General features: G+C 35.5%; 5 protein-coding genes across 10 annotated transcripts; 2 read left to right on the plus strand and 3 right to left on the minus strand.

The window, feature by feature from the left end:
• Nucleotides 1-24,340: 24,340 nt before the first annotated feature.
• On the plus strand, nt 24,341-28,328 carry LOC145109179 (filament-like plant protein 7). Of its 2 annotated transcripts, none has more exons than XM_079046290.1 (6): nt 24,341-24,531; nt 25,239-25,376; nt 25,461-25,599; nt 25,676-27,245; nt 27,355-27,415; nt 27,600-28,328. In XM_079046290.1, the coding sequence occupies exons 2-6, from the start codon at nt 25,287-25,289 to the stop codon at nt 28,017-28,019; spliced, it is 2,280 nt and encodes a 759-aa protein (XP_078902416.1). In that variant the 5' UTR covers nt 24,341-24,531; nt 25,239-25,286; the 3' UTR covers nt 28,020-28,328. The 2 variants fall into 2 exon arrangements, with proteins under 2 accessions (XP_078902416.1, XP_078902415.1); XM_079046289.1 differs by having other exon boundaries at nt 24,342-24,531; nt 25,455-25,599.
• A 109-nt stretch (nt 28,329-28,437) lies between these two features.
• On the minus strand, nt 28,438-31,144 carry LOC145109180 (protein IN CHLOROPLAST ATPASE BIOGENESIS, chloroplastic-like). 2 transcript variants are annotated; one of them, XM_079046292.1, is made up of 11 exons: nt 30,947-31,144; nt 30,250-30,334; nt 30,078-30,152; nt 29,940-29,982; nt 29,801-29,858; nt 29,548-29,706; nt 29,375-29,437; nt 29,182-29,276; nt 28,995-29,076; nt 28,799-28,909; nt 28,438-28,717 (listed from the first exon to the last, which is right to left on the minus strand). In XM_079046292.1, exons 1-11 carry the CDS (start codon nt 31,058-31,060, stop codon nt 28,577-28,579), a joined length of 1,026 nt encoding a protein of 341 aa, XP_078902418.1. In that variant the 5' UTR covers nt 31,061-31,144; the 3' UTR covers nt 28,438-28,576. The 2 variants fall into 2 exon arrangements, with proteins under 2 accessions (XP_078902418.1, XP_078902417.1); XM_079046291.1 differs by having other exon boundaries at nt 30,250-30,333; nt 30,943-31,144.
• A 1,641-nt stretch (nt 31,145-32,785) lies between these two features.
• On the minus strand, nt 32,786-36,942 carry LOC145109182 (1-acyl-sn-glycerol-3-phosphate acyltransferase BAT2, chloroplastic-like). 3 transcript variants are annotated; one of them, XM_079046294.1, is made up of 8 exons: nt 36,743-36,942; nt 36,536-36,568; nt 36,176-36,216; nt 35,903-35,954; nt 35,574-35,774; nt 34,208-34,614; nt 33,436-33,537; nt 32,786-33,310 (listed from the first exon to the last, which is right to left on the minus strand). In XM_079046294.1, exons 3-8 carry the CDS (start codon nt 36,200-36,202, stop codon nt 33,095-33,097), a joined length of 1,005 nt encoding a protein of 334 aa, XP_078902420.1. In that variant the 5' UTR covers nt 36,203-36,216; nt 36,536-36,568; nt 36,743-36,942; the 3' UTR covers nt 32,786-33,094. The 3 variants fall into 3 exon arrangements, with proteins under 3 accessions (XP_078902420.1, XP_078902419.1, XP_078902421.1); XM_079046293.1 differs by lacking the exon at nt 36,536-36,568; XM_079046295.1 differs by lacking the exon at nt 36,536-36,568 and having other exon boundaries at nt 36,176-36,215; nt 36,738-36,942.
• A 9,894-nt stretch (nt 36,943-46,836) lies between these two features.
• On the plus strand, nt 46,837-53,796 carry CLF (SET domain-containing protein). Its single transcript, XM_079046296.1, has 17 exons — nt 46,837-47,111; nt 48,532-48,633; nt 48,744-49,066; nt 49,168-49,329; nt 49,398-49,482; nt 49,585-49,731; nt 49,852-49,899; nt 50,685-50,756; nt 50,837-51,528; nt 51,624-51,777; nt 51,867-52,087; nt 52,189-52,320; nt 52,499-52,589; nt 52,708-52,755; nt 52,850-52,978; nt 53,079-53,156; nt 53,239-53,796. Exons 1-17 carry the CDS (start codon nt 47,040-47,042, stop codon nt 53,431-53,433), a joined length of 2,751 nt encoding a protein of 916 aa, XP_078902422.1. The 5' UTR covers nt 46,837-47,039; the 3' UTR covers nt 53,434-53,796.
• Nucleotides 53,797-54,636: 840 nt separating this feature from the next.
• Nucleotides 54,637-56,360, minus strand: LOC145169297 (uncharacterized). 2 transcript variants are annotated; one of them, XM_079087875.1, is made up of 4 exons: nt 55,680-56,360; nt 55,380-55,547; nt 55,148-55,280; nt 54,637-55,056 (listed from the first exon to the last, which is right to left on the minus strand). In XM_079087875.1, the coding sequence occupies exons 1-4, from the start codon at nt 56,220-56,222 to the stop codon at nt 54,905-54,907; spliced, it is 996 nt and encodes a 331-aa protein (XP_078944001.1). In that variant the 5' UTR covers nt 56,223-56,360; the 3' UTR covers nt 54,637-54,904. The 2 variants fall into 2 exon arrangements, with proteins under 2 accessions (XP_078944001.1, XP_078944002.1); XM_079087876.1 differs by lacking the exon at nt 55,380-55,547 and having other exon boundaries at nt 55,680-56,356.
• Nucleotides 56,361-71,789: the final 15,429 nt, after the last annotated feature.

A 71,789-nucleotide genomic window follows, 5' to 3' on the forward strand; every position in this document is an offset into this window, starting at 1 on the left:
CTTATTCATCATGCTATACAACTTGCATGATTCCAAGTTTCTATCCAACTGAAACTTAGGTGATGAGAATCTTTCCTTATTTGGTAAATTTAGACACTACCACAAATGAAAGAATCAAATTCATATTTCCACTCTTGCTCTTAATGGAATCTTATAAGCAACAAAAGTTTTCACAAATGCCATTGTAAGGATATTTTAAAATAAATAAAATCAAAAAAAAAATTTCTTTTATTTTAAAACTTTGCGGAAAAACTATCCTTACAATGCAAAAGCACATGAAAACTTTGTTGTTATTTATTCCTAAGCAATATATCATAACTCTTAAGAAGTAGCTAAAGAATCCGATCTTCAAACTATGCGATAGAAATCCATCTATGCCATCAGATTCAGCATATTCTTTCTTTAAGTTTCTTCACTTTTTCTTTGATTCTTAAAACATCAACATGTGACCCAGTCACATCATGTATCAAGAATCTCAGAATAGAAACTTAGCAGAGTTAGATAGTGGACTTTACCCGAAGTAGAGTCAAACTTATTGACTTTAATATCCTTAGGTAAATTTGGCAGCTTCGCAACCAATGCCCCTTTCTTTGGCAATAGACCCTTGATAATGGGACTATCTCAGACTTAGACGTTCTCTTTACCATTTGGTCAACCGAGTTGACTATGGCCGATCCCTTTCCATTGGGAAGAGAGAGCTTTACTGGATATCCAATGTCATCATTGTCAATGTCCATAAAGTTTTAGGAAGTTGATCTTAGCAAATAGATAAGATCATTAAGGGTCTTGTCATAGTCTGTTTCATAGGAGTCCAAAAGGAACTCACTATGTGACTTAGAAAATAGTTGAGTCACCAACTTTCTCAAGATTTTGACACCCAACTCTCCCGGCTTGTCAATATCTGACTACATCTCCAAGATGTGATCACATATAGACCTTTGTTTGCCAATAGGGCTTGAGTGACCTTAAACTTTTCAGGAACTTGTGGGTTAGGGAGAATAATTGGAGGAGGTGAAAGAAGTATGATTTCCATGGGACATCATCTTCATTTAGGAAAGCTTGTTTCAAGAGATTTGGGAAGATCATCTTTTGGGAGATATTCAAGAGAGTTGGTTTAAAAGTCCTTAATATAACACCCAATATGAAATATTAAGGCTAGGACCCAACAACCTATTTATAACTGGAAGAGGGATGCCGTAATCCAAGTTATAAAATAGTTGAAGGTAGGTAAATGACGATTTACCAATTTCCACCATGAAAAACGAAATATAATTAAGTTTTAATTGGATTTGAAACTCCTAGATCTTTTGAGATACATTGAACTTTCAATGGCATGTTTGAATCTCGATTGTGCCCTCTCAAGTTTGTGACTGGGATGCCGAGGATCACAAACAAGGTGTGAATAACCATGCAAATTGACTTGGTACCCTTAACTTTATCACCTAATCGATGTGCCGGTTAACCACACACGCTCCACCGATCTATAATAGAGTCAAGTTACCCTTTGCCACTCTTACTAGTCCTTATTAGTGTGTCGGTTAACCACACACGCTCCACTAATGACTTGGTAAGGTACAAAGTGTAAATTCATGGGTTAGCACCTTTTCACATTTTCCTAAGTAACTAAGATTGGGAATGTACAAGTGTTTAGTTATTTAGTATTTATCATTAATACTTTTAATGAAGGGAGAATTATAGTCCTTTCCTACCCGTTCGGCTAACGACCCTCCACCAGTCAAGGAAGCGGTGGGTGAGAGTGGACACCCATTAAACTGCCATTTTATAGGCAGTAACCTTATACCCCCCTTATAGACCGGCTTCGTGAATGAGGCCTACTAACGGTAAGATTGACTTTATCTTATACATATCTATATAATTAAAATTATAATAATAGTATAAGGGTTTGAATTTTAACTTTTAAAATTCTAAGGGCTAACTTGGAATTAAAGTATTCATAAGAGAAAACTTTTCAAATTCCAAAACTTGAGGGCAAGTTTTGAAACTATTCAAAACTAATTAATTCCATAACTTATTGTGTTTAAAGTAGTTTTAATTAAAAAAAAAACTCTTCAAGTTCCATAACTTGAGGACAAGTTATGGAAGACTTTAAACTAATAAAAGAATGTAACTTTTCTTTATTTTGTAATTTATGGAATTAATTAAGGTTACACATTTTATTACTTAATGAAGTGACTCTTGAACCTCCATAACTTGAGGACAAGACTCTTCATTTTTGTAACCATTACCAACTTTTATGAGTTTTATGAAACTTAAATGTGACTTTTCATATAACTTGAGGACAAGTTACAAAAACACATTTTAGAATCAACTCTTAGATTAAAATGGATTGAAAACACATAATCAATTAACTTTTCTATTAATCTAAGCAACTCATAAGAACAAGATAATTTAATCAAACTTTTTCATGTAATTAGCCTAATCACTAAACTAATACAAAACATGAATCTATTGACAATTATCTTTGAAATTGGATTAGTATGAACATTACCACATCAAAAACAGGATTATAGGTTCAAAAACAGCTTATGGTAATGTTCCTAGTCCATTTCTAGCCAAAAAACTCGAAGATATGCTGTCAGGGGCTCCTACTCATCGAGTGTATCAACCTACTCGCCGAGTAGGATGATTTTCTTCATGGACTCGGCGAGTTCATCAGTGGACTCGGCGAGTCCAGTGCCCAGAATGCCCGAAATTCGACTTTTTCAGCATTTTTCAGCAATTTGCATCAAGTATAATTGAAAACAAGCCTAGGCTCTGATACCACTTATGGGTTTTGAGCATTCTAACACTCCTAAGTGTACATGCAACCCTAAATACCTTGGATCTATGTTTTCTCTATTATACATACAAATATGATTATCCAAGGTATTATCCTAACTAGCATACCAAAACATTGATACTAGGATAATAAAATAGATAGAATACATACCTTGTTGTTGCTTGACTCCATGAAGCTTGAGAGCCTAGTGCCCCAAGTGTGACACCTCAAATGGTTCACACAACATCATGAACTCTTGGAATAACCATGAGAAGAAGACATACATGTTCAAATCGGCTAGCCCTCAAAATATGTATCACTAGTGCCAATTTCTTGAACTAAAGGGGTTCTTATATAGTGTGGCTATTAGGATTACACCATGTAACTCATGACTTTACCCATTCCTTATGCTCCATGGGTTTTAACCTCCATGGAGTATCCATGGATCACCACATGGGTTAAACCCAACATAAAGGAATCTTGGATCATAAGCCCACATATATAAGAATGAATGATTTACACAATCAATCCCCATATATTTAATTAGTCTCTTTTTGATCACTAAATTAAGTCCAAATTAATTCTTGATCAATACTAATTAAATAACATTATTTCATATTAATATATTAGAACTTATAATATATTAATATGTCACAAAATGTCTTTTCCTCATAAACGGTCTATCCAAATGTTCCGATGCCATGCAACCCAAATGGACCATGCCGAGTCGGGTCAAGTACATACCAATTATAGTTATGGACTTAGACACTAATCCAACAGTAAGATCTAAACCCTAGTTTATATGTCAATTTGATTGTTGTATGCTAGTTCTTAGGATCGTTGCTTAGGTATTTCATCTTGTTGTGTTCATAGTAGAAAACCTAGATCAAAGCAATTAGGGTTGCATGTACACCATAGGAATGATGTTATGCTCATAACCCAATATATGTTTCATTATTATTATAATATAATAAAATAGGAAAAATCGGTCGAATCGTCCGTAAATCGTAAAAATAAGTGCGCCAAAACATATATATATATATATATATATATATATATATATATATATATATATATATATATATATATATATATAGGAAGTACACGTTGTCCCGATCTCGAAAATATAAATTTCATCAAAATCCGAATCCGTATGAATTAATACGATTTTTATAAGATATAAAAATCAGCCGCACACAAGGAATGTGTGACGTAAAAAGATACGAAGAGAATAGTTGAATTTTAGCTAATGCCACCAAAACAAAAATCGTAGTACTCCTTAAAATAATAATTTTGAGAAAAAAATGTCAAAAACGGAGTCCTTATGAAAGAGTTATGATTTTAGCAAAATCATTTAATTTTATAAAATATGGACGAAAAATAAATTCAAAATTAGCCGACGGAGTCTAAACGAAAGTTGTAGATCTCGTCGATAGCTACGTGTGGATATAAAGAACGTTAAAAACGGAGTTGGTATGAATGATTTATGAATTATAATAGCATATTTACGTATTAAAATAGAGTATAAATCATATATACGTATACATATTGTGACAACCCGAAACTTTTTTCGTTTCTATTATACGATTTCCGTTAATAAAATTTGAATTTTACTAATTTTCCGTCAAACTTCTTGATTTAGAAAATCATCTAGTTTTATATAATTAAATTATATATGCGAGTCGGAACCAAATCACGCGAAAACCCGAATCTCTCGAAGAATCAAAACAATTTCTGGCCTTAGTGAGTTTACGGCCCTAAACCCGTGTACAGTCGTACACTCGTTTACGGCCAGCGTCGGGTGGACCCCCCACCCACCGACCACAAAACCCCTATATATATGAGACCCCCACCCTCATTTGAACACTTTTGACCGAAAACTCTCTCATTCTCTCTCTAGAACCCCTAGCCATAAACACCTAAAACACCTCTTTTCTTCCGAAAAACATCAAAAATCATCATTTGGGGTCGATTGGGAGCATCTGGAGCACGTTTTCTGCGAAATCAAGCACCCTTGTTCTTGAGTTTACGGCCGTACACACTCCAGATCTTCAAATCTTCAAAGGCCGTAAACCTAGTTCACGGCCGTAAACTGCCTGTCGACCATAAACTCCCTTCACGGCCGTAAACCCTTGTTCACGGCCGTACACGTCTCTTGAGCAGTGAAAAACTCGTTTTCCGATTCAACCAAGTCCCGGTAACATTCCTTGACCGAAAGCAAGTGTTTATGTAACACTTTATCTAACGAAATCGCTAATTTAGATACATTATGTATTTGATTGTTATTAGGATTCCGTTAAGTGTCGTACAACAACCCGAGGATCTTCGTTTTCAGTCGACGTTTTCACACACAACAGTGAGTTCATACCCCTACATTTTCCTAGTTTTTAATGTTTTCAGGGGGGAATACAAGCCAAATATAAATGATTTTATGAAATTTATACAAAAAGGATTTCAATAAACTTAAAACATATACAATCGAGATCAACATACAGTTTCTATACTTTTATAAAATATTTAGATATTTTATCCCTTCTATATTATGTTGAGCATAGGGGACGTTTTCAACTTACAAGGTTAACCACATAGTTTTCAGATCAATACAAGGTTATACATATACAAACACACAAACTATAATAGGTATAGTTTGGGGATACATACAAGGTTATACATATACAAACACACAAACTATAATAGGTATAGTTTGGGGATACATACAAGGTTATACACCTATAAACACACAAACTATATTAGGTATAGTTTAGGAATTCATACAACAGTTTACAAACATTTCGGTTATTCATAAAAAGGGTTTTTTTTTCTATATTATTACTTGTAATATCGTTAATCTAGCTTGAGAGACACGTCTTTGGGTACAATTACATGTACTAGTGGAGGACTACCCATTATGATCAGAGTCTCCTCGGGGGAGAGCGTGATTTTTGTGTATAGATCTATACATGACCGACTATCCCGCACCTTGCTGCTAGCTACAGTAGGACCGGCAGGTCTACGGGTGACAAAGTCATAAAGGATACTGGTGCCCGATTCGCGCCATATCAAGTTAATGTATGGTCAAACCTTGGTTATTACCAGTATGTATAGTAGTTTTAGTTCTCATAAAGAAATCATGTAGCTACAGTAGGACCGGCAGGTCTACTATACATACTGGTAATAACCAAGGTTTTCAACAGAACATATCATTACAGAGATTTTTCATACAAAACTTATCATACAATACATCTAGTAGTAATCCAATCATACAAACATTTTCACTGATTCATTAACAGGTTTTATTTCAAAAGACGCTTATGAACTCACCAGCTTTATGCTGATACTCTTTTAAAACTGCTTGTATTCTCAGGAAATCATTAGACAGGTACCTCGACAGACTTTTGAGAAGACAGAGCACCTAGAGTCACGTCTTTTACTTTTATTATACTTTTGGATGTATAAGAATACGAAGCAAACTAATGTAAACACTTATTATATATATTTATTGTAATGGCTGTGTTTACTTTGATTACTATGATACAATTGTTGTGATACTACACATGAAGTCATCCGCCCCCGAACGTTTCCGTCGTTCCGGTTTGGGGGTGTGACAGATTGGTATCAGAGCTATTGTTTATAGTAAACTAAGTATACCGAACCTTACGTGGTATACAACTATAAACACTAAGGGGATGAAGTACTCTGAACTAAAAGTATACTTTTAAAAATATATAAGTATTTTATAAGAAGTATACAAATATACATACATAACAGAACCAGGGTCATAGGTAGAACAAAACAAAAGTATTTGGATGTTGGACACTATGGTTAAACCTGGGCAGTTATGTAATAATGTCTAGGGTCAATATAGCCTGATCAATTATATTTATTTGAGACATGACCAACTTGTGCTTGGGAGTGACTGTGGTGTTGCAGCAAGCCTAAAACTTACGAAACTTTATGTACATCAAGAGATCAATACAACAGAACATACAACATTAAAATACTATAGGAGTATTTTAGTTACTATAAGATAACAACAAAGTATCGAGCATACAATTATAATACTATAGGAATATTATTAGATTCGACGTCTATTAACTATCTCTTTACCCCTATTCTCGCGTAGATAGCATGGTTGGATTCCATCTCCCTGGTGACCCGTATTTTCCCAACCAAGGAAATAATGGATGGCTCGAGACAGAGCCAGAAGAAAATCATGAAATTCATTTAGACGATGACTTCGCAGAACAATTCCCTGAAGAGACCGACTCAGAACCTGAAGTCGAAAACCTACCTCAAGTGGCCCCAATACCAAATGCTAATCACCGACTCGAATTCTGAGGTCCAACGCCTATGTGGGTTGGGAGTTTGAATAGGTGGAGCCACGAGCACGGCCAACCCCTCCCATACAACGGAAACCGCAACTTCTACAATCTGGACGAAGGAGGTCCTGCAGACAGGGCCCTTCCAATCCTGATACGCCGAGTGGCTCGCAATGTTGAGCTAGGTGTGGCAACCCTTCAACGAACTGTGGAACTCGAAGCGGATTCAAGCGCCATCACGGATCGCGTTCATCGCCTTGAAATTGCTCATGGGAGAGCTATGAGAGACAATGAAGCGCTGCAGCGAGAGCAAGCTACAACTCGAGCTGAAGTCATAGAGCTCTGAGCACGCCAGTCAGTATACGAGAGACGCCTGCTTGGTGTGGAGCATCATCTGGCCGAATTAAGGATTCATCTGAGGGGTGCCCGCCGCCGATAGGAAATACTCTACTCATCCTTTCTTTTGGGTTAAGGAATAGCCTTCACATCTATGCTTTAAGTGGCTCTTTTCCTCGTAAACATTCCTGTCTTGCAAGTACTGTTTCACTAGTTCTTTATGTTGTCAAATTTTCCCTCTGTTGGTATGTTGTAGACCTACTCCTAGGTCAAATTTTCCAAACTCTGTGTAATCTCAATACCGGCTACGGTGACAACAATCTTATTTCGGTTAAAGATCATCATTATCGAAAATATATTCTAGATCAGTAACATGCAAATTAAGTAACTCTATCAAAGTCATATCACTAGTTCATCTTTGAAATTCATATCTGAGAAATGCCACCTTACAAACGTCTCGTCAGAAATTCATTCAAGGATAGCCAACTCAATTCCAAAAGTTTATTTCGTATAGACTTCTTTATTGGATAATTAACAGGACACTATAGGAGTTGGATTATAATACTCTCGGAAGCCATTACAACCTAGCTTAATTAACACTCGTACAATACCCACTTCCCTAGAATATACCTCGGGAATACCATCAGAACCATTCAGAGTAGTTCTCCAAGGCGAAGAATTTATAAGTATATAGATTCGTGAAATACAACTACGGATGACCATCGTTACTCACTAGATCGTTTCTCGTCATGCCACAGAACCATGTCTTCACAAGAGAGTAACCAACCAACTGGCGAGACACCATTTCTGCAGGTGGACTTCGCTACATTTCAGGCCACAGTCATAGCCGTCGTAAACGTTGTCATGGCGCAATTCAATGCCAACAACCCAAATGGGAATGGAAACAGTATCAACACTTCAAACCGTAGCAACACACAAGGGAACCAACAGGGGCCTAGCCATGATAATTCTCCAACTCACAAACCTAAGAACAATAAACGGAAATTCTGGAACAAAAAGGAACGCAATTTATCTCAGAAACTTGCCAAGAGACAACAACATGTGGCAACTTCTGCAGCCACGACATCTGCCACCCTAGCACCGATGTCAGTACGGCGATACGCTGGAAATCTACCAGATTGCAAGAAATGCAACTTCCACCACGTAGGAAAATGCCGCGAATTGCGATGTAAGAACTGCAACAGACAAGGACACACCACTCGTTTCTGCAGGGCACCGGTACAAACAATTCCCCAAGCTATTGGTGTGAAAATGGGCCAGGTTTGTTACAGTTGTGGCAAACCTGGACATTTCAAAAGAAATTGTCCAAGGACTAAAAATGGCGAAGAAGCTCGCTCCCATAGGACCCCGACTCAACACATCACTTCAACTACCGATGCTAGTAAAATTCAAGTATGCCATGCCTGTGGTGAAATGAGGCACTTCAAGAGAAACTGTCCGACGGAGAGAAATGACGGAGGAGAAGGAGGAGCGTAGCAGCATGACATATAATAGCAACGAGGAATCTCTCTCTTTGAGGTTTTGGTACGGCTTCTAAATAAAAATTTCCTTAAAGATTTAATCTATATTAATATAAAATTTGGGGAAATTAAAAAGTAATTATAAATAACTCACTCATACGAACAAGTCACAACATTCATAAGAGGAGTAAAAATTCGTATAGGTAAGCTATGATCTCTTAGTATGTACATCAGGGTTATGTATAGCCGAGATATTGCAGACTTAGAGTGAGTGATTCCGCCTTAATTCCTGTTCCTTGTCTGGTTGTGGATTCAGGGCAGAGCCACTCAGTCGGCCGTCTTATTCATCTTAATTATACATAACTTGTATATACCAAGCGATCATAGAGGTACCAAGAAGAATCATAATATAAAGTATCTTCACTAGTTATCAAGACACTTGCACTGTTTGTACTCGCTCATCGCGATACAGGTGTGACAATGATAGCATCAAAGAGAAAACAGAAAACACTAGAACGTTTACATAGAGTACATTGTCGAACACACTAAAGATACACCGTCGTATAGCAATCATTTCTTTCAAATCGGCCTAACTTTTGTCTCTGTAAAGAGTCCGTTATCATCATTCGTCATGGATTGGCGTGGTCCTCACCAAACTAAGTTCATACATTTCCAACGCCTTGACCGTCAAATTCACGAAACCCTCGTCATTTGTAACGGCAACCCGAAACAGACCTCTGAATCGCTTCTCTCAAATTCTAGACCCTGAAGTACTCATGCGAGGAGTACCTTACCCTCCGAAACCCTTCCGCAGTATACCCAGTAAACCCTCCCGAACTATCACTCATCCAATGGGTTGAGTTTAAGCTTAGAGACTAACACAGATCCATATTCAAGAGTTAAACAAGAGAGTCGCGCTAATAAGAGACAAAAACCTTTTAGAGTTCCAGGATGGTAATCATGTTCTTTTGAAGGTCTCAATCAGGAAAGGCACGATACGCTTTGGAAAGCGTGAAAAGTTGAATCCAAAATACATAGGGCCATTTAAGATTCCCACTAGGATCGATCCCGTAGCATACAAAATTCGTTACCCCGAGAACTTAGTCGCGTACATTCTGTCTCCCACATGTCGAGCCTAAAGAAGTGTATGTCCGATGAGACACTTGTGAGTCCCCTCGATCAGATCGAACTAGACGAGAACTTGCACTTCGTAGAAGAACCCATAGAAATCATGGATCGGGAAGTCAAACGAACGAAACAAAGTCCCATCCCGATAGTGAAGGTTCGCTGGAATGCCAAGCAGGGACCTGAATTCGCTTGGAAGCGCGAAGATTCTATGAAACAGAAGTACCCTCATCTCTTTCCGAGTCCATGATTTGTATTCTATGTTTGAATTTCGGGACGAAATTCCCTCTAACGGGGGGATGATGTGACAACCCGAAACTTTTTCCGTTTCTGTTATACGATTTCCGTTAATAAAATTTGAATTTTATTAATTTTCCGTCAAACTTCTTGATTTAGAAAATCATCTAGTTTTATATAATTAAATTATATATGCGAGTCGGAACCAAATCACGCGAAAACCTGAATCTCTCGAAAAATCAAAACAATTTCCGGCCTTAGTGAGTTTACGGCCGTAAACCCGTGTACGACCGTACACTCGTTTACGGCCAGCGTCGGGTGGACCCCCCACCCACCGACCATAAAACCCCTATATATATATATATATATATATATATATATATATATATATATATATATATATATATATATATATATGAGACCCCCACCCTCATTTGAACACTTTTGACCGGAAACTCTCTCATTCTCTCTCAAGAACCCCTGGCCGTAAACACCTAAAACGCCTCTTTTCTTCCGAAAAACATCAAAAATCATCATTTGGGGTCGATTGGGAGCATCTGGAGCACGTTTTCTGCGAAATCAAGCACCCTTGTTCTTGAGTTTACGGTCGTACACACTCCAGATCTTCAAATCTTCAAAGGCTGTAAACCTAGTTCGCGACCGTAAACTGCCTGTCGACCGTAAACTCCCTTCACGGCCGTAAACCCCTGTTCACGATCGTACACGTCTCTTGAGCAGTGAAAAACTCGTTTTCCGATTCAACCAAGTCCCGGTAACATTCCTTGACCGAAAGCAAGTGTTTATGTAACACTTTATCTAACGAAATCGCTAATTTAGATACATTATGTATTTGATTGTTATTAGGATTTCGTTAAGTGTCGTACAACAACCCGAGGATCTTCGTTTCCAGTCGACGTTTTCACACACAACAGTGAGTTCATACCCCTACATTTTCCGAGTTTTTAATGTTTTCAGGGGGGGAATACAAGCCAAACATAAATGATTTTATGAAATTTATACAAAAAGGATTTCAATAAACTTAAAACGGATACAATCGAGACAAACATACAGTTTCTATACTTTTATAAAATATTTAGATATTTTATCCCTTCTATATTATGCTGAGCATAGGGGACGTTTTCAACTTACAAGGTTAACCACATAGTTTTCAGATCAATACAAGGTTATACATATACAAACACACAAACTATAATAGGTATAGTTTGGGGATACATACAAGGTTATACATATACAAACACACAAACTATAATAGGTATAGTTTGGGGATACATACAAGGTTATACACCTACAAACACACAAACTATATTAGGTATAGTTTAGGAATTCATACAACAGTTTACAAACATTTCGGTTATTCATAAAAAGGGTTTTTTTTTCTATATTATTACTTGTAATATCGTTAATCTAGCTTGAGAGACACGTCTTTAGGTACAATTACATGTACTAGTGGAGGACTACCCATTATGATCAGAGTCTCCTCGAGGGAGAGCGTGATTTTTGTGTATAGATCTATACGGGACCGACTATCCCGCACCTTGCTGCTAGCTACAGTAGGACCGGCAGGTCTACGGGTGACAAAGTCATAAAGGATACTGGTGCCCGATTCGCGCCATATCAAGTTAATGTATGGTCATAAAGCTCGCAAATAGATAACTATGATTTACTTATGTAGTAATATACTATACATGAACAATGATTATTTAGCGTAAGTATGGACAAATACATGATTTCTTTATGAGAACTAAAACTACTATACATACTGGTAATAACCAGGGTTTTCAACAGAACATATCATTACAGATATCAGTCTTTTCTGGCCGTGAAAATGGGGATTTCACAAGAAGCCCCCTTCACCATGACGTGGTGAGCATGTCGCCACGTCGTGGGAAGTGTTCGTGGACAACTTAATGGATTAAGAACTTAATACATTAAGTCACTCACTCATCGCTTCCAGAAGGCTTCCTTACAACTAATTATCTCATAAAAATCCTTGTTTTATGGACATGCATATCCAATGCATGTATTGAACTCTAGTTAGGTTAAAGATGTAGAAAATAATGTCAAAACCTCATGCATGGGACCAAAACTCTACAAAACTTCTAATCTTAAACATGAAACCACAAAGGGACCTCAAGGATCCATAAAGCTACCAACTTTATGGAATCCATCTACTCAAACCACCTTAAATATGAACAAAATTGCATAAAATCTTAGATCTAGAAGGATGGCACACAAAGGTAGAAACTTGAGGACTTACAAAAGTCCAAAATGTATGCAAGAAGGTGATGAAGAGATTTGCTTGGTGGATATAGGCACCAAGAACACCTTCTTCTTCTTCAATACCACCAAAAAGCTTCAAGAGGTCAATAATGGAGGCTTTGCTTTAGGTAAAAAAAAGAGGTTGTGGAGGCTGAGGGTGAGAAAACCCTAGCTATCACATCCCTTAAATAGGGCTTAAAACCCAAAAAATTAGGGTTTGCATGCTGGCCGCTACCACTTCGTGGCATGGACCTTTCCACGTCGTAGTGTCTACAAGATGCGTGTTCCATTCTCAGCCAGCACCACATCATGGTGCTCCCCTCACTACGTCGTGGCCACCCCAAACTCCCACATTTGAAGTCTTTAAATGCCACAAATATAAAAGAAATATTTTCCTGGAACTGGTGTTATAATAAGAATGGTTAAGAATCGGTTATTTTAGTTAAAGTATCTTGTTTGATGATGAGAATAATTACATTGTCATTCACATAAAACGTTCTTGAAGAATCATAATTCTCATAATAATCATTCATACTGTAATATTGACACATTTTTTTAATAATCATGTAAAAAGTAACACAAATAAGAATTTCACAAAGCACACAATATTCTTCGAGAATATGGGCATTCTCACATAATATATGCAGATGCATTTTTTAATAATGTTAAATGGTTGATAATGATAATGAGTAAGAACTAATAAGAAAGAAAAAGAATATGTAAGTGACAATGATTTAATTTTTAATATCCTGCACCTTTACCCACTCAGTGGAATAAGATATATGCAAAAGAAGTTTGGCTAGAATGAGTGTAAAATGAATGAATATATTATAAAAATAACAATTTATAGGTTCTTACATTTTTAGAATTTAGGGTAATATTCTTAAAAGAATAGGACATATTATATATATATATATATATATATATATATATATATATATATATATATATATATATATATATATATATATATATATATATATATATAGAAAACATATGTAAATGAGTTGATATTTCCTATAGACATTATCGTCTCTATTTTGATAAGAGAGTTTGATGTGTTGTCACAGGTTTGCAATACATGGAGTATTTTGTGTTGAAAGCTGTTGACTTGTAGCTTGTCTTAAATAACTCACTTAATGAGTTATCCAATGAAGATGTTGTCTGAGTGTTCTTGTTGTATATGTTACAGCTTGGACTTTGTTATAGATACACTAGTCCGCAAGTGCATAACAAATATGTTGCATTGCTCTCGGATTTGGACAATTCAACAAGCATCAAGTAATTAACATTAAAATTATGATTTTATATTGTATTTATTTTTTATAAATGACCAATTTTTGGCGACACTGATACCCTAAGGGGTGAATAATATGGGATTACACGTATAAACAGTTGTCTCATGTTTTTGATAAATTTGAGGAGCATATGTACCCGAATCACCCAAGAACTGGTCAGAGACCTTCGTATATCCTATATGGCTTTATCTATGCCTTTAAGGTGAAAATATTGGATTATTTTGCAAATAAAATATAACTATGTTTGCTACTTTTTTGACATCTTGATTTTATAAATTTGGATCGGGGAGATGTTTTTGTATTTTTGAACACTCGATACCCCCAGATGAGGTGTGATCCTTCGAACAATTGCATGTAGGCATAAGCAAACGGACCGAACTGGCCCGACCCGGGAACCGGCTTCGGCCAAAATCAAGAACCGAACCGGCCCGGCGGTTCTACCGGTTCCGATTCCGCGTCCGGTTTTTGTCGGGTTTTTGATTTTGGAACCGGTCTGATTTGACACGTTTCCTTACGGGGCTTGTAACTCATTCAATTTCTAACCAAATCAAGTGTTTTGATAGTCTAAACTTAACTAAAAAACCTAAACTACGTGTAGGAAATAGATTCAGGTCAAAAATACTTAAATTGAGTGAGTTATGCATATTTGAACAACAAAGTCGGATTACGTTTAATTGTTGTAACATAAAAAATATCTAATTTGACACCCTTCCTTGCGGGGCTTGTAACTCATTCAATTTTTAACCAAATCAAGCGTTTTTATAGTCTAAACTTAACTACAAAACCTAAACTACGTGTAGGAAAAAGATTCAGGTCAAAAAAACTTAAATTGAGTGAATTATGCACATTTGAACAACAAAGGCAGATTACGTTTAATGGTTGTAACATAAAAAAATTCTGATTTGACACCCTTCCTTGCGGGGCTTGTAACTCATTCAATTTTTAACCAAATCAAGCATTTTAATAGTCTAAAATTAACTACATGTAGGGTTTCAAAGCACTCCATGGATGATGGCAATGGGCCCCTTGATGAAGTGTAGGTTAAAAGTCCAAGACTTGTCTTTTCCCTATAAATAGTCATGTATTATTCATTATTAGGGTTAAGAGTGAGGCAAAATGTAGCCGCCATGTTGTGAGGTTTCTTGTAGAGTTAGATTCTTATTCTTAAAGTGTAATATGTTCCTCGTAATTGAATAAATCGAGTGATCATTCGACATATCTTCATATTTGTGTTTGTTCTTATTTTTCGCATCTTGTTCATCAAATAACAATTAGGGTTTTATTCCCAACAAGTGGTATCAGAGCGGGTCTTTGAAGATCTATTGAAGTATCAGTTCTTGATTTGGTGATTTTCTGCACATATATTGAAGATTATTGGTGTTTTGGTGGTATGGAATCAAAATTTTGTTCAAGTTATTGTTCATGGAAATTTATGCTGTTCATCTGGTATTATTTTAATCTGATTCGTTCTTCTGTTCATATTGGATCTGTTTGCTCACTTAATCCAAAAATCAATTGATTTTAGTTATTTGTTTTGACCTAATTGGATCCATGCGTATAATTTTTTTTAGTGGCCCAAAATCTTGGCCATTCCACTGTTCATGATCCGCATATCCAATTTTATCTCAAGCTCCTGTATGCGTCACTTGCAATTGATTTCATTCATTCAGTATTCGATTCTAAATCTACAATTGATGATTTTTTGTTAATCGTCTGAGGTTAATGGTTTCAACGTGTGAACATCAATTCTCAAGAATCGATTTTTGTTTGTCTTAATCCAAGATCTTGTTTTTCATCAATTTTCTCGTTCCTGTTCTTATCGTCAATTTGATTTCATGATTATTAATGTGATTCATGTCGAACTTGGAAATTGTTGATGATCCTTGAGTGAAATCGATCTTTGGAGAATCGATTTTATGTTTGTTGAATGCAAATCTTTGAAGTCATGTGATAAACTGTTAACGAACGGACGAACATTGGTCAACAGAAAAGTCAAAATCGCTATGAAAGTCTTACCTGCGAATCCTTAACCTGTGAATGTTTTTTTTACTATGTTTTACGAGTGAATCTGTGAATGGGTTCATCTTTGAAATTGGTTCGCTTTGGGTTTGATATTTGGCGTTCAGAACTCAGGGCTCGGTATGAAGGCTTGTGCTCGAAACGAACATGGAACGAACTTGGGTTCGTTTGTTAGCTTTGGAACGAAAGAGGGGAAAGCGAACCTGTGATTCGGTTTGAATAAGGTTTCGCTTTTATCATGAAATTGGATTCACATCGTGATGATTGGAACGAATTTGTGTTCATGTGTTGCACTTGGAACGAAAGGGCTTGAAGCGAATGCAGAGTGAGAACAATAAGCGAACCTGTGAGTGGATTCGCCTTGGGGTAATGCTGATGAATTAGGACCGAACCTGGAACAACGAACTTGGGTTCGCTTGTTAATGGTTGGAGCGAACGGAGGAAGGACCGAAAGCGAAAGGAGTTTCGCCTGATGAAGCTTGAAATGGAAATAGAAACGAAAGGAACCGAACCTTCGGTTGGGCTCGCTTCAGGTGGAAAATTGATGATCTTGGAACGAACTTAGGATTTAGTTGCTTGAGCTCAGATTGCACCTTCGCTTTGTTATCGGTGTTCGCTGTGATGATTTCACGATTCCAGTCATGTTCGTTTATGCAGTCAATGAATTGGGGAAGAAGATAAACATGTTACATTATTAGTCCCTGAAACTTCAGCGAATTGACTCTTTTGGTCCCTATACCTTTCATGCCTTGGCAGTTTTGGACCATTTCCAGATTTTGTTACAAATAAAGGGGTATATTGATGCAGAATTACCATTCCAGCCCCTGAATTTCAGCAAGTGACAATTTCAGCCCATTTTTCGAAAAAGTTTACAATTTTAAGGGTTGGTGAACAGTTTTGAATTCTTTAACGCACATATTTTTCCGTGAACAGAAAAATAAAGATTCCATCAAGTCTTGGCGGTTAGGAAAGTCGTTTTTCGTGATAAAGTCAAAGTTTCACGACTTTTTCGAATTTTATACTTCATTGTGTATATCATTTTGTCGCGGGGGAGCACAGTAGTTTTTTTATCCATTCAAGATCATTCTCATGACCATTTGAAGGATTTATAATCATATTTTTTATTATAAATCGGGGGAGAATTTGATATGGCCATTCGAAATTGGATTTGTGACTTTTCAAAGTTGAAGATTTTTGATAAAGCTTGTGGTAGAATTATGAAGGTAGCTTTTACAGTAGAAGTTCTTCATCGAGCTCTGCTAAAGCTTTTACAGAGAAGTATCCTTTACAGTAGAAGTTCTTCATCGAGCTCATCTAAGGACTTGTTATATCTCCGACTTCTAGTATTTTCTCGATCAAGTGGCATTACGAATCTTAAAGTTTGGGTTGTTACATGATATTTTTTTATGGCTTATATCATTAGCTTATTTGAAGATTATTGTGACTTGGAGGGGGAGCTCTTCAAAGACAAGAAGTGATTCGGTTTCTTTGTTCTGAAATGGGTTTTTATGGCGGGTTTGGTTTTCATGAAGTTTTTTTGGGATTACATTCGAAAATGAAGTTTAAAGACATTACTTCAGTGCTTGATTTATATATCCTAGAGCCCGTGTTTGAAGACTATTGAAGAATCAAGATTCGTGGATTGCTTCATCTATTCCTCGTTGCAAGATCTTTTTATTTGCTAGATGCTTGTTTTGGAAGTTAAAGCATTGTCATCCATTCCATACTTTGAGGGGGAGATTTTAGGGTTTCAAAGCACTCCATGGATGATGGCAATGGGCCCCTTGATGAAGTGTAGGTTAAAACCCCAAGACTTGTCTTTTCCCTATAAATAGTCATGTATTATTCATTATTAGGGTTAAGAGTGAGGCAAAATGTAGCCGCCACGTTGTGAGGTTTCTTATGTAGTGTTAGATTCTTTAGTCTATGCTGAAAGTGTAATTTATTCCTCATGTTTGAATAAATCGAGTGATCATTCGACATATCTTCTTTATTTGTGTTTGTTCATATTTTCCGCATCTTGTTCATCCAATCACAATTAGGGTTTCATTCCCAACACTACAAATCCTAACCTACATGTAGGAAAAAGATTCATGTAAAAAAAAGTTAAATTGAGTGAGTTATGCACATTTGAACAACAAATTCAGATTACATTTAATTGTTGAAACATAAAAAAAATTCTGATTTGACACCCTTCCTTGCAGGGCTTGTAACTCGTTCAATTTTTAACCAAATGAAGCGTTTTTATCGTCTAAACTTAACTACAAATCATAATCTACATGTAGGAAAAAGATTCAGGTAAAAAAAAAAGTTAAATTGAGTGAGTTATGCAACTTTCAAACTTTGAGTGAGTTATCCGGTCCGGTTCCCGGTTTTGGGCCGGTTCCAACGACCGGTTCTTACCGGGTCCCGGTTCCAAAAATTGACGAAATTATAGTATCGGTTCCGGTTCCGGTTCCGGCCGGTTCCCCGGTCCATATGCTCATCCCTAATTGCATGATTGAGGATTAGGCGTTTATGGTCGGTTGAATGTGTGTGTGCCTGATGTTATTGTGGTATACATATTATTTTACCATTTTCTATAACATGCTACAGGGGAATATGATATTATTAACTTTTATTTATTCTTTTGTGTAGAATCTCACGATCGAGATCGTACAACCTATTGACCAGGAGTGTGGTGGTTTGTGGCGAACTAATAATTGGTCATGGATAAACATGACTGGTTTACCTTTTGGATGCGTTGCCTTTGAGTATGTTGTAAACAATTTGTTTTGGTGGTGTAATATAAACAAGTTACAAATGAAGATATTCCTTAAATTTTAAGAAGTTACATATTATTACAAACAATTTGTTCCGGCATCACTATGTATACCTTGGTTTAATCCAGGACATAAAAAAGACATATGGATCTGTTTAGCAACACAAAAGTATAAGATATACAATAGAAATCTCAAAACCTTATTCCTTTGATTATGTTTTCATTCTAGAATGTACATATGTCAAAATCTGAATATTTCACCGACCACCATCTATTCTAGAATGACATTTACTATTCTGAGTACAGTATTACGAAGTTGATAGGCATTTTCAAGGTTGTTAAAATCTCGATTTTGATTTTACGATCTTACGATTTTAAGATTCTACAAGTGAAAAACGATCTTGGTTATTAGCAGATTAAACACATGTTGAATTGATAAAGTCTTTAGTCAAATAGTCAGCATAGACTTACCATAGTTATAGGAGCATTTATCTCGTATTTCAGTTGTAATCTCTCTGTATAAATATATGTACAAGATATGAATACAAATGACAAGATTCAATTCTATTCACTACATGGTATCAGAGCTAACCTTATAGTTCTCAATCAATCGATCATCTGCAATGGCAATAGGAGCCCCAAATTTGTTAGCCCTAGCTACCACTACCACATCCACTCTAAACTTTCAAATTCCCTCAATTCCTGTCAAAATTGATCGTGAAAACTATTTATTGTGGTGTACCACCATTATTGCTGCCCTAGAAACTTTCGATCTTGAAGAATTTGTCCTAAATCCATCTCCACCATCAGAAACTATCATTGTTCCAGCCACCGAAGGAACACCTGGTACTGATACTACACCCGCCATTCCAGCCACTCCGGAAACCACTGCTCCTAATCTGGCGTACATCACATGGAAGAAAAGAGATCGCTTCGTATTACTATGGCTACAGTCGACGCTATCTGAAAAATCCCTAGCCCTTGTAACTCGCTGCAATTCTTCTCATATGGCTTGGCAAGCCATCGACAGATCTTTTCAAGCCCAAACTCGGGCATCCAGAATGCAACTTAAGGCCCAAATCCAATCCATCTCCAAGGGGTCCATGACCATGATGGACTATATTGACCGCAACAGATCAATTGCAGACTCCCTTTCTGCAAATCAAAGTCCCATATCTGATGAGGACTTGATTGGTTATCTCTTAAATGGGCTAGACTCATCGTACGCACCTTTTGTCACCGCCTTTATGATGAAAACATAACTTCTGTCTGTCGATGATCTTACTGGACAGCTACTCCAAGAAGAAGCAAGGATTGAACAAGATTATATTCGCCAAAACTCTGCTCAAACCAATTATGTTGCTAGTTCTGTTGCTGCCCTCACTGTCAATCGCACTTCAAATAGATCAAATGGCTTTTCCAACAACCACAACTCTAGTTCGTCTTCAGGAAGTCGCAATACTGATGCTAAGAGACGTCGACTCCTATGCCAAATCTGCAACAGGCAAGGTCATGAAGCTATAGATTGTTGGCAAAGAGAAAATCAAATTGATTTCCCCTCTCGCCGACCCAATCCGCAAAACCAGTCCCGTCAAGCTCACATCGCTCAACACTACAGCCCCTCTACTGTCATTGATCCCAACTGGTATTTGGATTCAGGAGCTACAGATCATCTGTCACCTGATCTACAGAAACTCAATGTTGTAGATGAGTACAAGGGAGATGACAAACTACAAGTAGGAAACGGTAACCAGTTGTCTATTTCTCATGTTGGTTCATCTTCTCTGCCTAATTTACATTTGCCAAACGTGCTTATTGTACCCAAATTAACCAAAAACTTCCTCAGTGTTTCTAAATTAACTGAGGATAATAATGTTTATGTTGAACTATGGTCTAAACATTGCAATATTAAGAACTTGCAGGGACAAACACTACTTCGAGGGGACGTTAGTGATGGTCTATACCGGTTGCCCCATAATCAAATAAATCGCTCCAAGCATCCTCATGTGGCTTTCATGGGCGTTAAGACTTCTCTTCAAGGATGACATAGAAGACTTGCTCATCCCAATGAAAATGTTTTAAGACGCTTAGTTTCTTCATTTAATCTTCCATTGTCATCAAATAAACTCTCATCTATTTGTGATTCATGTCAGATGGGTAAAAGTCATCGTTTTCATCTCTCTTCTAGTCATGTAGCTGCTACAAAACCTTTTGAATTAGTTTATTCGGATGTTTGGGGTCCTTCCCCTCTTTTTTTGTTAAATAGAAACAGATATTTTCTTCTATTTATTGATGATTGCACGAAATTTGTATGGATCTATATTCTAACCCAAAAATCACAGGTTTTCTCTGTGTTCAAAGAATTTCATGCCATGATCAAAACTCAGTTCTCCTGCGACATTAAAAGCCTACAAACTGATTGGGGTGGTGAATTTTAAACTGTCTCAACATTTCTTAAAACCCTTGGCATCATTCACCGTGTTTCTTGTCCCCACACACAAGAACAAAATGGTGATGTAGAACGTCGAAATCGCATAATTGTTGAAAAAGGTTTGACACTCTTAGCTCAGTCATCTCTTCCCCAATTTTTTGGGGAACATGCCTTCAAAACTGCAACCTATCTACACAACCTTACCATCACTCTTGTGCTCAACAATGCATCTCCATACCAAAAACTATATAACAAAACCCCAGATTATGATTTTCTGAAAACATTTGGTTGTCTGTGCTACCCCTTTCTAAGGCCCTACAATAAACATAAAATTGATTTTAGATCCTTACCATGCATCTTTCTTGGTTATAGTGCAGCTCACAAAGGTTATCTATGCTTTTATCAACCCAAAAACCGTATCTACATCTCTCGCCATGTTGTCTTCAATGAAGATATTTTTCCCTACACCGCCTCTACCCCCACCGAGTCCTCCTCCACCTCATCACCACCTCACATATCCTCCACTATTCTTCAACATGCCCATGATCTTCAACCTTCCCAACCATTATTCGCGGTTGTTCCCCCTTCCAACTCATCCTCTCCACTTACCACTACACCTACAAGTGATCCACCCACCAGCCCTCAATACAACCATTCTCAACCCACCAGCCCTCAATACAACCATTCTCAACCCACCAGCCCCACCGAGAGTCCACAACCTATGACACCACCCAACACTACTATATCCACTCCCCATTATCACCAATCAACTATTAGTTCCCGTGCAAAAGAAACTTCCATACCAACCCATTTCCGACCTGCAGATCAAAGTCAACATACAATGATCACTCGTGCTCGCACAAATTCTCTCAAACCAAAGATATTTCAGACCACCACTATCCCCAACTCTGATGTTGAACCCCAAACCTATACCCAAGCCATTAAGCACGCGTGTTGGCAAAATGCAATGAAAGCAGAATATGATGCTCTCATGAAAAATAACACCTGGTCTCTTGTCGGTTGTCCTACTAACACTAATATTGTTGGTTGTAAGTGGATTTTCAGGATAAAAAGGCACTCCGATGGCACAATTGAACGTCACAAAGCAAGGTTGGTTGCTCAAGGATTCAGCCAAGAAGCGGGTGTTGATTTTTTTGATACGTTTAGCCCTGTTATCAAACCAACAACAATCCGATTAGTTTTGTCTCTTGCTATCTCCCAAGGTTGGCGAATCAGACAGCTTGACATAAATAATGCGTTTTTAAATGGTGACTTATCTGAAGAAGTCTATATGAAACAGCCAAAGGGGTTTGAAGATCCTACAAAACCTAATCATGTCTGTCCACTTCACAAAGCTCTTTATGGTCTTCGACAGGCACCAAGAGCTTGGTTTACCAAGCTAAAACAGTACTTGGTCTCACATGGTTTTCATGCTTGTCAGTCTGATACATCACTATTCGTTCATCATTCCTCACATTCCACCATATATGTTCTGGTCTATGTCGATGATCTTATTGTGACAGGAACAAATGATGAACATCTCCAAGGTTTTATCACTGCCTTACATCGTGTCTTCTCCCTCAAGGACCTTGGTGACTTGCATTATTTTCTTGGCATTCAAATTCATCAACATGCTACCGGTCTCACGATGTCACAACAAACATATATCAGTGAAATCCTCAACCGCAGTAAAATGATCATAGCCACTCCCATCACCACACCAGCTGATCCACAGACTCGTCTTCAGCGTGATGGTGATCCATTCCACGATCCCACTCTTTACCGACAAATTGTTGGATCGCTACAATATGTCACCATCACACGACCAGATATCGCCTACTCAGTTAATCGGGTGTGTCAATTCATGCACTCACCAACCACTAATCACTGGCAAGCTGTCAAACGTATTCTTCGGTATCTAAACGGGACAATTGATAATTGTCTTCATTTCAAGCCCACCGCCGCCAAATCCCTTCACGCTTACTCTGATGCTTGTTGGAACTCACATCAAGATGATAGCCGATCTCAATACGGATTTTTTGTTTTTCATGGATCAAATTTGATAAGTTGGACCTCTCGAAAACAAAAGGTTGTGGCTCGCTCAAGCACCGAAGCTGAATATCGTTCCTTGGCTTACACCACAACCGAACTCATGTGGATCAAACAGTTACTAGCTGATCTTCGCGCCCCGATAACTCAGCCTCCTCTTCTTTTGTGTGATAATGTTGGTGCCATATTCATGAGCAAAAATCCAGTAATTAGTACACGATCAAAACATGTTGCTCTAGATTTCCATTTCATTCGGGAATAAGTCGAATCTGGCCAGCTAAAGATATGCTATGTCTCATCTGTTGATCAATTAGCTGACATTTTTACTAAACCACTAGCCAAAAGTCGCATTCTCTTTCTTCGTTCCAAGCTGCAAGTCCTTCCACCCTTGAGCTTGCCGGAGGGTATTAGCAGATTAAACACATGTTGAATTGATAAAGTCTTTAGTCAAATAGTCAGCATAGACTTACCATAGTTATAGGAGCATTTATCTCGTATTTTAGTTGTAATCTCTCTGTATAAATATATGTACATGATATGAATACAAATGACAAGATTCAATTCTATTCACTACACTGGTTACACTACGATCCCGATCTCACCTCTGTAGTTTTATTATATAGCTGAGTATCAAAACTTTGTCTATTCAACTTGAAATCAAGCGTCACAAGTTGCAAGAAGTCTTCTAGGGCATCGCATTTTATCAATTTCATCTCGAGTTAGGCATAATCTTTTTGTAATATTACGTCTTACTTGTACATGATCAAAATGATCTTATTTCTAATTAAGATAACTTATTCTTAGTGTTTACGGTTTGCAGCAACAAAAATTATAGATGATGCTTAAGAAGTTAAAGTTGATAACACTATCTTGCGAGCAAATTTGAATATAAGTTCATTTTGATAGGATCTTACGATCACGTAAATCATAAAATTATTTTAAGCAAGATCCTGTGACAACTTTTTGACATTTTGTATATTTAAAAAAATATACTTTTATTAATATGCTTGATTAGTTTGGTTAGTTTGCTAGTAGATTTTAACCATAAATGAGGTCATACGCGTAAAACCGATCTGCATCAGAAGTGGACGACCCGGCCCGACTTCGTCACGTACTTGTCAGATGCACTCGATTCGCAATCTCTCTCACTATAAATAAAATAATAATATATAAATACTTTCTCTATAGATACATATATAAGTATATATATATACCTCTGTGTGTGTGAGAGTGTTATATATCGTACAGTACAGCTTGCAACGCTACATTTACTCTCTCTCTCTCTCTCTCTCTAGAAACTAGCTCCAGTTGTGGCTTCTTCTTCTCCATTATTCTCGTGTGCTCAACTTTTATTTTCTTCAGTTAATGCTCCGGTCGGTGCTCCGTTGACCGTCGGTGTTCTGTTGTTGACCGTCGGTAAGATCGCAACTCACATTTTTAGTTTGTTTGCAATGAGATCCACTGATGTGCATGCTCCTCTTTTGATTCGTTTCTTCATTCTTTTTCTGAAGTTCAGATTTGAGTTTTAGTTTCATTTTTTTACGGAAAAAATGATGATTCATGAATGTCACAGCGAAAAAGCTTTGTCATAGTAGCTGTGATCATTAATGCCTTTGTTTGATCCCTTCTGCCTCCATCTTTATTATGATTTTACATTGTTAGTTTGATTTAATATATGTGTTTTGTTTCTGTTATTCTTTGTAGTATAGTGTTATTTTTCCTTTTTGGACATTATTTTTGACTGATTTCGTTGAAATTTGATCTGTTAGCAACTCGTATTGACTAAATCCTGTAGACTAATTTTTCCCCTTTTTTACCTGAATCGCGATTTTTACTATTTGGAAGAAATGAAAAATACTTTGTCGGTGAATCATATTAATTATAATTTGTCTTATATGAGATTTTAACACAGTAAGTCAGTAACAATTACCATGAAACGATCCTTTTTCCTCTTTCAATCCCTAAACCTAATTGGAATTTGGAAACGAGAGGAATCATCTATTCATCATTGTTTTCCTCAAATTATCAACAATTAGTCTAAGTTTACTGATTAATCAAGATTAAATAATAATGTGCAATTCTTTAATCTCTAATAAGTTCACCTTTTTTCTGTATTGTCACAGGTCCTATGTGACTTAAGTTACCAAACATTAAAAAGGTATTTTCAAGCAATGGAACACAAGTCATGGCTATGGAAGAAAAAGTCAATTGAGAAGACCATGTTTACACCTGATAAGGTCAACAGAGGGAATGAAGATGAGGTACAAGGGTTTGACTTTTTGTTACAGATCTTTGACTAAATAATCCATACATGTTTCTAACAGCTCTCTTGTTTTTAGTTACAGGGAATTTTAGCTTATGAAGATGAACTTGAAAGAAACTTGAATATTTCAAATGAAAAGCTTTCAAATGCACTTGCTGAGATTAAAACCAAAGATGACATTGCTAAGAAACAAACAAACATCGCACGTGAAGCCATTCAAGGTCTTTGATAATATGTTTTTAAGATGATCTTTATGGTGTTCTTGTTTATATTGACCAAAGTTTGACTTTTATACAGGATGGGAGAAAGCAGAAGCAGAAGTTTTAGCATTAAAACAAGAGCTAGAAAAAGCTACACAACAAACAGCAGAAAGTGATGAGAGATTATATGGTGTTGATGCAGCTTTAAAAGAGTGTATGCATCAGCTTAGATTCGTTCGTGAAGAACAAGAAAAAAGGATTCATGATGCTGTGATGAAAACATCACGAGAATACGAAAAATCAAGAATCATTCTAGAGGAAAAGTTATCAGAATCGAATAAAAAACTTTCGAAACTAATTTCCGAAAATACCCATTTGACTAAAGCTCTTTTATCAAAAGAAAAACTCATAGACGAACTACATTTATCAAAGAATCAATTGGATTCTGATCTGAGTTCACTCATGAGTCGACTCGAGTCAACTCAGAGAGACAACGCTTCTTTAAGCTATGAAGTCAGAGTCATGGAGAAAGAACTTGAAATCAGAAACGAAGAGAGAGATTTCAATCGAAGAACTGCTGACGTGGCACACAAACAACACTTAGCAAGTGTGAAAAAGATTGCACAGCTGGAAACCGAAGCACAAAGACTCCGTGTTCTTGTTAGAAAACGTCTCCCGGGTCCCGCTGCTCTTGCAAAAATGAAGACCGAAGTAGAATTGCTCGGAAAAAAGTCAAACTTTGACCATGATTCAATCACTTCAAGTAAGCAAATCAACTTTTTAACTGAACAATTATGTTCTTTAGAAGAAGAAAACAAACTTCTTAAAGAATTCATCACCCAAAAAACAAATTTATCAGCATCTTCTGACATTGATGAAAAGGCAAGCATGGCTGAATCGTGGGCCCCATCTTGCAAAACAGTAGGAGCTTCAGATATCGGATTAATGGATGATTTCATTGAAATGGAAAAGCTAGCAATAGTTTCAGTTGAAAATCAAGAAACCCCATTTGATAAAAAGTCAATTGAAAAACTTATTGAGATGATTGAAGGGATGAGATTATGTGATAAAGCTTCAGAAACATCAACAACAACAGAAGGATACACAGTTCGTGTTCTTCAATGGAAGACATGTGAGCTTAGTGGTGTTGTTGAATCGTTTGTAAAAACTTGTAATGGTTTGTTGAACAGGAGCGTTGACTTTGAGAAATTTGTCAAAGAGTTGACTTTGACTTTGGAATGGATTGTGAACCATTGTTTTTCTCTTCAAGATGTGTCAAGTATGAGGCATGAAATGGATAAAAGATTTGATTGGGGGGATGAGAATCGTGGTGAGTTTGAAGAGGTTAAGAAATTGAAAGATGATTTGGATAATTTGGAACAGAAATTGGAATTGGAAGTTGGGAAGAGTGAGTTGTTGGTTATGAAGGTTAAGGAATCGGAAAAAGTGATTGAAAATTTGGAATTGGAATTGGAATCTTTGAAGGTGTCAAAGGAATTGGATATGAAGGTGAAAGAAGATCTTGATGAACAGTTGATTGAGGCGATTGGTGAGTATAATGAGATTTTTGAAAAATCTATGTCTGTTGAAGGGCAAGAAAGTAATAACACTAGCTGTAATCAAGAACTAGAATCTGAAAATCTTGATCAACAATTCATGTCTGAATGGTAATTTTTTTTTACTAGAAAATAATATTTTTTTTTCATTGTTTATCAAATATAATTTACTTTTGTTTTCCGATTTTACATAACAACATTTTTAAATGACTAATTTCAGCGTGATAGAACGGGATATACAAACAATTGAGTTGAACGAAGATGAAAAGAGACTTCAAAGTGTAAGTTATCATTCATTTTATAACAATTAGGACTCACGGTGATTTCGTGAGTCCTATTTATCAAATCTCCAGAAGAAATGACGATCTGATCTCTGATCAGATCAGATCATCATTTCTTCTTACTATACCTCAAATTTCTTGTCGGCAACAATTATAGTTTATAATACTCAAAAATTACACGCAGGAGCGTGAAATAATAGTGGCTTCAGAAAAATTAGCCGAATGCCAAGAAACAATTTTAAACCTCGGGAAACAATTAAAAGCATTAGCTTCACCAATAAATACATCCGTTGGTTCCGATAAAATTATATGCAACCCGATTTATGAAGCTCCGCCACCTCCACCACCACCACCACCCGTAACCGCCGCCACGAACCACCACCGGATTTCTCTTCTCGATAAAATGATGGCGGAGGATGCGGCAAAAGCTATCGAATCCACAAAAACAAAATCATCATTTGTAGGTGTAAATGGGATTAATGGAATAAATCATCAAGAAGATGAAGATGCTTTGGTGAATTTTTTGTCAATTGTTCCAAGTAAGAAGAAGAAAAGTGGAGTGTTGAGGAAATTGCTTTGGAGAAGGAAGAAAAGTAACAAGTGAAATGACGTTTTTGTCCTCCTAGTTGACATTTTTGGCATATGGTTTGAATATTATATGACACGTATGTAAAAAAAAAATTTATAATAACAGTAGATTATGTCAAATCGAATGTAATTAGGAGGATATACTATAGTTGTGTGGGTTGGGATTTGGGAATAATGTGATTTGGCTTTTGGTTGGAATCCCTAAAAGATATAGAAAGAAAAGAGATGGATTTTTGTTGTAATGTGATGTGTGTATATATATAATATAACTGTAACCTAAAGAAATGGGATTTGCTTTTGAATGAAGATCTAAGCCTTTTACATACATTAATGGCTTTTACATTTTAAAATATATAATTGTTACTTTGTTAAGCAAGCAATATATCTAATGATATTCTTATATTGAGAAATAAAATGTATCATTACTCCAAACACATATAAAGATCTCTCAACCATAACTATCATTATGTATTATGTATATTCCTCAAAAAAAAAATCAACAAGGTTTACAACATGACTCTACATTCTAAATATAGAAACTCCCAAATATAAATATAAAGTCCAAGTTGATTATTAATCTCTATATTTGATAAATGTTGCAATTTCTGGGAGCCCACCCTCGTTATAACATTCAGCAATCCGTTCCATTTGTTGGTCCCACGTGCCCTCAATCGATGCCAAATCCAGAAGAAAAGCAGCTTCATCTAACGAAATCTACACTTACAATTTGTCAAAATTCAATTTACTAAAAAGGTTATTTTAGACATTTCATTTTTTATAACAGGGTTTTGTTACCTGGGCAGCATCTTTGCCTTTCATTAAATCTTCTTGTTTCCCTTCCTCTGACACCTTTTCTTTTATAAATTCAATTTGCTCATCATCCCATTCCGCCATGTCAGCAACTTCCTATATTAAATTAACAAAATAACTAATATTTCAATTATAAATATTTACAAAAAAAAAAAATAATAATAAATTCTTTCAACCAAACCTGATAGGGACAACCTAAAGTCCACCATGGCGACTTTAGTGCACCTCTTGCAGCATCTTTGGCTTCTATTTTACGTCCAACCCTAAATATTTCAAAAATGATTCATAAACAGAACACAAGAAATTAAATTTGTAGGGAAATTTTCATATAAAACAAAATAAAAAATTATTATGGAATTTTCTCATACTTGAGCAAAATCTCGGCATTAAAAACAAAAGGGCGTCCAAATCCAGGAAAATGCTCCTTTTTGGTATAGAATTCTCCAGTTACCATCGCTGAAACCTTTTACCATCATGTGTATATGATTAAAATTTAAAAGTAAGGGTAAAATAGTCAATTTGAATTTTTAGAGACAGTGACAAAAAAAAGGGTAATCTTACATGATCTCCTTTCTTGAAATGATCCATCACTTTACGTTCCAGGATGTCTGGAAAAAGGCCAACCTGTCAATAGATTAAGGATCTGTTTAATTGGATGGATGGAATGGAATGAGCCATTCCATTCCTTCCCTGATTCCATCATACCAAAAACTATTGTCTCATAGTAATAGTACCTTCTGAAGAAGGTACACATCCAAATTTGGCTTGCGCGATTTACCAAAATCGCCCTTTGTGTAGAGTTTTTCACCAACTTCACCTGAAGCATGAAACAGTTCATTGATGCCTCCATTAGCATCCTCTTCAACTAATAGTCTGTGAATATATTGGTCTACCTGAAATTAATCATGTCAAATAATCTATCTTTAAATGCTTGACTATGTTTTACTTTTACCAACTTATAATAAAAGGGCATTATGGTAAACTCACATTCTTGGCCAAAAGCCACACTCCATAACTACGGACCTCCACCACTGGCATCTCCATCCTGTATGTAAGAAGCTCAATTACATGAAGAAAACAATCCCCACAACGAGGGGCAAAATTGTAAAATTGTAAAATTCCTTACCCAGGTGGAGCAGTTGGCCATCTCAATAATGCTGTTACAGAACCTAGAAATTGAAAAAAAGAAAAATATATATATATTAGTTTTATGAGATTTTACTTTTTTAAGTGTTTAGATTTGATACAAATATAAAATACAAACCTAGGCTGTTTTTTGATAGAGGGATTGCTAGGGGAATCATCCCTTGTTTCATAGCAGGGGAGATTATAGATTCACCTGTCATAAAGCAATGAAAATGGCAGGATTTTAGGGTTTCTGACAAGTGATTGAATTTAGATATGATGATTCATGATTCCAAAGGTTTTACTTTTACCTCTCACCTGAAGCATCTTTAGAAGGTGATGCAGGTGTTCAGGAGGTTGAGCTACAGCAATGTCTTTTATAAACGAAACATGGTCTGCACATTTAAATTGGGACAAAAATTATGATCAAAGAAGTCTTCCCAATTTGCCATTTTATTCGCAAGGAAACATTATGAACCATAGATTTGATAACTACATACGAATCAATTATATACTTGGATGAAAAAGACAATTAATGATCAGAATCTGAGTCTGATCAATATATATCAAATAACTACATAAACCACATGAATGGAAGAATCATTCCTCTTGTTAACTATCAATCTATCATATCAAGTATCACTACTTCTATTGAGGAAATTTTATATTGGCAAAACTGACACTAGATCCAATAATGAAATTTATTCATGAGTTCAATGCATTCTTTAGATACCTTAAACACTCTGCATAAAATTACTACAACTTTCAACTCTCGATTCGCAAACAGTAACGAGTATGGCGAAACAAAATGCAAATTCCAAACTTCCAACTCACAAATCGCCAACAATGACAAGTATGATAAATTAAACTAACAAACTCCGTTATCGATCGTAAAAGTTTCGGAAACGCTGATAGAAACGATAACTATAGCTCCGATGTGCACATTATCAGGAAAATGATTCATAGATGGTTTGAGCTTAGAGTAAGAGCAGGAATCACCATACCAGAAGAAGAAGAAGAAGAGTAGCATCGAAATGTGGCACTGCGGCGGCGACTGAGAAATAGCGTAGGCAGAGCAGCGGCGCGTGGAGCTCCGAACACCAATCCACCGCCGGCTTTCATTATTCTCCTCCGGATTTAAAAGTTGAACCAAAATTCACAACCAAGTGTTCGTTTTTCTGTCGTCGCGGCTGTGGATAAAAGATGCATAGATATGTAATGAACCGGTTAATAATATCAAGTTGGGCTTAATCCCAATTTCAAGGCCCATGAATCATTAGTGTTTAATCTTCCTAACCCAGAGTTCAACTAAGAAATGGAATTGATTTGTGACTTTAATAGTTTAATTAAATGAATGAAGCGGAGGGAAGTGAAAGTGAATACAAGGATCACTTTTAGTCTTTCCTTTCTTTCCGATTTGAAATGATTCGGAGAGAAAGAACAAAAGATTTATTTTTATTTTTATTTTCTCCAACTTGGAAACACAAAAGAAAATTTTATTTTTCTTTTCATTCTTTTCTTTTCTCTCATTACTTTATTTTCTCTTCTTTTTTAAAACTCGGGAACTAATGGTTTACAAAAGTTTCTTTTTTGATTCGTTCTGGTAGTGGCCTCGGGGGTGTGCAGGAGGTACGGTCGTACGGGGCCTCCGATTTTAAGAGGCCTCCAAGTTTTAGGACAAATATATAGTTATGATGTTGGTATATTCATAAAATACATTTTTATGAGTTATCATTAAATAAATTTGGTTGTCTGTTTCTTATATGCACATTGTAGAATTTGGTTGCAATCTTGAAGTCAGTTGAATTATAAAAAAAAATCAAAATATCAAAATATAATCATAAATTATCAAATCTAACAATAATTTAATGAAATTATCTATATCTAAAGAAAAATACAAATATGTTTCAGGATTCAATATTTTATGTACATAATATTTTGTGTACATATTTCATTAAGCTATCGGTTAATTTGAGTGAGCGAATGTTTGAATAATACCAACAGTATCACGCACTTTTGGTTTCTTATTCACAACAGAAAATTTGAAGTCACTGAATATTAGTGAGTTAAAGGTGAATATTATTGAGTTAAAGGCAAGTTGCAAAATATATTGAAAATAGGTTGCAAAACGGCTATATCTCAGACATCAATGTTGATGATTTATTCAACAAATTGAAATTATTGCAAAAATATTTACCTGTTTAACATAATACAACAAACACAATACTGAATTTCTTAAAAATGGTAAACAATTATCTAGTTTCTTGTCTACATACAATAGTTGATTGTTCCTATTACAATTGCATCAACAAAAATAAGCTTTTGAAAACTAAAACTTTTAAAATCTTATTTGCTCTCAACCATGCCTGAATAGAGATTAAATGCTTTAACTTTTATTTCGATTGAGAATGGTTCTTTTTTTTTTTTTTTTGAAAATATTGATTATCAAAAGTGTAATAGATATATTTGCTTCTAAAATGCTAGAAAGTCGATGTTTAGAAAATATTAATGCGCTGGCTTTTTATCTTTTTTTTTTAAAAGTACTAATGAGTGAAGATATAATATTATGGTAGTGAATTTATGAGATTTTTGTTACCAATTTTATGTTTTGAATTTAACAGTTGCAAATTTACTTAATAATATTTTACAATAAATTTGTTATAGGGCCTCACTTTGATTTTCACACAAGACTTCCAAAATGTCAGGGACGGCCTGATTCGTTCAATAATATATCAAATACGCTGAATGTTGACAGATTTCAAAGAACGACACTATATTTTCGGAATCCAAAAGTTATAAACCAAACTAGTAAACTATATCCATAAAAATCAATAGACCACAGAGATAAAAAGAAAATTGTGATTAACCCTTTTCATTATCTTATCCTTGATAAACTAGAAACAATTTTATTGTGTGTCAGTCTAACACATTCTACTCCTACTTTTAGCACTTATACAATCGCCTATAAATTCTTACAAAACGACGTTTGCACAAATATATTTTGCCAGAAAAAAAAAAAAAAAAAAAAGAAATATTGTCCTACTTAAACACATGGAACCTAAAGAACGTTTGCTCAAATATATTTTTCTAAATTTTGAAATAAAGAAAATAATAGAGTACAATTTTTAGTTCGACAGTAGAAGAAGATGACAAAATTTAAGCTTGGTTAATAAGCTCGTTTGTAATTACGTTTTTGACCTCATTGCATAGACTATCGGGGTTATCTCCTTGTATAGATGGATGGATGATAATTTTCACTGATCCGGGGTTTAATATTGTCTCCATGCCAGCTGGCATTATTTTCCCAGTTCCAACAAGAGTGATTGGAACCACTGGTACTCCGGTTTTTGCTGCAATACTGAATGCACCTTTCTACACATAAACAAAAAATTTCATCAATTTTAAGAATTAAAATTAAATGCAAAATGTATAAAACCATTTTTGTTTATTTGTTTATCATAGCATCCAACATTCAATTTTTTGCTATAATTATACACCTTAAATGTGCCCAAACGTCCATCTTTACTCCGAGTACCCTCGGGAAAAAAGAAAACGGATCCACCATTTTTAACAAGCTCCATGCATCTTTTTAAAGTTTGCTATGCTCACAAAAAAAATCAATTAAACATAATTCAAAAGTAATAATAATAAGACAAAATTATGCGATTGGTCCCTGTGGTTTACCACATTTACTATGTTGAAGACAACTATGGAAACATCTACGCGCTTAGTCCCTGTTGTTTCATTTTCTTGCATTATTGGTCCTTTACCCATGTAAAATGATTTTTGTACCCTTTTAATTTAATTTATCTTTTTTTAATTGGTTTTAATTGAAAAATAAATAAATAAACCCAACCCCCTCCCATAGGGTGGTGGTGCTAGATGGTGGATGGGCTTATTTTCTAATAAATAAAGCATTAATTTAAAACCAAATATATATATATATAAATTAATAAAATGGTTTTATGCAGAAAAGTCTCATTCAATAATTAAATTTTACACGATAATCTGTCATTTCCTGTTAAAATAAAAATAATGACTTTTTCGTTAATTTTGGCAAAATATTAAATAATCGAGACTTTTCTCTTCAGAAAAAAGACTTTATCAAAAAACTTCCCAAAATGAATAATTTCATATCACTTTTGTAACAAAATGAAAACCAAGTGCGTAGAGGTTTCCACAGACCACCATAGTTGTCCTCAATGTGTTAAATCCGGTAACCACAGGGACCAATTGTGTAATTTTGTCAAATAATAATAATAATAATACCAATTGGCTCCTGCTGTCCATACGCTTAAGGGGAATAAGACCCATTAAAAACATGGCCCACCCAACAACCGGAAAAAGGAAGATTGCAGTCTTGCTAATGAACTTGTGGTTTCTGCCTAAAGTCAGAAGGGCATAAATGTCCAAAAAACTCTGGTGATTGGAGACATATACAGCTGGAGAATTCTTCGGGGGTAGATTTTCAAACCCTTGAATCTTTACTTTAAAAAATGGATAAACACTCATACATGCCCAAATTTTAGCAATCAAATGATGAAAGTTTCTTTGGTATCCATCTCTTAACACCACAAATGGATGTGATATCACCATTAACACAAATAAAAATAAAGCAATAATTGATGTAACGCTATAAAAGCAAACCCCTCTAACTTTTGAGATCAATTGGAACTCTGCATACAAAGGAATAAAAAAAATTATTGAATGCAAGAAATAGCAATGTACTTTCGTATCATTGTATTTTCAGTTTGGGAAATCTACAGAAAAGTCCCAAACTTTTGGGAAAAGTTTCAAAAAAGTCCTAAACTTTATTTTTTTCCTCAACTTTATTTTTTTCCTGAAAAAGACTTTGTATTTTTTCATTTTTACAGATAAAACCCTCAACTTTGTCTTCTTTTTAGGGTTAATCTAAAAAAAACCTTATATTTTGTGTTTTTTCCGGATTAAACCTCAAATTTATTTTTTGCCTGAAAAAGACCTCGTATTTGTTCATTTTTTCCAAAAAGGCCCTCAATTTTGTATTTTTTTTTACGAAAAAAAAAACTCAACCTTCTAAATGCTTCCAGATAAACCCTCAACTTTTTTAGTTTTTCTCGAAAAAACCCTCTGATTTTATAATTTTTTTGGAAAAAAAATGACAAAGGGTTTTAGATCGGAAAAATTAAAAAAAATACAAGGTGTTTTTCAGGAAAAATAAATAAATTTGAGGTTTAATCCAGAAAAAACTCAAAATATAATTTGAGATTACCCTTTTTTTACGAAGAAAAACCCTCAACCTTCTAACTGTTTCCTAAAAACCCCTCAACTTTTTTATTTGTTTCCGAAAAAACCCTCATGTTTACAAGTTTTTCGGCAAAAAAAAAAAGACAAAAAGGGCCAAATCGAAAAAAAATGAAAAAATGCAAGGTTTTTTCAAGGAAGAAAATAAAATTGAGATTTAATCTGGAAAAAACACAAAATATAAGGTCTTTCATGAGATTAACCCTTTAGATAATACAGCTAGAATTGGGTATATTTGTCAAAGTACATTGTTGCAATAGGAAGAAATTACAGTTATGATGATGTAATAAACAAATAAATGAAACTACATTTTGCTATTTCTTGTAACCCAAAAAGGAAAACAGGAATATACCTGGCAAATGATATGCAGCTGAAGTGGATCCACTTCCAGCAATTTCTGATCTAACTATCACAGATCTCAAAACTTTATAGAAATTATGCAACTTATGATGATGACTTGTTTTGCAAGAAAATATTTCATCCTGATATAAAATCCGGGGAGACAAATGGGCTCTTTTTCTTTTATTAAACATAAGGCATTGTTGAATACCATCTGCATAAAAAAACATCAAGCATAAAAAAAAGTAAAAGCAAGAAATAGAAATGTACTTTCATTGATTTGTTTATAACAGCATCTTACTTTCATTTGTTTCAGATCAAATATTTCAAAAGGTTACTTACAGTTTTTAGAACATTTTCCCACTAAGTCTTTATATGGAAACCAGTGCAATACCTTATGAACAGACAACAATTGAAAAAACAATATCAAAAAATAGATAATTAGATTATAAAGATCACTTTTAGGAAGCTAAAAGTTAGTTTTCATTAAAGCATTACTATCTCAATGACAATTGCTACTAACAAACTATAACAATCAGATAGTGTAATATACTTGACAAAGTTAAAATTCTGCAGAAGGAGTGTGATAAAAAGAACAGAGGAAGATATATTTACCAATTGAGTAGATGAGGAGTAAGCCATTTGTTCCTTCTTACCTACCCATATAAAACATAGAGTTCAGCATAATAATAACTTGCTAGCAAATGAATTTAACTGTTTATCCAGATTTGTTGCAAGATTGCAAATATTCTGTAAGTTGAATGAAAAATATAGTGCAATCGGAGTTCCAAAATCCAAAGCCACAAGAGAAAGAGGAAAATTGTATGAAAATTGGATTAATATCCGAAAATCCACAAGGCTCTAGTACCTCCAATTGAATTATGAACATCACTGGTATAAAGAAAGTGAACAATGAAGTAAAAAAGTAAACTCTTACTCAAAGTAACTCAAATTTGATACAGAAATGCTACTTACTCAAATAACGTATGTTTTAAACTTGAGCTCTACCTAACATGATGATGAAATGAAAATTATCATTATCAATATGCATAATAATGGTCAATTTAGAGGTTTCTATAAACATCAGTCAATCATTAGGGTTTCAAAGTTGAGCTTAAATAGTTAAGTGTGTGTTTAACCGATGAAAATCAAAGAAAATAAGCCATGGATTTTTAGCCTTACAGAAAGCAAGGTATTAAGACAAATAGTTATTCGCTCGGTCTCCGGTGGAGCTGATTAGCGACGTTTTACTGTCGCCGGAGCAGATGTTGTGAACCTGAATGTCTTGAAGGTTTGTAGAGCAGAAGAGGTGTGACGCGACGCCCGGTGATACGTATGGGCTGGTATGTCCGGTGATCATATCAATATTCGATTAGATTTGGGTATCCCTCGGCAATTTAATAGTTAAATATTTGGAAATTACTAATAAAGCCAAAAAAAATTAATGACTTAATTAATTTTAGCCGAAATAAAGCCGAAAAAAAAATTAATGACTTAATCAATTTTAGCCGAAATAATTTGGGTTTTCATCAAATAATTTAGGCCATCAACAAATTTAGTTACATCGTCTGCAATTTTTTCTATGAACTATGAAATCGTCTCATATCCAACCCAGGGCCGACCCGGGGATTTCGAAGGTCTTGTACAATTTAGTAAAAAATAGGCCCTAAAATTTTGAAGATCAAAGAGTTGTATGCTAATTTCATTTACCTTGTTTAACCCATATTTATTCACATTTGATGTAAGGATCCATCGGTTCATATGACTCGTTTCAATAAAAGAAGTTGTTGACACCACCAATGTTTTAACCATTTAGTTTCTTCTAGAAAAATCTTAAGCATATGAAATTATTCATTAATTCTATATACAGGGTTGGCCTCTAGAAGTTATACTTTTTCATTTTTAATTGCAATATACATAAGTTCAAATACCATTCAAAATAATACACAAAAAACTTGGTTCTATTTAAACCTGTAAAAATATGAAATTATAATTGCAATAATAAAATTAAAAACTTGTTTCTAAGACCTTCTGATACTACAAATCTTTTGATTCTAAGACCTTCAAAAAACCTGTAAAAAAATCAGATTAAATACTACATCAAAAAGATAATGAATTATAATATCATATACGAATCAAAAAGAAAGAAAAAAATAAAATTCTTTGTGCCTTATGGTTTTTCGAAAACTCAAGCCGAATTGGAGCTTTTAGGATATGTTTTGTTGTTGATTTTCGAAAACTTAGAGCGTCAGATCTAGTAGGACATCGTGGCTTCTGATTTAGTGAAATGCATATGATTTTAGTGAAGAAAGAAGTAAGATGAAAGAAACTCAAAGCTTTTGATTTTCGGAATCGAAACCACAAGTCAGACTAAATTTATAGTTCAATGCATTTGATATCAGTGATAATACTTCTGATTTTGGAGAAGAAAGAAGTAAGAACAAAACATCAGAACCCAAATCTGATTTTAAACAAAAAAAATAGAATCGTTACTTACTTCTGTCGATGATTGTAGACCCTTCAATAGTAGACATGCGTTCAAGAATCGAAGCGTTTTTCCCCCCCCCCTTGAATTTTTTATTTCCCGCTTGTGTGCGTCTCGGCCTCTTCTTCCAGTTTCAGCGATAAGCAGTAACGTTAACCTAATATTAACAAAGGAAAAAAAAATTGGGCCCTTGTGTTTTGGTGGGCCCTGTTCTTAATAAATAATATGTCTAGTACGGGAGAAGCACACTTTCGATTATGAGAAAGAAAGATTATCCATGAAGTTATCCCATCGTCTGACATTTCCATCACCAACCGAGTTGAAGCAAAATTGATGATTGAAGATACGCATGGAAGAAGTCCTAGTAGAGTCTAGGGAAAATTATATGATTGTTTGGACACATTTGTATGTGTTAAAACTGTTTTTGTGATAATGACTTGGAGAACTGGGAGACAATACTTGGGACGTGTATGAGTAGGTGTGAATGGTAGTAGAGGCCTATACTACCGGAAGCACATGACTCACACTTGGATCAGGGAAAGTCACAAGGTTACCAAGAAGCTAGTAATCGATACCATTTTGTTCAAGTATGTTGTTACCATTGTTTTAGTAATGACTAAGAAGATTGTTGTTATTCCGACCCTAGTAGTCATATCGAATTGAGTCCGACTAAGACGAGTATGTTACATGGTTCAGAGAACCAAGTCCGATGTAGCATCTGACTTAAGCTAGAAGGTTGAAGTGAAAGACAATCAAAGCGATCGGTAGAGGTATCGTGATAGTTGCTTGTAGCTAGAAATGCTATCATTTAAGATATGATTAGAACATGAAGGAAGGTATAGTCTGTTCTGGAATTTGACTCTAAAAGACCTGAGTCCAAGCAATGCATCATACCATGAGAGGTCATTAGAACATGACACATCGGTCTGTTATGATAATCGAAGGAAGAAACTTATCTCAAGTTTACTAAAGAAGGAGTCTCCAATAAAGATCGAGATTGTGACATGAAGATCATGATTGAAAGTCTAACATGAGATAGAGAGCGGGTCCAAGATCGGGCACCGCCTGCAGTCAGGAAGTCTTAGAGTTAAATACTCGTTCGAAGAAACATCAAAGCCACGGTTATTACTTAGGATGAATAGATAACGTACGGAGTCATCATGTGAGCCATGTTTCGTTGATGATTACGGGACGTAATCATCCTAAGGGGGAGATAATTATAACGCTTGTAAATCCGGGCTAGTCAATTTAGAGATAATAGGGGTCGAAAACGATTTTTCAACAAAAGATTATTTAGAAGAAATAATCTTAACCAAGTTTTAGAACATGTCTCAAGGGTTATGTACATATAAAGAACGCCGAAATCCGAGTTATAACGAAGAAGTTATGGCCCGTCGAAGTTTTTCGGCAAAACCGGCACGGCACCGGGAGACGTAAATAGTGAATTTACGATAGAGCGACTTTTACCCTTAGTGATCTAAACGAAAGTCGTAGAATATGTTAAACCGAGAACATCCATAAAAAGAACGCCCAAATCCGACTTCGTATGAGGAAGTTATGAATTTTCTAAGATTTGGCATAGCAGTGCACGACCCGAAATTCAAATTTTAGATCGAGCGGTTTTTGGCCAACGCGACCTAAATGAGAATTGAAGATCTCATTAATAGGAACTCAGCGACAAAAATACAGACGAAAACGGAGTCCGTATGTAAAAGTTATGAATTTTACGCGGACATTTAACAGTGTAATCACTTCCTACTGTTAAATTTAAGATCGGTCGAGAATTAGCCGACGGAGTAAAAAGGAAAGTTGTAGATTTTATTTTTGCCTACGTGTGGATATAAATAACGTCAAAAACGAACCTCGTATGCGAAAGTTATGGACGAAACTTAGTCTCTACTTTTCGAGCGCGGCGAATTCGATACAGTTTTGTAAATCCGAGATAGAATGAGAATTAGCCAACGGGGTCTAAATGAAAGTTGTAGTACTCGTAAATACCAACGCGTGGATATAAATAACGTCGGAAACGGAGCTCGTATGCGAAATATATGGACGAAGCTTAGTCGCTACTCTTCGTGCGCGATAAATACGATACAGTTTTTGTAAATCTGAGATAGAAGGAGAATTAGCCGACGGGGTCTAAATGAAAGTTGTAGTAATCGTAAATACCAACGTGTGGATATAAAGAACGTAGAAAACGGAGCTCGTATGGGGAAGATACGGACGAAACTTAGGGGCTACTTTACTATAAAATCCCTATAAATAAATGGTGAACTCTTCATATTTTCTTCACACCATAAACCTTTCTTTCTCTCTCTAACTTCTCTCTAGCCTCCCTAAACCCCTCCCAAGTCTAGGGAACCTCCCTAGCACGAGAAGGAATCCACGGAGCGCCCGACGGCTCCGAGAAGAAAAGCTTTCGGCTCGGAAACGCTGCTCCAACGAAGCCCGGTTTTTAATAAAAACCTGTTGTAAGTGAGCTACGCCTATACTATACGAGTTAGTAAGCCAACTCGGCGAGTTGAAGTCAACTCAGAGCGTTGACTTTGACCAAGTTTGACCTGGGTTGACTTTTGGAACATTGTGGTCTAAATGTTATTTTAGGTATTGATAGTTCGGGAAGCCGAAGTGTCAGCAATTCAGGAGTTTCCGGTTAGCAGCCAGAAGTGTTCAGTTAGTCTTCAGCAGTGCGAGGTGAGTCTCCTCACTGGTTGTATGGGTCTACGGCCACAATGCCGGCCCATTTAGTTTATGTATAGTAGGAAAACCCGGGGGTTAGCCCTAGGCATTATGTACGAGAGACCAGGAGGCGGCTCCTGGCACACTGCATAATATTATGTATAGTAGGAAGAGCCGGGGGTTAGCCCTAGGTATTACGTATGAAAGACCAGGAGGTGGATCCTGACACTGTATGCTATTATGAATGAAAGACCAGGAGGTGGCGCCTGACACACTGTATGCTGATTAGCCAAGTAGAGTAGTATATTTGCTAGTTGTCTTTATGATGCTTGCATGGAAGACCAGGGGGTGGCCCTTGGCACTTGTTTGTAAGACCCAGGGAGTGGCCCCAGGCTTGACAAGAAAGACCACGTGGCGGCCCGTGGCATAATAGTAAGACTATATGCGGCACATAGCACTTTATTTAATATACGATTGGTATGTATGGCTCACAGTATGTATGGCATGTATGGCCCAGTTGATATGTATGGTATGTGGTATTTGGGGAACTCACTAAGCTTCGTGCTTACGGTTTACAGTTTTGGTTTCAGGTACCTTCAGTTTTCAGAAAAGGAGCTCGGGACGATCGCATCGCAATCACCCATATTATTCCGCATTATGTGATCTTTGGGATTAGACTCTAATATTTATATTAAATGAAACGTTTTCAATGTTTGGAATAAGGTTGTTAAGTGTTTTCTGTTATATAAAAATGAATTTTTTGGTCATGATTTTTGGGATGTTACAGATAAGAAGATGCATAAGGATGTTTGTTGTGTGTCTGTGTCCAAGTACTTTAGATGTGGTCAAGATGATCAATTGAAGAGCGATAAGTTAATCGTTCCAGCAAAGAGGAAAATAAATTATTGAGTTTAGCAACCGTTGTTGTTGCTTGTTTTACCCTCTTACACCATTTTTTTACATGAGTACGTTGGTAGATGGTGTAACGCTCGTAGATCCGGGCTAGTCAATTTAGAGACGATAAGCGTCAAAAATGACTTTTTGATAGAAGAGTGTTTAGAATAAATAATCTTAACCAAGTTGTAGTGGTCGTGACAATGATTTCAGATATATAAAGAATGCCGAAATCCGAGTTATAACGAAGAAGTTATGACCTGTCGAAGTTTCGCGACAGAACCATCACGACACAACGCGACGTAAATAGTGAATTTATGATAGAGCGATATTTGGCCTTAGCGATCTAAACGAAAGTCATAGAATAAGTTAAACCGAGAGCATGCATAAAAAGAACGTCTAAATCTGACTTTGTATGAGGAAGTTATGATTTTTCGAAGTTTCGACTTAGCGGTATGCAACCCAAAGTTCGAATATGAGATCGAGTGGTTTCTAGCCAAAACAATCTAAATGAGAATCAAAGATCTCGTCGATAGTAGTCCAACGGTAAAAAGACAGACGAAAACGAACGTCAGATGAAGGAGTTATGAATTCCTAACGGAGTTTTCCTGTCCCAGCCTACTAAAAATAATATAATAAAAGTTAAAGTCAAAATTAGCCATAGGAGTCTAAACGAGAGTTGTAGAGCATAATCTCACCTACGCATGGATATAAAGAACGTCGAAAACGGAGCTCGTATGCGAAAGATATGAATTTCTGAAGTTCGGGGCGCGAACCCCGACACTGTGTCAGAGTTCACGACGTGAACTCAGTATTTATGACTTCTGGAGCCTGACAGACGCAAGTTGCGATGACGTACCTGATGACTACTGAACTCACGACGTGAATATTTGAGATTCACGACTTGAATCCAGAAAAATGGCCCTATAAATAGAAATTGAAGGGCAGCCGGTTTTGGTTGCTATTTTCTTACTCCCTCTCTTCCGATACCCTCTCTAGCCCTCTTAAAGTGCCTCGAAACCCCGGTACCATCCCTGATACCCGAAGCGAGTCCCGAAGCCCCGAAGATCCCGAGAGAAAGAGTTTTCGAGCCGAAACTCTGCCCGCGAGAAGTCCGGTTTCTGAGAAAACATTCCGGTTTCACCGAAGAATTACTACTCGAAGAGCCGTAGTGTTGTCCGATCATCGTCTAATCAAGTGAGTGTGTAGTTACTTTCTTCTACCGCATAGATATGAAGTATTTGCTATGAAATACGTGCTATGTGTTTATACGTTGTTTGTTTACTTGAGATGGTTGTTGAATGAATGTTTTATACAGGTTTTTAAATGATTTAAACTATATATATATATGTAATTTATATCTACAAATATGTTGGGTAGAACATGGGTAGATGAAATAGTTGGTGTGTGAGGAAAGATTAGTTTGAGGATGAGACGAAAGATGATATAGATCATGAGATGAGGATGACAGGTGAAAAATGAGTGAAACCTTTACCCAAACGATGGCCCCAGTCATTCAGTAGAGTAGGGATGACAACCACGGACTATTCTAGACAGTCCTATGGAACACTAGCAAGCTTGCAACTTGTAGGTGTTGTGGACTTGATGTTCACCGGTGTACTCTAAAAACCCTGTCAGCTATAGATTTAGTGCCTTATAATAATACGATGATAGCTATGGATTTAGTACAGTATAGATGAACCTTGGTAGCTATGGATTTAGTACTGTGTAGATGAACCTCGGGCAGCAATGGACTTTGTGCCAATTGCTTAGGTCAATCCTTAGGAACGAATGAATGAAGGATAATGGATTCTTAGGGTAAGACCTTAAGAAATAAAGAAGATAATGAGGATGTGTAATTGGATTGATTGTTTGATGATTAAATATAATTATTTATTGTGGGTTGAAAACCCTATATACTCACCAGGCTCCCAAGCCTGACCCACTCAATTTTCTTTGTATCACAGGTAGTGACACAAGAGCATAAGTTGGTTGACATGACGAGAGATTTTGGATTATAGATCAGTAGTTATAAATAACTATTGTAAGGTCTATTTTATACTGTTTATGCTTTTGGTCTGTATCGGAACATGACATCCTGAGTTTTGTTATATATGAAAATACATTTCTTTAAGAAATACTTTGATAAATTTTATCTTATCATATTTTGTTTTGGGAACAAATTCCACAACTCTTTTAATCAAATGATTACTCTGATTTTATTTTAAAAAACATAAATTAAACCGGTATTTTCTGGCCGTGAAATTGGGGATGTCACAGATGGCTTCATGCTTGTCGTGGTCTTGATCTGACCATGGTTGTGAAATATGAGAAGATCACTCGTGAGAACACGCATTGATACTACGTCATAGATATGGCAATTAGAAGTTTCTTCCAAGAAGGAAGAGAGCTACACGTCACATGGTACAGAGACAATTCTTACTTGGGAAAAAAATGAGAACGAGTAGCAGAGATCGTATATATTTGCTGAGTTTGTGATTTCGGGGACGAAATCATCCGTGAGTTACGACTAGACGTTTAAAGGGTAATAATAATAATAAATGTTTGTTTTATCGAAAAAAATTAAAATCCTCGAATAGGATAATTGTTCTTCATACGCGTTTTGTGTTATATAAATACATATCTATTATATACTTGTTATGTGGACAAATATTATGAGTATATAATATTTGTATAAATCTTTATAAATTTATCGTTGAAATAATAAAATAACATTTTTTTAATAATCCTAAAATCTCAAATTATATGATGCAAATACATTCAATGATGAACCCACTGAAACAGTATTTTTTGTGTTAAACCTTATTTTTCGACTAATAATAACCATATATACTTTATGACATTGACCATCTATTAATAAAATTAGGTGGGTCGTAAACTAAATGTAATATATATGTATATGATAAGATTTTATTATGAAGGGTATATTGTGTTAAAGAAGAAAGACCATAATTGTAACTATACAATTAAATAATTTGGATAATAACGAATTAAATGATTTGGATAATAACAAATTAAATAATTTGGATAAGAACGAATTAAATGATTTGGATAAGAACGAATTAAATTATTTGGATAAGAATGAATTAAAAGGTTTGGATAGGAACGAATTAAATGATTTAGATAAGATTTTATTATAAAGGGTATAATAATTTTATTAATAAATAGTTAAGAGACTATAGTATAACTTGAAAGATATATTGTGTTAATATATCCTTATACTGTGGACCCGATGGCATGACAGACTTATACTGTGGACCCGATGGCATAAGTTGTGGACCCGATGGCATGACATACTTATACTGTGGGCTCAGGGGTAATCCAGTCTTTTACCTGTGGACCCATTACATGTTGTTATTGTATATTTGTTAGTTGGTTATGTGTTGGTATATTGGGGGAACTCACTAAGCGTTGACTTATAGTTTTGGGTTATGTTTTAGGTACTTCGGATGACCGCGTGAATGCGAAGACGTGACCGTACACATCCTCTTGTTATGATCTATGATTTTGGGAAAACTCTAATGTTGAAAATATTTTGAAAACCGTTTTTAAACACCTTATGGTTTTGGGTTACATTTAAAAAGTTTAAATTTATCATGATTTTTATGAGTGTTACAATCTTAAGATTAATCATTTTATTTAACGAGTTTACACCTTAAATATCATTTTTGTCCCATTTTACGAATATACACATATCGACACTCTGATATAAGTCGAACGATCACAATCACATTGCAAATCTTAATTTTTATTGTCTTATTCTCAATATCTTGTGCGCATCCAATATCTTAAGCATATTCTAAATCTTCAACACTTTACAATCAATTTTATACCTAAAAACATCACACTACACTTACTAATTTGATTACGAAATTAGTTTACCATTTTTAATCAAAACACCAACTACATATTGAAATATTCAAAACATATATATTATTCTTCTAAATCTGAATTTCATAGCTCCAATTCCATAAACACATGTATTTGTCATTCTACACTTGTTATTAACATTCATTAACTTCAAGATTCTCATTATATGCATTTTGTATTTGTATCTAACATTCAAGAACTTCATACATTATATAATTAGTATTAATTTATTTGGAATTAGGTTATTAAAACCAATCTACACAAATACACCTTCTTTGTCTCCATTCTCGAGAACTAACGAAACTTGATTTTTATCTTAACTTATCAAGTTAAAAAACATTATATTTTTTTATTATAACATCCTAAAATATTTAAAATTTTGGAATGTTACAGACACCAGCCTAAATTGTTAGTAGGTGTACAAAAAATATTTATGATATTTTTTGTTCACAAATCAAATATCATCACCCTTCTAAGTCATGTAAACAAAATATTTATGGTTTTATATTGAGGATATAACTTATTCATGTCTCCATTTACCATTTTTTGAAAATATTAATATGATATAGTACCGTTAATGATGATTATGATTTAGTTACCAAGATATGTTGAAAATAGTATAGTTTGCTAAGCAATAAAATAAAAGAGACTCAGGCATCGAACCTTCATCTAACATTAAGTGAATTCATGGCATAATACCTCATGGTTTATTTATAGCTTTCCAAAAATGAGACACAAGAGTTTCTATACATGTTTTTTTTCCCGTAAAATATTAACGATGTAAAGAATTTCATCTACCATAAATTTTAGATTAATTGATACATTCAAATTTCAAAGCAAAGTGATTCCTTAATTTATCTTTAAATCTTATATACAAATAAAAGAATACTATGAATAAACATTATAAAACGTGTTTTTTTTTTCGGTTTCACCCTAAAATTTTCATACAAATTATCAGATCAACCTTTTTATTTTTATTCTTGTTCCTATTTTTTTTTTTGCTGACTAGTCACTAGGACAGTGACCGAACATTGTATGATTATGGGGTAAAAAAAACAGACAAAATCATCAAAGCTCTACCAATATCCTTAGCAAATTTGTCAATCTTAAATAAATTTAACATAAATGAATAATCGTACAAAATTATTAAAAAAAATACATAATAACTCATTTTGACAAAATAATGAAAATGTATTAGATATTTTTGTCCGCAGCGAATAGTAACTGGCAATTTTCAAAATGAAAGCCACGTATATAATTCCGCTCAAACTTTTCCCCTTTTTCTCTTTTAACCATATTTTCTACCCTATCGACCCACCATACATACTGACTCAGACTCGGCCGTTGCCTGATTAAATAATTCACATATAAGTATTGACTCCGCGCCTCCCCAAAATCCTACAACCTAGGGTTTCAAACCCCTGTAATTTCTCTCATCAATCCTACTTCGCATTTGCATGAATCCGATCTCATACTGCTCGTCGTTGCCGGTGTGTGCTCCTCTACAGTTTACACTCTCGGCGGCCGGAAATGTCGTCGCCGACGGTCCCTCTTCCATCGTATACAGCCGCCGGTCGATCGGAGTCTCCAGATGTATCTACGGTACTGTGAGATTAATTAATGCGTTTAGTTACTTGCTTTTCTGTTTTATTTTGGAAATGATTTTTTTAATCAGACGAAAGTAGGAAAAAGCTGTAGTTTGCTTAGTTTGAACTTGTGTGTTTGTTTCCGTGCAATCTACGAAAATGCTCTTGCCGATTCACGATATTAAGACTTGCTGCTTAAATTTGTAGCAACATTGTGTTGTAAATGCTGCAATGTTGTTAAAACCAGCTGCATTGGCGATGCAAAACGTTGGAAATGCTTAATTATGTTTGACAATGGGGTTTTGCAAGGAAGTATTAGGCTATGCTATATCTTACACGCACACTTTGTAGGGTTTAGATTTTTTTTTTTTTTATTGTATCTCTGTTAGTATTTCTAAAAAATTGTTCAGTATTGCTGAAGACAGATTTCTATCAATGCCTTAAAACCATGACCAGAGTTTCTTCTTGCTTTGCTAAATACCAGCGGTTATTTAGAACTAGAAATGCTAAAGCAAATAACCAGTAGTAAATTGTTAGCCATTGACCTATTAAAAATGAGCCAACAACCCGATTCTAGGAATATTTCAGAAGCTTCATTCACATGATCTGTCCCGCATCAACAAAATATATAACTGAGTTTCCATCAGGTTAGTGGTTATAAGCAAAGATGAATGTTATAATGTCTCATGATTAACATAGTTGATGGAGTAAACTTGCGTGGGCAATAGAAGAGACTGGTTGCATGAGAATATTTATTAAAGACACTTTACTGAAGTCAAGTGGTATTTCTAATGAGATTCGATAGGATAAAGTGTGTATAGATTTATGCATGATTTTTTCCGAAGATACTTAAATGCATTTAAGTATAGTTCCATATCGAGCTAAAGCCATACGAAGTGTATAGGGACTTGAATTGTACTACAAACCTAGATTCCTAGAAGCATTATGAAAAGCCTTTTTAGGTAAATGATAAAAATATCGATTTGTTTGAAAGTTTCATGTCAAAGTAAGCGAGTTAGGTTTGTTGTACACAACACACACATGATGACTGCAAAACCCCTCTTAAGTAATTCAAAGAAACACATTGATTTCACTTTTTCCAAACCTTCTGTTCATGTTGCAACAATTTCTCACCAAATCTCACCCAAAAAGGTATGCCTGCTTAGGTCTTCAATAATATGCCTAAACCAAGTCCTATACTTATAAATCTAGTTGTTGCTTTCCAAAAATTTTAGAGACAAATGTACAAGGGCAACCATGATGCATTGCAATGATGCTCCTAACACTTTGAGTGAACTTTTAGAAACCAAAGCCATTGAAATGTTTATGCAATTGGACTAATCATCCTTCATGTCCGCTCCTAGATAGTTTTACTAATTACTATATGAAATTTTTATCACAATTCGGGACACTGAACTAGTATCTACATTTCTCAGATTGTGGGACCACAAGGAGAAGGTATTGCTTCTGCAGAAATTTCACTGGTTATCGAATCTTTCAAGAAGAAAGTTGATGCTGATCGTTGTGTTTATATCATGGTTAGTGTAATAACACCATAATGTCATAATATGACAATATTCCTTTTCTAGTTTATCATAGAAATCTTGATATTTGATAATGGTCCTTTGATATGTTGTTATGTGTACAGAAAAGAATGGAAGAGAACAGGATTAAGTTGGCTGAAGTCACCAACAACCATTACAAGTTGTCAGTAGAAAGAAGAAACCTAAAGACTAGTGTTGCAGATCAAACTGTTGATTTATTAACAAAGAGACAAAAAGATGCCATTGATATGCAAAATGGTGTGAATGCAAACAATGATGATAGTGACAGCAGCAGCTCTCAAGAAGATGGACATGCTTCAGCCATTCTTTTAGGATCTAGCATTGCAGTAAAAAATGCTGTCAGACCTATCAAGCTTCCTGAAGTGGATAAATTACCTCCTTATACCACTTGGATTTTCTTGGATAGGTGATCTTTTTTGCTATTTCTAAATTCTATCACAATTTTTGTAAAATTTAAGCTGCTAATATTGTTAATTGTTTCTTTTTATGTGACTATGAATGATACAGAAATCAAAGAATGACAGAAGACCAGTCTGTATTGGGTCGAAGGAGAATCTATTATGATCAAAATGGTGGTGAAGCTTTGATTTGTAGTGATAGTGAAGAGGAAGCAATTGATGAAGAAGAAGAAAAGAAAGAGTTTGTTGAGTCTGAAGATTACATCATCAGGTTCTTGTATCTCAAATTATTTACTCTTGTGATCCCATCAACTCATCTTTTTTTATTTTTTTGTTCAGAATGACCATTCAACAGCTTGGCTCATCTGATGCTGTTTTGGATTTACTAGGACAACGGTTGTCCAGAAAACCTTCTGAACTCAAGGTAACAACTTTTTGATTATTTTTATGAAATTTAGGTGCAAATGTTTTGTTTTTTTTTTTTTTTTTTTTTTACACAGAAAGGAAATTGAAATTGTTTCTACAGGCAAGATATGAAGTCCTTGTGAATAGAGAGAATGCTGTTGAAGTCTCGAAACCAGGGAATGTGGAGTTTGATATGAGTTCATTGTTTGATAAAGATCTTGAAGCAGCATTAGACTCATTTGACAACCTATTTTGTCGCAGATGTCTTGTAAGCATTTTTATTTTTCATGTTTTCTTCTTGAATTTTGTGATCAATGTGTCACTCATGTATTTGGTTGCTATACATTACATGCTTTAATTAGATGTTCTTTTGTTTTTTATTTTCCAGATATTTGACTGTAAATTACATGGATGCTCACAGGACCTTATATTTCCTGTAAGTTCATGTTGTCTTACTCCTTCTGTCAACCTGTCCCCAAACTTGTCATATTTAACATTTTTATTTATTTTATTTTTTTTAGTTTGTCCCGAAAAACAAACCCATCTTGAAATTTATCATTTAAGATGATCTTAGGGCATGTTTGGTTCATGGATTCCAACGGAATCTAAAGGAATTGGAATCTCGAATTCCATTCCTGGAGATGGGTGCTAAGAATTGAATTCCGTACTTTTTTCCATTAAATGACTAAATTGTACTCACAAACACATCTTTTTTTACTTTCCGGTTTCTTGAATAAGTTTACAAACCAATCTGAATTCCATTCTGGGACATGTTTGGTTCATGGATTCCAACGGAATCCAAAGGAATTGGAATCTCGAATTCCATTCCAGGACGTGTTCAGTTGTCAAACCAACAAAGCCGAATCCCGAGAGATTCCTTCAAAATCCATGTTTGAGAGATTTCATCATTCTGGAGATGTGTGCTAACTGCTAAGAATTGAATTCCATACTTTTTTTTTTTCATTAAAAGACTAAATTGTCCTCATAAACACATTAAAACACAATCACATTCTTCCTTTTTCACATTCTGATTTCTTGAATAAATTTACAAACCAATTACCAATCCGAAATTAGCAAAAGAATGGTATTGAATTCCATCTCATTTCTTGCCAACCAAACACCTAACTGATTACAATACCTTTGGATTCCATTTCCTTCCACAAACATTAAACGGTTTCTAGATATCATTAATGACCATAATAACCCTAACATTCTATTCAGGCTGAAAAGCATTGTACTTCAAACCGTGTGGAAGAAGAGAAGGTGCCTTGTGGTCCCCATTGTTATCGCCAGGTAATCATCAATTTCATACTACATTAATGATTACTATTTACTACATATGCTCTTATACACTATATAACTTCAATCTTTAGGTCCAAAAGATGGAGGGCATTTCAGTCACATCACCTTCACAGCTCAATAGCGAACAAAAAGCCACTCCAAAATCTTCAGATGGCAACGGTGTTCATAAATCAAGAAAAAAGTCCAAAACTTGGTCTGTATTAGAGAAGTTAAAATCTTCCAGGAGTGAAAACACTTCATCAAATACTAAAAACATGACTGAAAGTAGCGAATCAGAAACTAGACCCACTGTTCATGATGGGCATTCTAGCTATCGTATGAGTAAACGTGGGACCCGTCAAAGGAATAGCAAACGCATTGCTGATCATGTTATGGTTGCAATAAAGAAAAGACAGAAAAAGCTCACTGCTTCTGATTCTGATTCCGTTTCTGTTCCTAGTGGAAGCCTTGGCTCACATAAAGAAAATGAAGAAGCGAGTTCGTCGTCTTTGAAGGTGAAGTCTTTGAGTGGGAGAAGGGGCAGGCGAAAAGACTCATTTGCCCCTGCTGGTGGTGATAGGTCGTCTTTTCAGGCGGAAGCTTCTGATTGCCCTTCCAAGGAGAAGGAGATCACCAGTGGCCATAATGAGAAATGGAAGAAAGAAGAGTTTGTGGATGAGAGTGTTGTGTGTAGACAAGAAGTAGAACAGATTGAATTCAAAAGCTGGAAAACAATTGAAAAGTCTCTTTTTGAAAAAGGGTTGGAGATTTTTGGCAGAAACAGGTTAGTAATAGCATGCTATGCTAGTACTTTCCACTTTTTCATTATATAATTAATAATAATATCCATCCATTTACATTATTAATTTATTATTGCAGCTGTTTAATAGCTAGGAATCTAATGAACAACATGAAGACATGTTCAGAGGTATTCTACGCAATGAATTCCTCAGAAAACAAGCTATCTTCTCAAGGGGGCGATGGCACATCTTCTCTAGGCGATGGATCCAGAATTGATTCTAATGAAAACATGGTCACACATCAAATCAAATATATATATATTATTATGATTACATTAATAATGAAAAAAATATTAATTTTCTTTTATTTAATTGAAATCAGGGTACGACGCTAAGAAGAAGATCAAGATTCTTACGCAGAAGAGGAAGAGTTCGTCGTTTAAAATATTCATGGAAATCTGCTGGATACCATTCAATGAGGAAAAGAATCTCGGATAAAAAAGAACTCCCTTGTCGCCAATATAACCCATGTGGTTGTCAAACTTCGTGTGGGAAAGAATGCTCTTGCCTTGTCAGCGGGACTTGCTGTGAAAAATACTGCGGGTACGTTATATATATGTAGTAACGTAACCCACTTTTTTATTTAACTTTATTTATATAAATCCTTTTTTATTAATTCTTTGATATGATGATATTATGAATAGATGTCCGAAAACATGCAAAAATCGTTTTAGAGGATGCCATTGTGCGAAAAGTCAATGTAGAAGTCGTCAATGCCCTTGCTTTGCTGCTGGTCGAGAATGTGATCCAGATGTGTGCAGAAACTGCTGGATCGGGTCAGTTTTTTCTACTCAATTAAAAGACTTGATTCTTTATTCATTTTGCTTACGTGGCAATACAAATACCAAATATAAAAACCCTAAATCAAGTTTAAACCTAAAAAGTAAAAACTCACTGGTAATCGCCAAATCCAAAAAAATTTGGGTTCTGCTTAATTTGATTTTGTAATTGTAGGTGTGGCGATGGGACTTTAGGGATTCCGGGACAAAGAGGTGATAATTATGAATGTAGAAATATGAAGCTTCTTCTCAAACAACAACAGCGGGTAATTCAATTACATCATCTTTCTTCTTATCAAACTTATTTATAGATTTATAGTTAGTTTGAACTTTGAAGCTTAGAAATGTGATTATTTGACATATATCCTTCAATTTAATTTACAGGTTTTATTAGGAAGGTCTGATGTCTCAGGCTGGGGAGCCTTTTTAAAGGTAAGCTGCATATATAATATATATCTTTATCTATTAGTTTTGTTGAAGCAACTAATAATAATAACAATGTTTATAACGAATTACTGGTGTACAGAATAGTGTACCTAAACATGAATATCTGGGTGAGTACACTGGAGAATTGATCTCACATCGTGAAGCTGACAAGCGTGGAAAGATTTACGATCGTGAAAATTCATCCTTCCTTTTTAACCTCAATGACCAGGTACTATAACTTTATTTATTTATATATATAAAAGTGATTTATTATTATTATTTTTTTCCATAAAGCAAACATAATAGTATATTTTACTTATGAAATGCAGTACGTTCTTGATGCTTATCGAAAGGGCGATAAATTGAAGTTCGCTAATCATTCCCCTGTTCCAAATTGTTACGCAAAGGTATATATTTATGATAAGTGCATTTTTGTGTTTTACAAATATGTGAAATCGAGAGCGAGAATTAATTGATTATTTTGGTTAGGTGATAATGGTGGCGGGAGATCATAGAGTTGGAATATTCGCTAAAGAAAGAATAAGTGGTGGGGAAGAACTGTTTTATGATTACCGATACGAACCGGATAGGGCACCTGCTTGGGCCAAAAAACCAGAGTCATCATCCGGTACAAAAAAAGAGGAAACCGGTCCTTCTAGTGGCCGTGCAAAGAAGCTTGCTTGAATCATCATCATCATCATCATATGCTTACTAATTTACTATCTCAAATGATTAACCGAATACTACACATAAGTAAGTATTTTTGGGAATTAATTCTTTACGGAGTTGATACTTGATAGGGTGGTAAAAAAAATTATTTTTTTGTGGTTCCCATCCCCGGTGAATTAGATCCGGATCCGAGATATAGGTGAATTTTAGTCGCTACAAAAGGGGGAAAAGTGTTGTAACTTGTAACTTGTAAGGGACACATGTCTTTTTGACCATCGTGTTGTGTTGTGTTGTGGAGGTGTTTGGTTTGGCTGGTTTTTAACTTTTAAAGAAACAAAACAGACGATTTACAAAAGACGTAATTTGGGTTATCTATCATATGCTTTCTTTCTTGTTCTTATTAGTTCTTACTTGCGCCTTAAAAAGCTAGCTAAAATAAAAAGAAGCGGGTTATACTTATATACTTAAATACAAAACTCAAAACTTGTTCAAACTGATAATCAAACTTATTTTTTTTTTTGAGAAATACTTCTTGGTGATGAAATTTCAAGGTGTTAAAATAAATCTTGAATACACAAATTTGAATTTATTGCATCCTTGTGATCCACATATGCAGATCTTATAGATTCCCTGAAATACATGTCATCCAACATGGTCTTTATGATCAAAACATCTATGTGACATTGACATGACATGGTGTCCATTTGTATTTTTGTTTAATTTTAATTTCTAAATTCTTAAAATTTAGGTTTTACCTAATATTTTATTTCAATGGTATTTTTTTTTTAATTTCAATTTTGTCAAATAGTCTTTTACCCTGATTCCCAATCTCTCAAGTTGATCCCACATATAACAAGATGATGATTTTTATAAAAATGATGGCATGTCTTCATAGTAAGCGATTTTACTTCCCGGGTATTGTCAACACAACATACACGTCACAAAACCAGTATTCGTATAGTTTAATTAAATAGTTGCAAAGGATTTGGAGTTTAATGAAGTATATGTTCAATGAGAAAAAAAAAAGTTTTTTGTAATTATATATATATATATATATATATATATATATATATATATATATATATATATATATATATATATATATATATATATATATATATATGTTGTATTAAACTTTGTAATTGAAGTTGTATGAAAAATCAATATGCCAATCCATTGTTATACAGTTCAATACACTTTAAATGTCACAATGGTCAAATACATCCAAAATCGTGTTTTGAGGGTCCAATTTATCGTTTTTTGAACTATCATACAGCGAAAAAGATAACTCTCAAATAATTATATGATGAAATTTATCATTAACCAAAAAAAAAAAAAAAAAAAGTAAAACTTACAACCAAATTCACAATCAGAAACTATTGTGATTTAGTGATGAGAGTCATGTACGTACCTACTCATGTTCTCACAAATCCGATCAAGAGATACGCATGCATGTGTGATTTTATTTGTTTGTTCATTAAATCCTTCAACAATACCTCTCAAGGGCATCCCAATTCGCTGCCATAAGCTTAGCGGCTCTCCTTCCCGTAATTTTGTCAGCATCACGTAAACAATCCATAATGCAAACTAAACCAATAACCTCACCCTTCTCTATAACAGGCAATCGTGTAACTTCTCCTGCATGCATAATTTAATTCATAAGATTAGAAAAGGTTCATCAAAAAGTAATTAAGCCCAATTAATATGAAATATTTGTTACAAACTAAACCTTGCACCATCTTCTGTAGTGCTTCGACATCAAGAGTATCAGACAAAACAAAAATCGGATTCCGTGTCATCACCTTCGAGACAGGTGTGTTCACCAAATCAATCCCATGATTAATAACTCTTGTTGCAATATCCTTCAAAACATCAAAAACACATAAACTTTATTCTAATCCGATCAATCAATGACAATGTAACATGGCTATATATATGACGATTGATCAAGACAATTAAACCTCCTGTGTCAATATGCCACAGAGTAACCCAATTGAGTCGATGAGTACAAGAAAATCAACGTCACTAGCAGCCATAAGACAACGGGCTTCATAAATAGTTGTGGTGTCGGGTAATGTCACCAATGGACGTAAGTACTGCTTTACTGTTTGATCTTCGTTTAAGCTCCTCTTATTTTAGAAACACAGTTAATTAATCAGGTTTCGGATTTAATTAAAATGACAAAATTAAATAAATATTTCAGTAAACACTCGTGATATTTTGACCCAAAATCTAACATATTAGTGGAGGAGGAGTCGTACGTTCTTAGTTCGTTTGGTAGTATTTGCAAATGGATTGCTAGATTGCTCCAGATGACGACGTCGTACAGCTGATTGTTGTGGTGGTGGAATGACAAATTCATCATAGGCTTCATAAGGATTGACGACGGAATATACAGAAGTGTTCGCGTGCACAAAATGTGAAAGAGAAGCACCATGGCGGCGATAGGTTTCATCCCACTGATTACCGGTGCCAATGAGTAGTGGATTACTTGATTGCTCCGGTTGAGGTCGTACAGCTGATTGTTGTGGTGGTGGGATGGCAAATTCATCATCGGCTTCATAAGGATCGATGACGCGATATACAGAATTTTTTGTGTGCACGAATTGTGAAAGACTAGCGCCACCACCACGGTGGCGATCGGTTTCATCCGACTCACCTGGAAGTGGTTTTCTCGAATGCATCAGGGGACGCATTGCTGTATGTTGCGGAGGTGGCATGAAAAATTCATGATAAGCTAATTTATCCGCCGGAAAATGCTGTTGAGAGCTCGATCCTGATAAATCTTGTTGAATCGGTTGCATCTTCAACGACCGCCGATGGTTGACCTTTTGGTTTTAAGCTCCAAAGAGCTCCACGTGATGCGGAAGGAGGTATTTCAGTGGGAAAAATATATTGGGGTTGAATTTTGAGTTTTTTCACAAGAAAGACCCTTGGTTTTATTGGTTTTTTCGCATAAGCTCCCCGAGAAATTCTCAAAGTTATCGTTTTTGTTAGATAAAAATATGGTTGTAAACAAATGAAACGTTCGTGAACCATTTGACGAAAAATTCGTTTGTACTAGTTTATTTGATAAATAAACGAACATGAATATATTTTTTTGTTCGTTTTTATAAATGAACAAACACAAACAATGATCTTATTAGTTCATTACATTCATGAGCGTTTGTTATTTCGTTTGTTTATGTATGTTTCCGTCTTTTTATGTTTATAAATATTATATTTTTTCTAACAAAATCTATCAAGGGGCTTGTTCATATATGTTCCTTCTTGATTTGGATGCTTATGTTCTTTCTTTTAGGCATGATTCTTCATTTGATTGTTTATGTTTATTTTGTTCGCTAAGAGGATGCGGTATGGGCCAAAAACGAGAAGCAACCGGGTGATGTGGCACCCTCAACGGCGTCGTGACAGGGGGGGGGGAACACCACCCCCTATGTGTTATGGTACATCTCGTTGGTGTCATGACATTTTGCAACGGGAGAATTGGCCAATAGCATCATTTTTCTTTGCCTCTCTCTCTTTCTCTCTCTACTCTGATAACATGCCATAACAAAGAACACCATTTCCTACATGGTGTTAAGGTGATGTTATAGTTGAGCTGGCATGTGAAGTGGTGTTATAACATTGACCCACACCCAATGCTCTAATGTTAATATATGTTCGCTTATGTTCATTCATTTATGATCGTTTAGCATCTTAACAAGTATAAGCAAACAAACACGAACAATATAATTTAAACTAAGTCTGAGACTATTGTCATTAAGACAAAAATTATAATTTTTTGTTGCAACAAAAAAGATGAAACAAGGTAGCATAGGGACTTGCTTTTGATTTCTTATGTGCTAAAGAAAAAAAATGCTATCACCATGCTTATTGTAAAAACTAGCCCTGAAAGCTTGTCTTATTCAATCCTATCTCGTGTTTACAAATGCAAACTTAGGCCATTAGGTTGCATTTGTTACACAAGATGGGATTGGGTGGACGGACAAATTTTTAGGACCACGTTTTATAATGAGTATGACGAGGACATTTTTGTCTTTTGCACATATAAGAAATCAAGAGCGAGTCTATCCTACCTTGCTCCATCTTTTTGGTTGCGACAACAAATTTTAACTTTTGTCCTATTGACATCACTCCTAGTCAAATGCATGCGTAGTAAGACATTGCAACTTTTGTGTTTGTTTTTTTTAACATTTATTTGGTCGGGTGATTATAGTGGTTGGAGATCATATAGTTGGAATATTTGCTTAAAAAAGAATTAGTGTTGGAGAAGAGTTTTTTTATGATTACCGATATGAACCGAAGAAGACACTTGCTTAGGCAAAAAAGATCGAGTCATCTAGTACAAAGAAAGAGGAAATAAATCTTTCTAAAAAAATGGAAAACCACACCATTTAAGCGACGTACACAAACCTGCCCCAAGGCCTCCCGTAGAAGTATATCACGAAACACTATTTCAGGAGTGTCTGAGTTTGAATATTGGACCCCATGTGGAATTCTACACCTCAACCACTAGAATCCTATCACAGGGAAACATGTATTTCTAGCGAGCATGTCTCTCACATGATTAACTGAAAACACATATAAGTATTTTTGGCAATTAATTTTTTGCATGGATGAGTTTTACTTACCATGATAGGAGAGATGATGTTGTAATCTACAAATGTACACATGCTTGTATCTTCTAAGGTGCATATTAGGTTTTGTGTGGTTTCAGTTAATTTGGTGAGACGTGTATTGATAAATATAAAATACAAAATACAACAAACTTCCTCCAATGCATGATATACATAATTGATTCCATTTAAACTAGGATTCCTTAGAATCATATAGGATCACACTAATAACAAGTAAATGCAAATTGAATATCTATAAAGATTTGATCTTAGTAAATGTTATAACTCTTGTAATTAATTGAAAATTATTTATTTTATGAAAATATTAATTTTGAATGTTAAGTATCAAAATATATCATAATGTATGATTTATATAACATCCCAAAAATACCAATAATTTATTATTCTTTTTAAGCCATCAAATTCATACAAACATTTGTTCCAAAGCCAAACATAGTAAAATGTATCTCAAAACATTAGAGTGAAACAATAATAATCAATGCGGAAAAGCCATCAAAGGATTTTGTGCAGTTAAGCCGAACCCTTCCCTTTAGAACTTAAAGTACCTGAAAATAAGACTAAGTATTAGTCTTATATTCCTAGCGACTAATGATAGTCTATATTCCTCAATAATCCCAATGACTACATCAAGATCTATCAAGTAAGGAATAACCAAGTAGGATGATATCGGAGGTAGACTCCGTTTGGTATATAAAGTATACTGTTTGGAAATCCCATTTTAGACACCTCACTAAATCCAGCCTAGACATCATTCTCGTAAGTAGATCAATTAGTATAATAACTTGGAATCACTTATAAATCTTATTTATAAATTGGGAAATCTACAGAAAAGTCCCAAACTTTTGGAAAAAGTTTCAAAAAAGTCCTAAATTTTTTTTGAACATAAAAGTCCTATTATTTTGAGAAATTCACATAATCTGTCATTTGTTGTTCAAATATAAAAAAATGACTTTTTCATTAATTTGGGCAAAATGTTAAATAATTGGAACTTTTCTGTTCAAATTTTTTTTAGGACTTTTTTGAAACTTTTCCCAAAAGTTTGAGACTTTTCTGTAGATTTCCCTTATAAATTCATAACAACGGTTATGAATATAAATATAAGTTACACTGAAAGTGATATAAGTGTAGCTTAACTTATAGAGATTTTAGCGAAAACTGGGAAATTATACTGGCAGAACTCCGAATCGAGAGCTCTTACTTGCCGGCCCACAGAACTTTGCCAAAATACCCTAAATTCTAAAGATCTTTTGGGACAACATGGGAAATTTCCAGACAAATGGTTTCTAGAGAATGTGGGAAACAAATGAGCAGCGGAAGGCAATTTATAGGCTGAAATTCGAATGTGCACATCACGCCCCGACCAGGTACACACCGTGCCCTGGCCTGGCCAGTTCTTCCGCTTGCTGACACATGTCCTATAATGGCTGGTGCGATGTGACAACTTCTAGAAGCCTGCACATCACGCCTTTTTGCACGTGACGCGTTCCGAGAAACTTCAAAAATTCGTATCTTCTTTATACGAACTCTGTTTTTGACATTCATTATATCCACGCGTATATATTGACGAGATCTACAACTTTCATTTAGACTACGTCAGCTGATTCTCATTTTATTTTTAAAGTTATATTTTTAACAGGATTAGATTATTAAAGTCCGTATAAAAATCATAACTCTCTTATACGAAATCTGTTCTCAACTGTCTTTATATCGACTGACTCCTATTAACGAGATCTTCGACTCTCATTTGGATTGTTTCGGCTAACAATCAACTGATCTAAATTTCGATTTCTATGCTAACACATCTGTGCTGAAAATTCGAAAAATCATAACTTCCTCATACGAAGTTAGACTTGGGCTTTCTCTACATGCATGCTCTTGGTTTTACGATTACTACGACTTTCATTTAGATTACTTAGGCTAATAAATGTGTTCGATAAGGTGTCTAAGTTCATAACTATATTTGGTATGTACTTGACCCGGCTTGGCATGGTTCATTTGGGTTGCATGGCATCGCAACAATTGGATAGACAAAATGAGAAAATGACACTGATGATTTGTTAATATATTATAAGTTCTAATATATTAATATGAAATCATATTATTTAATTAGTATTGATCAAGAATTAATTTGGAATTAGTTTTGTGATCAAAAGAGACTAATTAAATATATGTGGATTGATTGTGTAAATCATTCATTCTTATATAGTGAGCTTATGATCCATGATTCACAAGATTGGGCTAAGTACCATTGGGTGCTCCATGGATGCTCCATGGAGGTTAAAACCCATGGATCATGGAGGAAATGAAAATCCATGCACATTAGGGTTTACATGGTGTAACCCTACATGTGGCACACTATATAAAGAGCCTCATATGGAGCAAAATTGGCAACTAAGACATAAGAGTGAGAGCTAGCCAAATTTGTGCACAAGTGTTCTTCTCTCAAGTTATTCCAAGAGTTGTGGTGTTGTGTGAAGCATTTGAGGCATCACATTTGGGGTGCTAGGCTCACTAGGTCTTAAGGAATCCAAGCAACAAGAAAGGTATGTCATTCTACTAGTTTTTATATTACACATACCCCAATCATATGCTAGTTAGGATGAAACCTTGGAAAATGAATATTTGCATGTATAATAGAGAAAAACATAGATACAAGGTTTCTAGGGTTGCATATACACCATTGGAGTGTTAGTATGCTCAAAACCCATCAGTGGTATCAGAGCCTAGGCTTGTTTTCTTTATACTTGATGCAAATTGCTTAAAAAAGTCGAAATTATGCTCACTGTTCAGTGAACTCGTCGAGTCCATGGGGGGACTCGACGAGTCCAAGTGAAAGTTCATCCTACTCGTCGAGTAGGTTCTTGCACTCGGCGAGTAGGAGGCCCTGAGTGCAGAAATTCGAGTTTTGTTGCTGGAATTGGACTAGAATCATTACCCTAAACTGTTTTGGACTTGTAAAATCTGTTTTTGATGTGGTAATGATTATGTTAATCCATTTTCAAAGGTTATTATCAAAGTTTCAAGTTTTATATATGTTTATATGATTTTTGAAAATTGTTGATATGAATGTTCATGCTTATGAGTTTTGGTAGATCATAGGAATTATTTCCAAATTGTTTGTTAGTGTAATTCTTGATCTTAATGCCAATTAATGGACTCCATAACTTGTCCTCAAGTTATGGAATTCCAAAAGTCTTTTCCATTAAAATCTTTAAAACTCATAAGTTATAGAAATGAAAGGTTTTGAATAGTTTCAAAACTTGCCCTCAAGTTTTGGAATTTGTAAAATCACTTCAGAAAACTTTAATTCCAAACCCTAGAATTTTAAAAGTTTAAAATTCGACCCTTATAGTTTATAATATTATAAGTTAATATATATATATATATATATATATATATATATATAAGATCAAGTCAGTCTTACCGTTAGTAGGCCTCATTCACAAAGCCGGTCTATAAGGGGGGTATAAGGCTGTTGCCTATAAAATGACAGCTTAATGGGTGTCCACTCTCACCCAACTCTTCCTTGACTAGTGGAGGGTCGTTAGCCGAACGGGTAGGACAAAGACTATAATTCTCATTAAAAGTATAATGATAAATATAAAGTAACTAAACCTTTTATAAATTCCCAATCTTAGTTACTTTAGGAAAATGTGAAATTGATGCTAACCCATGAAATTACACTTTGCACCTCGCTAAAGTCGTTAGTGGGGCGTGTGTGGTTAACCGACACACTAACTTAGACTTAACAAGGGTGGAAAAGGGTGGCTTAAGGTTTATCATAGATCGGTGGAGCGTGTGTGGTTAACCGACACATCGATTAGGTGATAAAATTAAGAGTACCAAGTTAATTTGCATGGTTATTCACACCTTGTTTGTGATTCTCGGTATCCCAGTCACAAACTTGAAGGGCATAATCGAGATTTAAACATGTCATTGAATTGTTCAATGAATCTCAAAAGATCTAGGAGTTTTAATCCAATTAAAACCTAATAATCTATTTCGTTTTTCATGGTGGAAATTGGTAAATCGTCATTTACATACCTTCAAATATTTTGTAGCTTGGATTACGGCATCCCTCTTCCAAGTTATGAAATATTGTGTTGGATCCTAGCCTTAATATTACATTTGGGTGTCTTATTAAGGACTCTTTATCTAATCTAAACTTGTCTTTCTTCTTTTCCATGTCTTCCAACAATGCTTCTGGCTCAAACCCTACCGTCTCCTTCTCTCTCATGAATCTTTGTGGGAGAGTCATCTTTGATGGTTCCAACTTTAATGATTGGATCAGAAACATCAGGATAGTCACACGCTACGAGGACAAGGAATATGTCCTCGACAAGGAGCTGAAGGAAATTGATGAGTCTTCTGCTACTCCACAGTATATCGCTGACTTTAGGACTCATGAGAGAGATGCCACCAAGGTGGCATGTATCATGTTGGCTACAATGACAGCTGAAATCCAAAAGTCCTATGAGGACTTTTACCCTTTTGAGATGCACATGGACCTGATGGATAGATACCATCAGAGTGCTCGTCAAGAGAGGTATGAAATCATCTATTCCATGATAACAACCCGAATGAAGGATGGTGAATCCATCACGGGTCACATGCAGAAAATGCAAAGGTTTATAGACCGTTTGCTGAAGTTGAATGTGAACTTCCTCGAGGAGTTGGCTATTGACATCATACTGCACTCCTTACCTAATTGTTATGATCAGTTCCTAATGACCTATCATATGAACAAGGAGGAGGTCACACACAACAAGCTTCAAGGAATTTTGAAGACCGCCGAAAGTGGTCTCAAAAGTAAGTCGGTTGCTACCACTCCTACTCCTACCACCGCCCCTGTTCTGGCAATCAAGCAAGGTAAAGGGAAAAAGAGGAAGGCCTCTTCGAAGGGTACCAAGGGAAAGTCTCTTGATGGCTCCTCTTCGAGTGGAACCAATGGAGGTTCTGCTACTCCCTCTTCCAACCCGAAGGATGCACAATGCTTCTACTGTCAGGAAAAGGGGCACTGGAAGCGAAGCTGCCCCAAGTACTTGCAGGATGTTAAGGATGGGAAAGTAAAACCCACCCATGCAGGTGTTTACACTATATTGTCTAATAACTCACCACATACTAATTCTTGGGTCCTTGATACAGGGTGTGGAATTCACATATGTTCTGATTTGCAGGGACTAAAAAGAAGTGAGGATGTGGAGCACGGGAAGATAAACTTGATCATGGGGAATAGAAAAGCTTCACCTGTTACCAAAATTGGAGTTTATTCTTTATTGCTTAGTAGTGGGTTAATATTAGATTTGAATAAATGCTGTTACTCGTCTGAAACGGCGAGAAATATTATTTCCTTTCATGGTTTGTACAAACAAGGATTTACTTTTTCATTTGATAATGAATGTGGTGGTATTAATGCTTTATATAATGGTGTTTTTTATTTTAAAGCATTACCTTGTCATGGTGTATATGAAACTGTGTCGGTTGTAGACAACTTAGGAAAAAATGTTTTGCATATTGATTCTTCCACTAGTTTGGATATGGCATCCTTGTGGCATTGTCGTCTTGGACATGTCAACAAGAAGCGCATAGGCCAAGTCCAAAAGGCTGGAGTCTTGGAGTCATTTGACTTAAGGTCAGATGATAGTTGCAAATCTTGTTTACTTGGAAAAATGACTAAGTCACCCTTCACTGGTACTTGTGCTAGGGGTGAAGATTTGTTGGATCTCATACACACCGATGTGTGTGGGCCCTTCAAAACCGCCACAAGGGATGCTAACCGCTTCTATGTGACTTTTACTGATGATTATAGTAGATATGGCTATGTATACTTAATCAAGCATAAGTCAGAAACCTTTGAGAAATTTAAATAGTTTAAACATGAAGTGGAGAATCAGTTGGGCAGGAAGATAAAGATGCTCCGATCCGATCGAGGTGGTGAGTATCTTAGTATCGAGTTCCTTGACTATCTTAAGGAATGTGGAATTGTTTCACAATTGACACCTCCTAGGACACCACAACTGAATGGTGTGGCTGAGAGGCGTAATCGAACCTTGTTGGACATGGTTCGTTCCATGATGAGTCGAGCTTCATTACCAATCTCATTTTGGGGGTATGCCTTAGAGACTGCCGCCCATATCCTTAATCTAGTCCCTACCAAATAGGTTGCCAAAAAACCTCATGAGGTGTGGACTGGGAAAGTTCCCAATCTAGACCACATCAATATTTGGGGTTGCGAGGCTTTCGTGAGGTGTGAGACTCACGACAAGCTCGAACCTTGAAGTGAGCGGTGTATTTTCATCGGCTACCCACATAAATCCTTTGGTTAGCTCTTCTACAGACCCAGTGAGAATGTGGTCTTTGTGGAAAGGAGATGAGTCTTTCGTGAGAGAGAATTCATAAGACAAGGAAACAGTGGGAGGCAAATTGACCTTGAAGAACTTCAAGAGTCAAGTGGTGAAGGAACCTCAAACACTAGCAATCAACCTGAGGAGGAAACTACTGTTGATGAGTCTGTACCTCTGAGGCGTTCCACTAGAGTTAGAAATCCGCCTGAGCATTATTATGGTTTCCATATTACTGTGGAAGGTGATGCATTTATCAGTGATAGTACACTGATAAATTTGGATGAACCTAACAACTTTAAGGAAGCCATGGCAGGCCCTGAATCTGCCAAATGGAAGGAGGCTATGGACAGGGAGATTCAGTCCATGTATGGCAATCAAGTTTGGAACTTGGTTGACAATGTACCGGGTCGTAAGACAGTCGGGTGCAAATGGATCTTCAAGAAGAAGACCGGCATGGATGGGAATGTACACACTTATAAGGCGCGACTGGTTGCGAAGGGCTTTACTCAGACTCCGGGAGTTGACTATGATGAGACCTTCTCACTAGTAGCGAAGATTAAGTTTATTAGGGTTATGCTACCCATTGCTGCATTTCATGATTATGAAATATGACAAATGGATGTCAAAACCACTTTCCTTAATGGAAAGTTGGCTGAGGATGTTTACATGAGTCAGCCAGAGGGTTTTGTCGATGCAAAGAATCCTAATAGAGTGTGTAAGCTTGAAAAATCCATCTATGGATTGAAACAAGCATCTCGCAGATGAAATCTTTGTTTCGATGAGAAAGTCAAAGAGTTTGGCTTTTCGAGGAGCGAGGATGAGTCCTGTGTATATGTTAAGGCTAGTGGGAGTATAGTTAGCTTTTTGGTATTGTATGTGGATGACATACTACTCATAGGAAATGACATCCCAACCTTGCAGGAGGTTAAATCCTGTCTTGGGAAGTGTTTCGCTATGAAGGACCTTGGAGAAGCTGCCTATATCCTAGGGATAAGGATATTGAGAGACATGAGTAAGAGACTAATTGGACTTAGTCAGAGTACCTACTTGGATAAGGTGCTGAAAAGATACAGCATGCAGGATTCCAAGAAAGATGACTTACCGATCCAGAGTAACGCCAAACGGAGTAAGACTCAGAGCCCGAGTACAGAGGCTGAGATGAGTCGAGTACCATATGCTTCCGCTGTAGGCTCGATCATTTATGCTATGACTTGTAATCGCCCTGATGTGACATTTTCCTTGAGCATGGTCAGCAGATATCAAGGGAATCCGGGTAAGGCACAATGGACTGCGGTGAAGAACATTCTCAAGTACATGCGGAGGACTAAGGATTGGGTCCTTACTGTAGCGCCCACAGATCCGGGCTAGTCAATTTAGAGACGATGAGCATCAAAAATGAGTTTTTGATGGAAGATTATTTAGAAGGATTAATCTTAACCAAGTTGTAGTATATGTTACAAGGGTTCTGTACATATAAAGAACGCCGAAATCCGAGTTATAACGAAGAAGTTATGGCACGTCGAAGTTTTACGGCAAAACCGACACGACACCGGGAGACGTAAATAGTGAATTTACGGTAGAAGACTTTTTAGCCTTAGTGATCTAATCAAAATTTGTAGTATATGTTAAACCGAGAACATACAAAAAAAATAACGCCCAAATCTGACTTCGTATGAGGAAGTTATGAATTTTCTAAGATTTGGCATAGCAATGCACGACCCGAAACTCGAATTTTAGTTCGAGCGGTTTTTAGCCTACGCGACCTAAATGAGAATTGAAGATCTCATTAATAGGAACTCAACGGTAAAAAGACAGACGAAAACGGAGTCCGTATGTAGAAGTTATGAATTTTACGCGGACATTTAACAGTATAATCTCCTCCTACTGTTAAATTTAAGATCGGTCGAGAATTAGCCGACGGAGTCTAAATGAAAGTTTTAGATCTTGTTTTTACCTACGCGTGGATATAAAGAATGTCGAGAGTAGAGCTCGTATGGTAAAGATATGGACGAAACTTGGTCCTTACTCTTCGAGCGCGATAAATTCGATACAGTTTTGTAAATCTGAGAAAGAATGAGAATTAGCTGACGGCGTCTAAATAAAAGTTGTAGTACTCGTAAATACCAACGTGTGGATATAAAGAACGTCAAAAATGGAGTTCGTATGAACGATTTACAAATTATAATAGCATATTTACGTATTAAAATAAAGTATAAATCATATATACATACACATATATATACAAATGTATATATCATTAGAAAGGTATCGACGATGCGGTTATTATAAGACTAGTGTTGAGTACTTTCGACATTAGTTTAGTACAAATATCGTTAAATCTATTTAAAATAATATTATGAAGGGGTGTTTAGTCGTTTATATAACTACTAGGTTATAACCCGTGTACTACACGGTTGACAAACCTAAAATAACATTGAAACTTTAAAAAACTTAAACATTAATCACAAATTTGCAACCAGTTATTTTTATACAAAGTTAGACGTTTTGTCTGTAACAATATAATCGTTAATTTAAATTAGTATGCTTACATAATCAACAAAGATTAAGTAAAATAATAATTGACATAGATGTGGGTCTTTAATCTTTATGTAACTATAAAGACATCCAAAACATTTGCCCATTTATCAATTGAATCCAAAACATCACCAAGATTGATATTTTCTAATGCTTTCCCCTGCAAAAAAGAGTCCATGGATAGTTTCTCACAATACCATGTTGTAATGGAAGAAATGGAAATAGGATGGTATAAAACATTTAACATTGAACTTCGGTTCAATTTGCTTTCATTTGCCAAATGACCATTTACTCAAAAATGGTCTTTTTAGCCACAAAACAAACCCGATTAAAACATTGAAATTAATACAAAATTTATCCGTGCAACCCATATTCAAACCATACCTTATATATGATTATGACTGATGGTTTTCTCTAGAAACCATGAAAAAATATGATAGTTTCTCCACTCCTTCCGACCATTCTTTTGTATTTAACTTGCAAAACCTCTTCTAGATGTTGAAACCATAAAAAGATTAAATATGAGAAATAGCAATAGACTTTCATGCTGTCAAAGTTGTAAGAAATCAACCTATAGAACATTAACTGAGATGCTCGATGAATACGTGAGATGCTCGATGAATACGTGCTTGATCTTTGATGTTCCTGTAATTTATGAAAACAAAGATTAACTTGATATAAATACAAAATATTATATATATATATATATATATATATATATATATATATATATATATGTGTGTGTGTGTGTGTGTGTGTGTTCATTTATATTGAAAATAACAAAAAAAAGGGACGTGAATTCCATGAATATGAAGTAAATGTCATCAAAAGGAGTCAAGTCGGATCCATATAAAGAAAAAATAAAATCTGCCTTTTAAAAGAGCCATGAAAAGTTTCCTACAATAGTTAAGGAATATAAAATTTTAGAAAAAAAATTTCAGTCCATTCGACATTTTGGACAACTTGTGTGATGACAGTTCACCAACTTTTGCAGTTTACCAACAAAGAGATACAATGCCTCATATTTCACTTTCTTGTCTAATTACTTCAGCAATAGAGTAAAAGATATATAAAAAAGCATAAATTGTTAAAAAGAAGGGCATAAGCTGAGTAGAAAGAAAGAAGAATGCATTACCAGGACACAATGGGTCTACATACAATATGAATGGAAAATTGTCTCTTGAGCATCCAATCCTACAAAAAGAATCAACAAAAAGGTAATTAAAGATCGTAAAACAACTACAAAAACTTTTTCAACATGAAGACATCATTCGGGGTCATCCTATATTTTCCTTGAGTACAAAATTGAATTCAGAGAGCTCAAACACAGATTGGGTGCTCAAGATGCTTAAATTTTAATGTGGGAGGATGAAATATCACAAAACAGTGAAAACACACATAGAGAACCAAGTAACAAACATTTTTAAGAGGTTGATAAACCCGGTTTATCAAAATATGTCTTCTTGAAATAGAGAAAGTAGCATAGCCAACATCCATTAAAGAGCTACAATACACAATAGCTAAGATATGGGCGACTTGTTAGATATATAACGAAAAAGTCATGAAGGGAAAAATAATACTAACAAACCAAATGATGAGGAAGAAGGATGGAAAGCATTTAGATGGGATTTGGGGATCTATTTGGGTAAACCCTAAACAATAGATCCAAGGTAATCTAAAATTGAATTGTAAAATAGACAAAAATTACAAAATTAATACGTCTTACCTGATTAAAACTGGGAAAACGATTAAGAAATCGACATCTGCATATTGATCCACCACAAACCTTTGCAAAAAAGAATCGAAACATATAAATATATACAGAATAATATACAAATACCAAAAATTACCCACATCACTCACTCAAGCAAATGATCGAATAGTTGGTACACAAATGGAAATCCAAGATCAACTGGAAAAGGTAAGAAATTGATGCAATAGAAGGACCATCAAGTTCAATACAAATGAAAAACCGGAAGAAGAAAGCAAACATAAAAAATAATTCGGAGCCTTTACCAATCTTTAATGTCTAGCTCTGACCCTCAATAGATAGAAACTATAAGAACAAAAGAAAACACTTGAGATTAAAAATTAGAACTAAAATCAAGAATTTACCTAAATCGATGCTTACTTAAGGCATCGTCGTTCTTCAACTCTCTGTATTCACTAACCAGAAGCATTACGTGAGTGTTGGGTTTTGCAGATTGAGAATTCCAGCATTTGCTGATAAACCGGATGGATTTAAAGATTCTGGCGGCGGCTGAACGTAACGAAGGTGGTGACAACAATGCCATTGATGGTGATAATGGTCAGGGCTTGTCTAATAAAATTAAGAGAGTAGAGAAGAAGTAGGTGTGTGAAAAGTTTAAAAAGAAAATGCGTGATATAGGGGAAGGGGAGAGATTCAAGCGATATGAGTTGAGATCTCGGGCGGGCAACCGTGATTGATTCAAATACTGACAACCGAAATGCTGATATTTAGGTATTTAGGAAGTGAATGTCGATGGTAGCAATGAGTTAGTGGGCGGGAAACATAGAGCGTAGATAGCTGGTGAAACGACACGTGGCAGTAACATAGCTTAAAAAATGACACATGGCTGGTTTAGGAGTGTTTTATTAAGCATAGAGATAAGGTCATTAAGTAATTATGGAGGGTAGTTTTTGTAAATTCAATTACTATAAATAAGAGGCTTGGGCTCTCATATTTCTTGCACCATTCTCTTGATTCAAGAGTCTTTCTCTTCTTATCCCCCGAGCATTTCGGTCCCTCGTGATTCGACTTCTCTTTCTGTAGTTTTAATATAGTAAGGTGAGCGCTGAAGCGCTGCACGAATCTTTCTTAGAAAGATTCAGCGACGAAGTTCTGCCCCTGCAGAGCCCGACTCCTTGCTAAAACCCCCTTGTAAGTAAGTTATTCTTACCTATTTTAATATAGCTTATATTTAAAATTAGTATTGTTATTATGAACTTATAATAAATATTTGATCTATTATTATGACTTATATAAGTGTCGTTATAATATCTTCTTAACTATTCGCGGTACGGGGAATCTGGTTTAAAGGGCCGTATAGGGTTGTTGGATTTCAGAAGTGCTATATGCCAAAATGGTCTTGCCCTCCGGTGTTTTATGTTTGCCCCTGTCTGTAGATAGTGGTTGGAAAGTATTGTTTAAACGCTTATATAATAATAATAATAATAAGACTAATAATTAGTCACGGTAAATATTAGACTAAAATCTAGTGGTAATAATACTAGGTTTCGTCGAATGAAATTATTTTAAAGTAAACGAAGCGCTGTCCGAGTACAGAGTCACCACCTTATCAAGTGAGTGCATAGTTACTTTCATCTTACATATAGATATGAAGTATTTAATATAAATTACATGCTATGTGTGCATATTGTGTATTTACTTGCCGTCTATGCTGGGTGAAAGATTTTTATACATGTTTTAAATGATTTAAACTGTATATGTATTTTATATCTACAAAATGTGTTGGGTAAAACATGGGTAGATGAAATAGTTGCTGTGTGACAAAAACAAAATGAGGAGAGGTGATATAGACCATGAGATAAGGGTGAGAGGTGAACCATGAGAGAAGCGTTTTACCCAAGTGTTGGCCCCGTCATCTAGCAGAGTATAGATGACAACCACAGACTATTCTAAACAGTCCAGTGGAACACTAGCAGGCTCGCAACCTGTAGGTGTTATTTGAACTGTGTATTCACCAGATGTACTCTAAAAACCCATTGACATGTATTGCGAGTGGATTCTCGGAAACGATACTGTCAATAAACGAGATAACCCTGGCAGATGCGCCTAAAGGACTCTACCGGCAGAAGCGCCTAATAGAGAACCTCATAACCCCGACAGATGCGCCTAAGGGACAATACCGACAGATGCGCCTCATAAGGAATGTCACAATTCTGACAGCTGCGCCTAAGTGATAATATTAGTAGCTGTGCTTGACAGATGTGTCATTAGCAACAATGAATTTCATGCCTATTCCTTAGGATAATCCTTAGGAATGAATGAACGAGAAATAGCTGATTCTTAGGGTAGATCCTTAATAGTAAATAAGATAATGGGGATGGGTAATTGGATTGATTGATTGTTTGATGATTAAACATAATAATTATATTATTGTGGGTTGAAAACCCTATGTACTCACCAGGTTTCCCAACCTGACCCACTTAGTTTATTTATATCACAGGTGTTGATATGAAGTCACATTACACTGAGAGATTAAGGAGATATAAATCACTAGTGATAATGAATGTAAGTTCTGTTTATGCTTATGTTTCTGTATTGACGATGACACCCCAAATGTTTTAAAAGGAATAAAAATACTTTTCTTCGGAAATGCCTTGATAACGTATTTATCATGTTTTACTGGGAACAAATTCCGCAACATTTTTATTAAAAGAGGTACTCTGATTTTTATAAAGCATAAACATAATCGGTCTTTTCTGGCCGTGAAAATGGGGATGTCACACTTACCCTTGGTGGGAGTGATGACTTGAGAGTAGTAGGGTATAGTGACGCTAGCTTCCAGACTGATAGGGATAATTTCCGCTCTCAGTCAGGCTGGGTCTTTACCCTAAACGGAGGAGCAATTACTTGGAAAAGTTCCAAGCAGGAGACAGTATCTGATTCAACTTGCGAATCAGAGTACATAGCAACAAGCGAGGCGGCGAAGGAGGCGATATGTCTGAAGAACTTCATTGGAGACCTTAGAGTTGTACCAGCTATAAATAAGCCTATGGAGATTTTCTGTGATAACGAGAGTGCAGTTGCCTTAGCCAAGGAACCAAGGGATCAAGGTAGATCCATGCATATCGACAGAAAATACCA

This window comes from Lactuca virosa, chromosome 4 (assembly GCF_052849685.1).
Source record: "Lactuca virosa cultivar CGN04683 chromosome 4, Lactuca_virosa_CGN04683_v6, whole genome shotgun sequence".
Taxonomy (NCBI): domain Eukaryota; kingdom Viridiplantae; phylum Streptophyta; class Magnoliopsida; order Asterales; family Asteraceae; genus Lactuca; species Lactuca virosa.

What these genes read in the sequence shown, in the direction of transcription:
- LOC145109179 (XM_079046289.1), top strand. Translation starts at nt 25,287, where the DNA reads ATGGAACACAAGTCATGGCTATGGAAGAAAAAGTCAATTGAGAAGACC. An exon ending in ACAGAGGGAATGAAGATGAG is followed by an intron (nt 25,377 to 25,454) that starts GTACAAGGGTTT and finishes TCTTGTTTTTAG; the next exon opens with TTACAGGGAATTTTAGCTTA. An exon ending in ATGAAAAGAGACTTCAAAGT is followed by an intron (nt 27,416 to 27,599) that starts GTAAGTTATCAT and finishes AATTACACGCAG; the next exon opens with GAGCGTGAAATAATAGTGGC.
- LOC145109180 (XM_079046291.1), bottom strand. Translation starts at nt 31,060, where the DNA reads ATGAAAGCCGGCGGTGGATTGGTGTTCGGAGCTCCACGCGCCGCTGCT. An exon ending in AAAGATGCTTCAGGTGAGAG is followed by an intron (nt 30,153 to 30,249) that starts GTAAAAGTAAAA and finishes GCTTTATGACAG; the next exon opens with GTGAATCTATAATCTCCCCT. An exon ending in AAGGCAAAGATGCTGCCCAG is followed by an intron (nt 28,718 to 28,798) that starts GTAACAAAACCC and finishes TTGTAAGTGTAG; the next exon opens with ATTTCGTTAGATGAAGCTGC.
- LOC145109182 (XM_079046293.1), bottom strand. Translation starts at nt 36,202, where the DNA reads ATGGCTTACTCCTCATCTACTCAATTG. An exon ending in GGGAAAATGTTCTAAAAACT is followed by an intron (nt 35,775 to 35,902) that starts GTAAGTAACCTT and finishes TTTTTTATGCAG; the next exon opens with ATGGTATTCAACAATGCCTT. An exon ending in AGCTGCATATCATTTGCCAG is followed by an intron (nt 34,615 to 35,573) that starts GTATATTCCTGT and finishes CTTTGTATGCAG; the next exon opens with AGTTCCAATTGATCTCAAAA.
- CLF (XM_079046296.1), top strand. Translation starts at nt 47,040, where the DNA reads ATGTCGTCGCCGACGGTCCCTCTTCCATCGTATACAGCCGCCGGTCGA. An exon ending in ATCGTTGTGTTTATATCATG is followed by an intron (nt 48,634 to 48,743) that starts GTTAGTGTAATA and finishes TTATGTGTACAG; the next exon opens with AAAAGAATGGAAGAGAACAG. An exon ending in TTCCAAATTGTTACGCAAAG is followed by an intron (nt 53,157 to 53,238) that starts GTATATATTTAT and finishes TATTTTGGTTAG; the next exon opens with GTGATAATGGTGGCGGGAGA.
- LOC145169297 (XM_079087875.1), bottom strand. Translation starts at nt 56,222, where the DNA reads ATGCAACCGATTCAACAAGATTTATCAGGATCGAGCTCTCAACAGCAT. An exon ending in CTACCAAACGAACTAAGAAC is followed by an intron (nt 55,548 to 55,679) that starts GTACGACTCCTC and finishes TTCTAAAATAAG; the next exon opens with AGGAGCTTAAACGAAGATCA. An exon ending in GTGGCATATTGACACAGGAG is followed by an intron (nt 55,281 to 55,379) that starts GTTTAATTGTCT and finishes GATGTTTTGAAG; the next exon opens with GATATTGCAACAAGAGTTAT.